This window comes from Lytechinus pictus, chromosome 16, assembly GCF_037042905.1.
Source record: "Lytechinus pictus isolate F3 Inbred chromosome 16, Lp3.0, whole genome shotgun sequence".
Taxonomy (NCBI): Eukaryota; Metazoa; Echinodermata; class Echinoidea; order Temnopleuroida; family Toxopneustidae; genus Lytechinus; species Lytechinus pictus.
Genome location: NC_087260.1, coordinates 18,493,406 through 18,565,494, shown reverse-complemented (window position 1 = coordinate 18,565,494; position 72,089 = coordinate 18,493,406). Strand labels below are relative to the sequence as shown.

The following is a 72,089-nucleotide window of genomic DNA, read 5'->3' as shown; positions in this document are numbered from 1 at the left end:
CACTGCAATCCCATCCCCGTTCCCATGGAAACGTCACATCTTTGACGATGACTAAATTTACTAACTTCAAATACCCAGAAGATCGTACGGATGCATTCATTTGCTTTGACGTCAAATTACAACTTACTGATAACAACCTCGTGTTAAAATGGATAATTATATATTCAACAGTTCTGTTTCTGCAGGGAGGTGGAAGATAACTAAATTTTGGATAGCATAGGCTAATAGAATACAGACGCACTCAATCTTGACTGACACGACTGACCTGCTAATGGTTGTGTTCCTATGCCGCTGAAAGAAAGAATTGAAATTTGACGCATATTTGACGCAAGTTTATTTTTATATGGAAATGTAAAAGCTACAAATGAACTCGTATCCGTCAACTGGCTGGAAAAAAGGGGTGTTAGGATTTTATGGGTAGGCAGTTTGTAAGGCAGAAGGGCGTTAACTCTCGCGCGAACCGTACATCAATGTACATGTCATCACGGAGCTTGAGCAAATACCTTTATACCAGGCACCCAGACATTTAAAATCGCCAGGCACGCGCAATCTACCGCATTCCCGCCAGTCAGTTTGTATTGTTTATGCAAGTAGATTAATTTTCGATATCTATTCGATTAATTTTCTCTATTATAATACGATCATAGGTCTCATAGCTGGTGTCATAGCAGAGAGTGGATCCTCCGTTGCTTCTTGGGCGCTGTCTCGAGAGCCAGCACGGTTCGCGAACCTGTTAGCTGAAAGCGTCGGCTGCGAGGCAGAAACCAACCTGCAAATGGTCGAATGTCTGCGAGGTCTTCCGTACGACGACATGATCAACGTAGACATCCAATCCCCACTCTACATGATCGCTTTTGCTCCGGTGGTCGACGAGGATGTCATCGCAGCCGACCCAACCATCATGTGGGGACAGCTGATTGCGGGCGAGCGCGACATTGGACGAGATGACTTTTCATACCTTAGTGGGGTAGTGAGAAACGAGGGCTTCATGTATATTGAGCCCTATCTAACGGGTGAGAAAAACAACCTTTTCTTTCAAATTAAATTATCATTTTTATATGTATTGTAAATAAGCATTTCATCCCGCATCATCTGGTACCATTTTAGTGAGGTCTGTGCTTACGCTTGGGTGATCAGGAGGCATTGTTTGTGAGAGTGTAAAAATTGGTTTACGCCAAAGTACTGCTTAATATGTTGTGTTGGAACAAGACGTTTTGAATAGGGTCAGTGATTTGGTCTTTGCAGATACAAATAACGCTTATACCATCCCAAATAAAATTTCAACATGACAAAAATAATATGTAAAAAAAACACACACAAATAAAAACAGCCTCACACTTAAAACCCACACTCACATCCACACACACCCACACACTTAGGAAAATGAAAAAGAGTCATACACATTTTTTGTTTTCACATGCATGTCTACAGACATATCTCGTAAACACAATGCACATGAAAACAAGCATATGAGTTTGGTGTTAATTTGAAGTAAAGTTGAAACAAAACGAACAATACTCTGATTAAAATTTGTTGGTCAAAGTCTTTTTTTTGTTATCTGAATGACAGCTTCAAAGTTCTTAATGAATTTGAAATAATGTTACTTGTTCCTTACAGTACGAAAACTCATCTTAGTAATGATATGCGTAAATTGCTTGTCCCCATGGATCGTCCGACTTCTGCTTATCTAGCTTTGATTGGGATCATAAGTCATTTCAATTAAAATGCTTAGTCTTAACTCTTCCCGAAGAGTTATCTCAGTCGGGTCATCACAACCCTTCTCCTGTGAGCAGGGGCACCATCCTGTGCCCATCAAAGGTGCCTAAGAGGACCGTTACCCTGACGCCTAAATCGTACCATCTGATCCAGAGCCGGGGCAGCCTCATCATCTATCATCTGTAGGAATCGCTCTCCATTTACTATCTGTTTCAAGAACAAGGGTCCAATCAGTGTTCCTTTTACAATAAGACCGATCCAAACTGTCCAGATATGTCGAGAGTCCCTTTTGTCATATGTGAAGTACATGGGCTTGCGTCCTCTAGGTTCATATTGCCGAAAATTATGCGTGCTAAGAGAACTGTTCATGCAGTAGCAAGCCTCGTCTCTAATTACGAGGTACTCTAGGAATCGAGGGTTTATAGCTGTAAGCCATTCGCAGAACGCTCTACGTCGGGCATAGCTCTGTGGGAAAAGGTCGTGCTTCCTTATCATCTGGAATGGGTAGAGCCTTAGTTCGAGTCTGGTGATTCTATTGAAGGAACTCTGGGTTAACATGAGTCCATGTCGACGGGATAACGTCCTCTGGTTGCCTTGCATCTGCTGTAAAGCATCTCGAACTGTCTCAATATTTTGGGTTGTCCTGGCTGATTTCCGACGGCCTGAATGTCCTCTGTTGGGGTGGCTAGTTCCCGTATTGCAATACTTTCTAAAGTTGTTATAAATAGTTTGTCTACTTGGACACCTGAAGTTTTGAAAACGACGACGGAAACGTCTCCAGACCTCTGCCACATTGCCTCGACACTTTGCACTTTCTATCACCAAGAAAGATCGTTGCAGGAAAGTAAACTGCGTACGCGCCATGTTTGATCTATTCAGTACCTGTGTGATTACTGCCAAGCCAGGCAAGCTTTGAAAGTAGGATGCCAGACAAAAGGACAAAGGGCTATTGAAAGCTGCCATTCTTTGGGAACAAAAGTGGCAACCATTAATAATTTAATTTGAAAGAAAATGCAAATTTTCTGTTTCTGCTTATCGTAACTCCCGTAGGAACTCGGCAGGACAGCATTTTTGCTGGTAAACGCCAAGCTGGTATAACCAATTACCTAAGAAACATTTTACGTCTAGGTTAATCCGTCATAGCGGCTGACGTTATAGACGACAAATATCACTCTACATGGCCCTTTTTATCGAAGTGTAGACAATGGCAGAGTGGGGATTCGAACTGACAACCTTCCGATTATGAATCCAATGAGTATTATGAGTCTAACCCTTGGACCACATGTTTTGTAACTGTCATTTTTTTACTCACCCGGTAGAACCCCTTGTTGATGCACAACTCTTGCTGGAAGACTTCGAGGACATTCTTGATGGATTCATGCAGAACAATTTCGGAGGCAACATGAAGGCTAGGTATGGTATATTTGTCACGTAATAATTCGACCGAGCAAATAGTATTCAGATTTTCAGATGCTCCAAAATTAATCGTACATATGATAGAAAGGTGTAGCATATCATGATGCATACAGCAAAACAAACAGACCTTGTGAAATAACATCTCATAAAGTGGTTTAATAAGTTTACGACATGTTGGGGTTGCTACCGACAGATGGGCGGGATTTCATGTTTAGTTCATTCGAAACTATGTATGTAAATGTGCAGGATTCACAGCACAGCAATACTTTTAAGAAGAAGACGATGATACCAAAGAGCTATGAAGAAAAAAAAAACAGATGAAGACGAAGAAGAAGAAAATTAAGAAGTTGAAATTGCAGAGGCTTACCGACTCATGGGATAGGATAACTTTACCATCAGTGGAAGAGATCAAGTTACTTTTGACTTATCACGATTGCATTGATCTAACTTGTGAATTCTAATGGAGTTTACCTACAAAAGAGGACGCCACTAATCCCTCTATATACATGTTGATTCTAACATCTCCGTGTCAAAACACGCCCCACATCGTTCCCTGTTGAAGGTATAATCCAATGTAATTGAACCTGTTCTTTCCTCCGGTCACTAATCCTTCTGGTATGAAATCGTACTCTTTTTAAAACCCGATTGCATGACGAAATAGCATGGTTATGGACATTGTGCAACATTATTAAATCACCATTCATTTCCACATCTACCATATGTTGTGTAACAAGGTGAATGCTAGATGGGTTGGTGGGCACATCCTGGTCTCTGTCACTTAATGTACTTTTGCGCACGAAGCGTCTTCCCTGATTGCGTAAATTTCAGTTGCGTAAATGCTGATCGCTACAGATTGATTAGCGAAACTTAAATATTTATCAATTAAGTTCGTGCATGCACATCTGAAACATTTACATGATTAATGTATTCTATATAGCCGACGAAAATTGCAAAGAAATTCGGTTAATCTTTTTCTGGGACACACTGTATAGGGATTATGAAGCGTCAATTTCGATAGCATCTTTGAAACGAATCAAGTATGGATTGGGTACATGCAATGTAAGTGGTACTTCCGGTTTTTATGTAATATTTAGTGATTGTACAGTGAAGCCACTTTAGTGATATGACATGCTCCCCCTAACTCGTTCTACCAATAACTAACTCGTTCCCTCGACTGAGTATTTCCGAGTTAGTACATTTCATGTCACCTATAGGGCTCTGTAACTTTCCACACACTGGGGTCAAGTCGTTTTCAGGTGCCAACAAGGTCAACGAAAACAATATGCATGCGCCAAGAACTCAACACAGTGTTTCCAACGTACAATTTGCCCCCCCCCCCCCCCTTTACCATAACTTCTCACAATCCATCACGGGATCTTGAGTCATTAACAGACCAACTTTAATCATTTACGTATATCGCATAAATCTATACTAAGCTATATATCACCGTGTACGACGATGTTGAATGAGGCTTACTTCATTTACATAGGCGTGATAGGTGACGTAGGACTGGTAAACTGCTGATGGAAAAGACGCTTGGTGTGCAAATTCTGTTGTCTCACTCTCATGAAAATTGGAGTATCCCTTATGCATGGGTAATGGGGTCTTGAGGTACATTGTCTCATAGTCTATTGGTACATTGGTGCATGACGTGTATGACCTTCCTAACACCCGTATACTAACAGGCACTTTGTCATCCCTTCTCCTTTCCCTTCTTGGATTCTCCACCTCATCCCCTCGACCATGCCTGCTCTTCTATTTTTATATCTCTTGGCCTTGTTCTTATTGGCATATCTCTTTTCCTTCTCTTTCCCTCTCCAATGTGGTCATTCTGTCTATCGTTTCACTTTCAACATTTATGTTTTGTCTTCACCGTCATGTTAATCTTTCTATTGCTGCGTTACTTTCCTTCTTATGCGCTCATCTCTTTCTGGGTGTCTAAACCACTCTTTCTTTCTATTCATTTCTTTCTTTCTTCTTTGTTTACTCATTTCATGTTCGTTCCGGTGATTGTCTATTCTGTCTTCTACCGTTTTCCGACTTCCTGTCTCCCCCTTCAATGTCCCTTCTCTCTTCGTCTTGGTCGTTACTGATCTTCAAAACACCTCCCCCGTGTTCGTGCGGCAATAATTGGATTGCATCTTTGCCAGTAGCGTCATTCGCGATGTCATCTACTACGAGTACACGGACTGGGCAGGTGGCGAAGGCAATCCTTTCGAACTCAAGATCAGCCTCCAGGACATCCTGACGGACCATCTCTGGGTGGCGCCCTGCATTACCACACTCAAAATGGCGGACGAGGCGGGCTTTGACGCTTGGTTCTACATGTTCCCCCACAGACCAAAGAAGAGTGTCTATCCACGATGGGCAGGTTAGGAATCCTTTTATCGACTCCATTGCATGAACGCCCCACTGTGCAAAGCTATACAGTCACACAAATGAAACCGATTCCGCACCGACCGATGGTCTATCATTAGTAGCATTTGTCAGTCTGGAGTCATTTTCCGGTGTGACTGTAACATTGATTAACATCGATTTTTCACTCAGCGACGTCATGAGGATCTTAGAACAAAATATAGTGACAAGGATGCTTAAGAACTCTCGAAACTTGATGTATTATAATGACAATGACAAGTCAGAACATAAACATCTGCCGTTCTCCCTGGCTGGAGCATGTTTCTGACATCTTTGACGAAGATGTCCCTTTCCTTTCACTTGATAATAATCACGTCTTAAAAAACCCTTTCTGAAGGAACTATAAGAATTATATGAGTTAATCATCAGGTCATGAATATGAGGTTGAAGGTGAATATGGTTCACTTTGAAATTCTGGCTGTGTTGCGGGTAATGAAGAAAGAGACTTTTGTAGAACGAAATATTTATTATAAATCAGGAAAAAATGTTATGCCGCTTTACACGCAGTCGTTCAAGATGTTGCAGGAGCGGATGCATTTCCCATCCAGTTTCACACATGCTCCCAATAAAAAAGCTCTAAAACAAATATGTCGCTCGTGGCATTACAAAATAACGGGCTACCCTTCTGCTATCGATAATCGTATTAATTTCTAAACACTTGTTGTAATTGCAGGTGCAGTTCATCTTGAGGAACTCCCGTACGTTTTCGGTGCTCCCGTTTCGAATGTTTCGGTTGGGATCTTTCCAGAGAGTTTCTCGTCTGCAGAGGCTGCGCTTTCACTGGCAACAATGAACTACTGGAGTAATTTCGCCAAATCTGGGTACGTATAACATAGCGTAATTTGAAACAGGATTCGAATGTTCATGAAAATACATGCAATGGAAACAAATAGAAAATGCAAGCACCAACCAATACTTAGGATATAGCCTCCACTCACTACATTCCTTAGATTGGAAATCGATCTATGAAATCGTGGTTGGGGACCGATCCAAAATTATATTGAGACTAAGAATGGGTTCTAAAGCTATTAAATTGAGATTTTCAATCTAATTTTGGATTGGTTCCTGATAGCAATCTAAAGAATTTAGAGAGCGTGCTTTAGTCGAGTCTTCACGTTCCATTACAGTACCAACGCTATTTTGCTTGTATGCTGTCATAAAGAAAATAATAACGTACGATGTGGCAGACTTCGCGTAAATAGAGACGGAATATTCAATCGGAATAAAGACAAATTCCATTGTTTTCCTTTACCCGTTTAGTTTCGTAAAATCCCTTCTGTTTCCATGGATATTACGGCCTTACAGCGTAGGCCTTCGAGTCACTTTCAGAAATACATTTACATAATATCTGTTCTTACCAGACGGCAGACGAAGTACAGTGTAAGCGATTTGAATTTGATGTAATAGTTTCTTTGGATGGGTATAAACAAAGAATCCAGTTCCCCATTTTATTTTCTAATAACGTTACTACCGGGTTTATTGCCCGCGTAACGGCCGGTACTCTGGAATTTTCGCATTTACTACACGGGTAAACTCTTTACAACACACAATTCCTTTGAAAATGCAAGTCAAATCATAATGGAAAGCTGAGAGGCTTTTGTCGAAAGTTGGTGGACCCGGACAGCATCGGAATCTCTTGACTCTGGACAACGACATTATTGCAATTGTTCGTCCGGTGCATATCTTCGGATGATCTGCTTTCCCAGTTCACCAACTTTCGACAAAAGCCTCTCAGCTCTCCATTGTGATTTTAATTGCATTTTCAAAGAAATCGATGCGTTGTAGAGAGTTTTCCCGTTGTAGATGCAAAAACTACCTACTGTCAATAGAGGAACGGTCAGAATTGATGACACGTACTTTACGCGAATGTTGTCCGGTCTAGTAAGGTTTACCCCGGTTCAATCTTGCGGTATTGCATTAGTATCCCGGTCCCAACTTGCCAAGACGGTTTCGCGTCTGTAATTCATCAAAACGAACCGACATTTACCGACTAAACAGCGAGAACACCTTAAACATAATTATATTGGCAGCAATTAAAGCACTGGTTTGCGCGATGAATACATTCACTCTTCACAATGCATGGCACTCTCGGGTAGGTTTAATAAGACCCAGACACATGAATAAATAATGGCATAGGCTACTGGCGAAACTGACTTCAGACCAAACAAATGTATTATTTTATTTTCAATGACATACGATCGGTTGGTTTGAGTCGGTTTCGTTGATCATGAATTTTTCTCATTCTATGGAAGAGCCGTGGTTTAGTGGTTCTGACACTCGCCTCGTAATCAAAGGGTCGTGTGTCCGAATCCCATCGAGGCTTAGCTTCCTTTGCCAATGCCTTAATCCACACTTTTCGCCACTCTGCACCCAAGTACTAAATCGGTACCCGGAAGGATTTCAAAGTCATTGTAGCTTGTCCAGTATGTGTGCGGCTCTTTGGCGGCTGGCTGGATACAGGGGGTAGTGGATGTGCATACCTTGTGTGCGGGAATGACTGACTGAATGCAATGACTGGGGTTATAATAAACCTATAAGCGCTTCAATACCTAAAATGTAATGTCTCAAACGCATTATAAAAATTATCATCATTATTATGATGATGATGATTATTATCATTATTTAAAGCGGTGTAAAAGAATAGTGGAAGGTAATATTCGCTGCCTTATCCAAAGTGACTAGTCGCAAAGACAGCCATCATTATCGTGTGAATCCAAAATGGTCTCAGGAACCGAGTGCTCAATGTAAGTCCCGGGGTAAGGCGCCAGTCTTCACATGGCCTTGTACGCTGCCGCATGTAGAAAAGGGATCGAAAACAGTCCCGTTACAATCACCCATGCATCGTCAATGTTTTTTTTTTGACAAAGGGTGCCGACAAACACCACAAAGGGTAGCCCTCACTTGTCGCATCACTGCAGGTTGCGTGGTTGGTTATGCAGGTTTCGTCAGTAAAGTCCCCAAGCAGTGATGACAATAACAATGATAATAAAGCACAGAAACCAGTCAAAATCAGTACACGTAACACTCCAAAAGAGCAAAGCATTCTAATCCATTAAGTGATCTTAAATTTGACTCCTGCTTGTCTCTCATGTCCACAGAAATCCCAACAATCCAAGACGGCAAAGTTCAACTGATCTCCATCGGAACTTCGTCGTCGAGTTCAACTTTGAGATTATGGATGACTGGCCTCGGTACAGAGTCGGCACAGAGGAAATGATCTATCTTGCCGCCAACCCTAAAGTTAGAGATTTCTACCGCGTCCATAAGATTAGCATTTGGGAACATCTTGTTCCTAGACTAGAGCAAAAGTTTGCCTTTGAACCGACAGTCAACAACAACCCTTTCCTTCCAGGACCGCAGATCATTAATCCAGCGGGGCAAGGGACATCTCCCATGATTTCAGCGATGATGCCAGTCACTTCGGCTGTTTCGCCAGTAACCGATCCGATTGTCACAGATATAGATAACCGAGTACCGGGCGCGGATCTCACTTCGTCGTGGACTGAATCGAACGCATTAGAAACGGATAAACAGGAAAAGAAAGGTTTCTTAGTGGAACTTAGTATGGTGATTGCTATTGGCGGTTTTCTTCTCCTCCTTAACCTGATCATTCTTGGGGCCATATATTACTTGCGCGACAAGAGAAAAATTGAAAAGCGGCTGGCCATGAAGTATTTGGCCTCTCAGTCGGAGGAGAAGAAGCGCACCAGTTTGCATCCACAGACCACACCGGATAGCGGTATCGGCATACCAGTCGCACTGAACCTTAATCAACAATCCGGTCATCACGGAAGTAACCATCGTCACGTGCCACCATCGGTGCCATCTCGTGCTGCTGGCACGAGTGACCATAACCATGGCAACGGTGGGAGTCGGGACTATTCTTCACTGAAATATAATCGTTCCCCGCAACATTTTGGTGCCATCAGGCGGAACTCAGCCGGGGAAGTGGAGTTTGAGGTATAAAATCTGTTTTTCTTAACGTTTTTGTCGAATTTCTTTCGTATCATGGAGATTGCAGAATTGGAAGGTGTCGATATGCAATTGAGTGATGCAGCAGATATCGAAAGCACTGACCGGTAGCAGGGCTCGTTCTTTTGTTCCATTATGGCTCATGATTGTCCGAAATAAAGTTTTATAAAGGACCAAAGATATCGGATAGCATTGGCTGCAGTTTTTATAAAAAGACGATGTGTTTCGCGGACTGACAACAATGTCATTCATCTGCGTAGATCCGTTGGATATAACAAATGAGGGCGATGTAGCTCCCTGAGTCATTCGTGTTTCTGTTTGTAGAGCAGGAAGACAGATTAAAATTAAAGCGGAGTTTGGGTAATGAACCCATGAAAAGAAGTATTGTGAAAGAGAGAGAAAGAGGGAGAAAGAGGGAGAAAGTTGTCGTGGGAGAGAGAGAGACATAATAAGAGTTGGAGGTAGAGGGGGGTGGAGAGAAAGATGAGGGAAGAAAAAAAGGAGGACAGGAGAGAAGAAAAATCGAAAGTTCATCGCAGAGACATAAAAGGTGCAGTCAATATAACACAAGTTTTTCGTGACAGTGATAGCATATCCGCCATTACTGGAAAGGATATGTTTTAAGGAAAAAAACTAATCCAACAATCAATCATTATTCTATGAGAAAAAAAAGTCTTGACGATTATTAAGAGGAACGTCAGACGGGAATATAATTGTGTATCGTTAATCCCACATTATTGAGGAATGAATTTAAGAATGATCTAGCACCTTACGGGGTGGAATTGAGGTAAGTTCCTCTCAATTTTCTTTCTTGAGACCTTGTCAATAAAACAAAATTGTGCCGATAATTCAGAGTGTAATGTGGAAATAAATCTGTCTGGTGTAAAGATGAACGAATAAGTCTTTCCTAGATTAGCCACAATAGTATCGAATTCTGCGCTGCCATGTGTCCCTGGTTGTCAGGCTGTCAGGGAGACTCCCTGAAAATTGACTGATCTTCAAGTGAAAAACTGCAGATTTTCAACATCTCCCCGATACACAAATTTATATTTCATTGGATTGTGTGTAATTGAGAAATATCTTCCTCCTTATCCAGAAAATTCTCCCTGAAATGTGAATATTAAAGTTGGTAGCTTTGCGAATTTCACATCTTTTCGAGGAAATTTATTGTACATTCTTATTATGTTAAACATTTCTATGCTGGAACATAATCATAGAGGTTGGAATATTATTGTAGCCATTCGAAATCATACAAGATGAACAAAAATATTCCATAAATATACTTTGAAAATGTTGACTAAAAAAGAATCAGCAAGTACGGTAGTGAAGAGGACATGTTTGTTGCGGAAAGTATTTGGTGTAAAACATGTTTTGTTTTAAAACACGTTTTATATACATAATCTATCGACTTCACAATATTAGAATCTTTCGCGCGCGCTTCTTGAAAGAGTTGTGGGATCGGGAATAGCACACGGAGACAGATGACCAGGGCCACCTTGACACAAAGGTTAACGATTGATCGCAAAATAAAATGGCCTATCAAGAATGTGCGTTTTGCTCAGAAAATCTCTTTCAAATTAGCGTTTAATCGTTAACCTGTGTGTTTGATTACGGACGGCGTCCAGGCAAAGATGAACGGTTTTGAGAAATAAAGATGTTTACATGTCTCCTGAGTTTAACTTGTTCAGATTCTTCCAAAACATGTTCTACTTATGTGCACTTTCATCTCGAACATCATTTAACCAGATTAGATTTCTTTTCAATTATTATCCTTGAGTTACGATATTCCTCAGCCAATTGTGCGCAATGTTCTTGGTAATTGCGGACCAAATGGTATCTAGACTAGAAATGTAACTGACGTTTCAAAGAAAATGGGAACTCAAAGTCGTTAATCAGAATAATTTTGATTATGTTCTTATGATTACTGTGTTTAAGAATTGATTTTAGTCTATTGCTAAGTGTGTCTCTGAATTGATTGTCATAATTTGCATACATTATTTAACATTTATACTTACATGTGTACTTATAAGTATGAACCCATTGTAAAATGTATCCCTTTTTTTACTATGTATATGTCAATTTTTTATAATGATTTCTCTGTAGCTAGTTAGGTTATTATCATTTGAATATTGTTGTCAACGTTCATACATAAACAGGATAAACGAGATCGTAAATCTATTTAAAAGTTCATGATGATGTGAACTGCTTGCTATACTGGCAGGAATGATTTTGTTTATAATTGTGGACATTCTGCCATAGTGCCACGTTAGTATACTGTTATATATGGGGGGGGGGGGTATTGGAACGGTTCTGAAAGTGCGCAGGCGTGGGGGGGGGGGTTAACTATGCAAAAAAAGTAATCAGACGACACTTTTATACACGTTTATTGAAAAAGGGGGGTGAAGCACGTCCCTACCCCCTCGGTTCTGTGGCCTCTGGTAGGCCTATATTCTTATAAACTTATATTTTGATTTCATTATTTCTTGTGCGTCGCAGATTGATAACTATAACCTTTGTGAGGTCTAATGTAAACAATTGTTTAGACATGCACATGCCATATGATTCTAGGCCTCGCACTCGTTCTGGAACGCTTTTCATAAAGAGTTAGAGCTATAGTAACTTTGCCATCATAGCAACTACAATGGTAACAGCGCTCAGCAGCCAATCACAATCAAGGATTCTTGGAAGTTACAATCATGGAAAAGTTACAAGATGTAAATCTGTGTGAAACGGACCATGGTATGTGTTATACATTTTCTAAACTATAATAAGTGTTGTGGGCTAACATGGGCAAGGGCGCCATCTATATGATTGTATACCCAGTATAATTATGTATGAGATAAGATTTTTTTTTAGTGTAGTGCATTGAGAAGCATACATGTATATGCTTTCCAAAAATGTAAATAGAATAGTAAATTACTGGGGTATTCTTTTTGTAGCGTGCAATATTAGTATAATCATGACCAAAACCACAAACCAAAATGGTGTGTTCATTATCCTTATATTCTATGCATATTTCCAGTGCATGTTATTATATCAATGTTATAAGCTTTTATCTATTTCAGAGATGAACATGTCGGAAATTTGAAAAGAACAAAATGGTTATTTTTAAAGTTTATCTGTTCACGCAAGCCTCATTCACTTCAGGAGGGAAAAAAAAGAACGCACACATTCACGTAATTTAATCATGTATTAATTTTTTCCAGTTAGATAATTATCTCTGATATAGATGTGTAAACAAATTATTTAGCTCGATTCTACCAATAAATTGCCTGATGCAAGATTAATATATTTATGAAGTAGTTCTCGGCCAAATATTACATTATCTCTATGATTTCCTTGATTTATTTTGTATTAAAAGAAAAGAGGAAGAGAACTTTGCATATGACTTATCAATCAATCGCAACTTTTTTTTTCTTCACCAAAACAGTGACGAGCACTTGAGGCTAGAGTTTGATTCTTAAATCAACAGAAGTTATCAATCCAAAAACTTAATTTTATGTGTGTCAAAGCATTCTATATATTCGCTCTCCGAAACGTGCGATCTAAAAAATGATATAAAATGGAATGCGACGAAACATTGCGGTGTAATGTCAGTAAATTCCCGGATGTCATTGAATCGCGAGGTTTAGGTATCATGGGTATATACATCTCGTATACATGTAGACTACCATTATCAAATTTAATTTTATCATGTAGTATATTATATCAGATGACAATAAATCAGTTTATTAATATATTCAAATGTTACGGATGTTAATAAAGTGAGAAACTTGTACTAAGCTATTCCGGACTCGGGGCGGCGGGAGAAAGAAGGGGGAGGGGATGCAAGGGGGTGTTCCTATGGATTTTCAAGTGATGAAAAAAGGCGGAAATAAATCCGTTTAGCTTGTTACAAATTAGGTTTTCTTCGTTGAAGTAAAGGTAAGATTTGAATATATTAGTAAAAACCTGCTCGTCGTCGGTAAATTGATATTCATTGCAAAGCAATACACGAGTGTTTGTATTTGTATGACGTATTTAAACATGATGTATGCATTGGAATATTAATAAATTATTACAATTGTTCGTAAAACCTTCGTCTGTGTGAATCTTATGAAGACTGGATCATGCAGGGGCCGCGGAGGCGGGGGGGGGGGGGGGGGCTTCAGCCCCCCACTTTTTTCCAAAACCGTGTACAAAAGGTAAAAATGACCATATGATTGTGATTTTTTGCATGGTCAGCCCCCACTTTTGGCTCAGCCCCCCCCCCCCCGCTTTGAAAACCGTTCCGCGGCCCCTGGGATGTATCACAACAGACATGACAGAGAGAAAGAGAGGGAGAGAGAAAGAGAGAGAGAGAGAGAGATAGAGAAGGGGGGTATTAAGAGGGGAGAAGGAGCCAGGCATGGAAAGAGATTTGGTGCGTGTGTGTGTTTTTCTGAGGATGCATAATTATTATGAGGGTGTGTTTACGTGTGTGGTTTTTCTGAGGATGCATAATTATTATGAGGGTGTGTTTACGTGTGTGTGGCTGTTGGTTTGTGAAAGGGGAGGCACATTAAAACGTAATCAATTTTCACAAGAAACAGAAGCACAAATACTTCTAAACAGTACATCAGAGATAACACACATGCACCCACCCACACAAACACACCCACGCTCCAACACCCTCCCATATTCTGTCCCTTTACACCCATACACAATCATCGACACCCAACTTCACCCTCACAGATGAGTCTGAAAATGAACGATCTCGAAAAAAAAACACGTTTACCCTTAAGATTTGTGTGGCTTTTATCCACTTAAAATCTATGATTCCTGGGGCCTGTTGCATAAAACTTTTTACCTGAGAAAACTCTGGTAAAAACTGAAAACTAAGGTTAGTCTGATTTCTGCCATTGACTTTAACACAGGGCAAAAACTCCGCTAAAAACAACCGTAGTTTTCTCAGGTAAAAAGTATTATGCAACGGCCCAAAAGTAGCTAGGTTTAATGGTGGGGGGGGGGGGGGTTGGGGTTGAGCTTCACACAAGGACTCGTACATCTCAGTACAAACCCAATTAAATAATTCTTCCTGCAGGTTAACATGATGAACTTAATCAACGAAGATTGTCGCGAAAACAAAAAATCTTACTGAAAAAAAATCATAAGGTATGAAGTGGATGTCACAGTTTCACATAATGTTTAATGCGACTGCGACGAATTTGCAATCTAAAATGTGGGTTTTTATTCAGTTTAATGTGTAGAACCGCACTCAGAGTCGGTTATTGAAATTGGGTAGATTTTAAAGGTCAAGTCCACACCAGAAAAATGTTGATTTGAATAAATAGAGAAAAATCAAACTAGCAGAACTCAAAAAATTTCATCAAAATCGGATGTAGAATAAGAAAGTTATGGCATTTTTAAGTTTCCCTTATTAAAAAACCCCCAGTGATATGCACAACTCAGTGACATGCAGATGAGTCGGTTGATGATGTCTATCACTCACTATTTCTTTTGTTTTTTATTGTTTGAATTATATAATATTTAATTTTTACAGATTTGACAATGAGGACCAACTTGACTGAACCATATACTATTAAACAATGCTAATTCCACATGTTCAGGGAGGAATTAATCGTTGTTTTACTTGACAATGATTGAAAAATTAGAATATTTCATATTTCATATAATAAAATACAAAAGAAATAGTGAGTAGATCAGTCTCCTCATTTGCATACCAACCAGGATGTGCATATAACTGTTTTGTGAAATTAAGCGATACTTTATAATGTCATAACTTTCTCATTTTACATCCGATTTTGATGAAATTTTCAGTGTCATGCTTGTTCGATTTTTCTCTTTTTATTCAAATCAACTTTTTGTTGGGGTGGACTTGTCCTTTACCATTGATATCACCATTTCAATAATGTGCTAGCTAATCAGGTGAACGTTTCATGAAAGGAATTGTCATACGTTTTATCCGACAAGTAATGTTTTATCCGACAGTTTCCATAGTAGCAGTGCCTCATAGGCAATCAGAATCAAGGAAAGATGTCAGACTCTGACAACTTGTCGGACAAAAATGTTGATGAAACACCTCCGGTTAACTTACGAAGAGGATGACCAGGGTAGTTTTTCATGAACATTTTCATCATTCAAGTTGTCAGATTCGACAACTTTCCGTGAATGTAATTGACCGAGAAGCACTGTTACTATGGTAACTGTCGGTAAGAAGGACTTGTCAGATAAAACGTCCGACAAGTCCTTTCATGGAAACGTTCCCCGGGACATTTAGACCTTTGATTTAGACCAAGTGGGGTGAGACCTGGGGAGTGTTTCATCAACATTTTCATCCGACAAGTTGTCAGATCTGACATCTTTCTCTGATGTTGATTGGCTGAGAGGTACTGTTACTATGGTAACTGTCGGATAAAATGGGACTTGTCGGATAAAACGTCCGACAAGTCCTTTCATGAAACGCTCCCCTGATGGGGTGAATGTAGACCAAGTTGCAATTTGTCGTGGAGGGCAGGTGTGCAAGTTAATAACTTAAAAAAACTAAATCATTTTGTTCAAGGAAGAAGAGAAAATGTTGGAGATGGAAAGTAAAAACAAAACGAAATAGGAGAAATACAAAGAGAGAAGGAAGAAAGACAAAAAAAAAGATGACTGAGAAGACGAAACAATTAACCAATGCAAGAAAGTGAAAGAGAAGGAAGGAAAAGTGAGAAAAAGGAATACGAGATTTAAGGATGTTCCACAGTTAAAATGAAATCCATGTTATTTTCACCAAACTTCGCACAGAGGTAATCCAGCACCTAAGTATTCCAAATATGCAAAAAAAAAAAAAACATAGGTTCATGTGCTTAATTTTTTGCAATCGATCTTTGAAGTTCACCCAATTTGAAATTCTCGAGAAATGCGCATTCAAAAGGTTTGGACATTTTTTTACCTCATGGGATTAATACGTTGAATTTAAACATCTATTACTCAGCCAAAATCCATGTAAATTTCATTAAATTTCACGGTATAATTCAGAACTGTATACTTAAGATGGATAATCCATTCACATTGCTATTTGATTGCCCCTTTAAGACTAGCAGCACCTTCAATTCTTAAAAATGATACGAAAAGTTCACAAAAACTAATCTCAAAATTTCAAATTCCTGTAACAAATTTGTGAAGTACAATAAGTGCTGTACTTTTTTCAAAACCCATGTCATTTTCACCAAAATTTGCAAAGTTGTAAAGGAAGTCATACTTAAAAGATGTAAACATTAAAAATAGGGGTTCGTGTGCTTGTTTTCAAACTATCAGCACTTTTGTTGGAGAAAATGAGCTTTTTTAAAACACCAACATCTCGACAAATGCGTTGTATCTATTTAAGGAAATATTTCAAACTGCTCTACTATTTATTCAAACTCGAGGTCATATTCGTAATACTTTGCAGTAATGCAAAGTAAAGTATATGTATTCTGATATTGTAGAGATATTTAAAAGATGGTTCATAGATTATTTCCAGCATGTTAACTTCATAAAATAACACATCACATATGCCGTTAGAATGCAGATCAAGGGAAAAATTCACTGATACCTATAGCTAATTGATCACCTATTCATCCATTGTGACGTCATGCCTATAGCGTAATTTGTGCACAGATCATGATGCGCATAAAATTAACTGTGGAACGTCCTGTGGAACGTCCTGTGGAACGTCCTTAAGGACGTTCCACAGTTATGTTTGTGCACATTATGATCTGCGCATAATTTACACTCTGCGCGCTGACGTCACAATGGATGAACAGGTGATTAATTAGCTGCGGGTATGAGCTGATTTTTCTCATCTTCTGCACTTTAACTGCAGATCCGATGCGTTATTTCATGAATATAAAAAATGGAATTATCCCATGGACCATTCAAAAAAATATTCTCTACAATTTCAAAATACTTTACTCTGCAGTGCTGCCAAGAATCACGAATATTAGCCCGAGTTTGAATAAATGGTAGAGTGGTTTTGATTTTTTCTTCACATAGATACTAAGCATTCGGCGCATTTTTGGTGTTTTAAAAAGCACATTTGCTCTAATAAAAATGGTGATAGTTTAAAAACAAGCACATGAACCCCTATTTTTTAATGTTTGTACCTCTTAGGTATACCTTCCTCTACAACTCTGCAAATTTTTGTGAAAATGACATGGATTTTGAATAAAGTGCAGCATTTATTGTACGTTTGTAGTTTGTTACTGAAATTTTACATTTTTTTTTATTGGGATTTTGTTATCTTTTACGCCATTTTTAAGAACTGACAGTGCTGTTAAACTTAAAATTGCAAACAAATAGCACTATAAATATATTCTCCATTCTAACGATACAATTATTAACTCTCTTGCGAAATTTTATGACTTTTTCATGTATTTTGACTGAGTAATAGAGGTTTAAACTCATTGTAGTAATCTTGGGCGGTCTAAAAATGCCAAATTCTTTTGAATGCGCAATTCTTAAAAACATCAATTTGGGTGAACTTTGAAGCTCTATAGCAAAAAATCAAGCACATGGACCTATGTTAATTTTTGCATATTTCGAATATTAAGGTTCTAAAGTATCTATGTGCAAAGTTTGGTGAAAATGACATGGATTTCACTTTAACTGTGGAACGTCCTTAAATAAAATAATATGAAGAATTAAGAAATGAAGATTTAGAAAAAAAAAGATAGGAGAAAGAAAAGAAGGGGAGATTGAAAGGTATGCAGAATGAAAGCAGGACGAGGAGGTGAGGATAAACATGCCGGATGAGTGGTTTGATTCGGAGGAGGCCGAGGCCATCCGCGGAGAGGCGCACAGAAGCCGAGGTGAAAAATTGAAAGATGAATAATAATGATGCGCGCTTCCATGCAAAGCGCATAGCATGCGCTTATCATTATAACGCACTGCAATTTCATTCTCCATTATTTTGAGGGTTTACTGCTGCAGTGTTGGAGTGAAACGGAGTCAAATTCCCCCACTTTTTGATTATTATAAAAAAGAAAAGGAAAGAAAAGAAGAAACAGCGTGGCCGTAAATGATATGCCATCTATAATGGTAAGTTTGAATACTTTTCTATTCTGGTATATTGTGTATTGCATTCCGAAGAGTATTTCTATGGGTGGTGGGTGATGATGGGGGAGGTGGTTGATGTGGGATGAATAGTGAAATGGGATATAAGTTCAACATCTGCGCACTCAAAGAAATTGGACAATAGGGCCTAGGCTAACTGAACAGTTCATGCATGTAGAGCCTAGAGTAAAGACTCTGGCCCGTAATCTGAAGATCAGTTTATGGATGGTCAAACTCTGTGCTTACAAATGTGAAGCCAAAATGCCAAAAAATATGAATAGGAATTTAAAAAAAAAATCAAGCGAAAACGCGCCCGGCCCTATGTCTTATTTCATCCTATTTCCTCCCCCCATTTTTATCTTGGTTATTTTTAAATGGGAGGGGTCAGGGGCATGACACCGAAGGCCCCCCATCCGTCCGCCAGTGTATATGTTTTTTATGTTTACTTTGCTATTTCCTCATCCCTTAAAAATGAAGAAAACTATGTTCCGTTTGTTTTTGTAGGCAGTTTTTAATATTCTGAGTTTAGAATCAGCAGATTGATAGATTGAACCTGTTTGGTATAGTGTTCAAGGATTGTGTTGACTCTTTTAAACCGCAACTTTAGATTGGTGTTCAAATTGAACTCGAGTTCAGAATACGGGTTATTATATGATATTCCACGAAATATTCATTTTGTATCAGACATCTTAAAGATTATTTGTGTAAAAAAAAACAGTAAAAAAATCATCACATTTACAGAGAATCAATGACAACAACAACAGCAACAATTAATATGACAGATCTAGCGATATACACTAGGCGCTGGAAGCGGGTGGTGGCAAAAATGGATTATCATTTGCTGATCCTAGACTTTGTGAAAAGCATTGAAAATGCCTATAACATTGACTTCTTGTCGGAAAAATCAGACTTGTTGTAGCACCTACTAGAAAATTTTCGACAAGCCTGCTTAGTCTTGGGAAACAGGGAAAAGTGGGATAGTGATTTTAGTGGCATTACATTATATGCTGGTTATAGATCTCGTTCTACTCTTTGTGATTCACAGTCGAATGGTGTCAAATTCCCCATTAATACACATGATAATCTGTTTTCAATTTTTATCAAAACCAACTGACAATTCACCATCGATAGCTATAGGGTGCATTTGATCTGAAAATGGTATCAATCTCAGTAAGAAACTAATGGAACAATAACTACTTTCTACTTCTTCTAGGTCCAGACTATACTGCTGTTTTTTCTGTTGACCTTAAACACACCACCGAAAGAACTGCACTCTAACGAACAATTGTTATGCAGGTAGCGGATGAATACTCCACCCTACGAAAAAGATCCGAAGGGCAAACAGTGCAGCCTCCAAGAGAAGAATATAATTGGTCGTTAGCACCATTTGACGTTCAAACAATGACCGTTAATATACCAAAGTGCGTTTTTTTGTTATTGCTTCAGTCTCACTAACCAATTATCTGCACTAACGATACCAAACCTTAACCTGACCGATGGTTTGTCATTGAAAATAACGTAACAGTTGTTATCGGTGTGGAGTCAAATTCGCTGGTGTGACATAGCTGGATTCGATAGGTCGATGAGCCCGGATTAGGGTCAATTCTGATTGACTTTAAAATCATTTTTCCCCAATTATCCCTTATCATCCATCAGTGTCTATTTAATAGGCCTATATGTGTCCTTTCATCAGATTTAGGCCAGAGGTTCATTACAGTTATGGTTATTGAACAGACGATGCACAGAGGAAGATATAGGTCAGTCGACTTTGCAGGAGCAGCCGACTCGGATCGTCAACTTCTTCATTAGAAATTATTTTGAGAGATGAGCGAAAATGACAGTTTCCAACTTATGGTATGTTTTTAATGATGTTCATCATATATATTTTTCTTAATTTCCCTTTCGTCAATCCTGGGCCCGGATACAAACAATTCTGGGAGACTGCAAATTTGAAAATACAATTTGGATTGGTTTCAGGTTCGTTTTTTTTTCCTTTTAAGATAAAATGTGGTTGAGACAATGATCTCGATTTACTCACGCCTTTATAATAGCAATAACTGCCAACAGTTGCGAATATGGATGAAAATAAGTCGCGTTTGAAATACAAAATGCATTACCTTGGTAAAACGGTGAGTACATGAATATACGTTGGTCAAGAACTGGGGCCCGTTGCAGAAAGAGTTGCGTTTAAACGCAAGTCAAAAAATCAGTCGCAAGTCCCAAATGCGCGCTGTTGATTGGTTGAAAATCAAGTTGCGCATGATTTTTAGAGTTGCGATTGATTGCAACTCTTTCTGCAACGGGCCCCTGATGATATTATCTCACATTATATGTTTATTTTGTATTCTATTATTTGAAAGTTTAATCATCATGATTTTCTACTCTGAGAATATAAGAACGGGATTTTATTGATGTACCTTACAATGTAGATTGACACAACGGCTAATATTCTGTTACACATTAACACACAAAAAAAGAATAATGAAATAAGATTTTATGCAAAAATACAAAAGGGAAAGGAAAGCGGGGACGTTTCATCATCAGCTCCATAATAATTTCGTGTATTTTATTCAAATCTTGATGATTTCATTTTAGTAAGCCTACTGTATATTGCTTTATACTTTAATTCTATTCTCTAAAACTCCTGTACATGAATAAAGCTTTTGCTGGCCTACCGTTTTGATACGTGGGCTACATCTACATCCGAAAGCAGGATTTGTTGTGATTATTATCTTTCTCCAGAGGCATAATATTGGAGGGCGCTGTGGCCGAGTGGTCTCAGGCGCCTGGCTGACAATTGGAAGTCTGGAGTTCGATCCACGGCCACGGCCCGTGAGCAGTGCATTTAATCGACAGTGCTCTTTTATTCTACATTCAAATAAATTAATACTAAGAGCATTCTTGGTAACTAGGTGTGCACTGTCTTGTGTAAAGAAGACTGAGAAAACGACATGATCTCGGACGAAAAGCTGATTTCGTCATTAAAAGGGAATCCTACTGTCAAAATTGATTTCAAAAGAAGTTATAATCGAAATGAAGGTTTATGATAGTTAGAGCAAAGGTATGGCGCAATACAAACTTAGCTAATCAACAAACATGACCTTAACTTGCTTCAGTCCTCGCAGCAACGTCTAAAACCTTCAATCACCACGGTATATTGATTTTTATTTCTTTGTCAAAAGCGGTGCGGTTTGTCAATGCATGTCGCATTGAGACCCGGTATCGATTTTGATCTTGACTGCGGATATCGATTATTGGTCAGGAGAAATCCCTATGTCTCATTAAGTGTTTCATTCAATTAAACGCATGTTATGCTTGAGTGACACGGTATCATTCACACAGATAATTGTAATAACCATGAGCAGTAGATATCACCCATGTTAAGACAAAACAGAATATTATGTACATCGGAGAAGTGCTCGAGTGATATTACATATCAATTCCATATCGCTATCTCGATCGACTTCGTACTTTAGATAAAACATGCTATTACACATCGACATCGAGAGCTCGTGGATTATTTGCATTGTTGAATATGTCACTTCAATTTGTATCAGTTAAAAATGCTTAAAAACCAAGTGAGCTTGTATTCTTATGTGGATCCTGTTTCGTCGTATTCGGTAAGTAACCCCACCGGGATTCCCCATATCGATGTTGAAAATCCAGATACTCTTTTAGGCGCTATACCCAGACGCATTAAGAAGGCAAGAGGTCGTTTTGTCGAGGTTTAGTTGTATACTGTATCTGGAAGATTTTGTCACCTATACTGTTTACGTTGGAAAAAATGTTTCACGTCTGTCCCAGCTAAAATGTCTGCAAAAGTTTAACCATGAGAGAGGGGGGGGGGGTGATGGGGGCAAATACCTATGTTAGAATCTTCGCACTCCATTAGCGACGTACTTTAAAAATCTTGGTGTCGCCACTATAGTAATGTCCTGGCTCGAGCAATAGCTTTGCGTCTTCAGCGAGCATTTAAACACTTCAGAAAACTTCAAATGAGTGCACTGATCACTCTATTGTCATAATATTAAACTTTTCAATATTGGTGGAATATCAATTTCAATATCTTTTTATTCTTGATATATTTATACTTTTATTCTTGTTTAGATTTCACCTTCCTATGGATCAACATAAGACGCGGAACGAAAAGGAAAGAACAAGGTTCTGATAAAATGCAAGGGCGATTTGGTTATGTGCTCTCTGAACCTGCCGTCATATTGGGGAAGGGTCGGCACTGCGTCGTCAAACTCGCATCATCAACGCGTTACCAAACCCCGCGAAAAGTCGCCATCAAAATCAACTCGCCGTCGCCTTCATCAGCTCGAGAGGCCGAGATCCTATTCCTATTAAACCACGAGAATGTCGTGGAGATCTTGGACTACTTCGTGTTCCAGGACCATTCCTACATCGTGCTTGCCCTAGCTGAAAACGGGGACCTTCGGACATTCGTCAGACACCGGGGACGCCTCGGTGGGGATTTGGCGCAAAAGATGTGCCAGCAGATTTTCGAAGGCGTGGCCTACCTGCACAACACTGCTTCTGTCGCGCACTGTGATTTGAAATGCGAGAATGTGCTCGTCGATGCGCGGGAAGATGTGAAGATCGCCGATTTTGGACTTGCTGTAGAGATTGGTCCTGATGGCGCATCGAAACCTGGCAGAACACCATGTTCAACTCACTATTGCAATAACCACAATATAGTTTCAGACTCATCTTCGAGCAGTACGAACTGCTTATCATGTACGCCTCAAGGAATCGCGTCGTTAGGCGGATCTCCCGCCTATGCGGCCCCAGAGGTCTTGGACACCCGAGTGACAGACCTACGCGCAGCTGACGTGTGGTCCGCCGGGGTCATCACATTCTTAATCTTCACCACCTACCTACCATTCGGGTGCTATGGAAACAAGAACATCCGGGAAGCCATGGACAGAACCCTTCGCTGGCCACGCCCCCTTAAATTAGTCAAGCAATGCAGTCGAAATTTCGTGCAATCAGTTTTGATGTTGGAGCCAAATAAGAGACCAACCGCCCGAGTTCTGCTTGAAAGACTTCAAGGAATGCAACCTTTAACATCTTAACAACTCACTCGAGAAACAACAAATTCCTCACGTTCTCTGGTAACATGAATGTCGCCAATGTAGGATGTTCTGTAATGTGAAATATCAATATTTTCTCAATATTTTGGTGTGGTTTATTTGCGCTGGCCCGATGGCCATATCCTAAACGGAGTTTGCTGGCGGCCATTCTGGGTTTATTTCAAATTCGGTGATGAAAACTCATTGGTATTGGTGGTAGATCGATTTATACCACACAAGACGCACTGACATTCTGCGAGTGCTGTTGGGAATAATGATATGTATGATGTAACTGGTTCCATGACATTTGCTCCGGCGACAATTGTTCCGATGGAGAATCTGCACGTTAAGCCAAACATGAAATCTAACCAAACAGAACTAAGTAAACCCTAATCCTTATTATTTACATTGTTCTGAACTTAAAACTCTGTTACAATCCTAACTCTAACCATATGCCCTCTGCGAATTTACGGCCAGTGCAAATGTCGTGTCACCGGTTAGGTTAAGTTATCCATTTTGATTAATATTATCTTAGTAAACCCGCCAACAACAAACTCGAAATCATCACTGGACTATATAGGGCAAAGTCACGCTGGCCTACCTGTCAATTCTGTAAAACATAGATTTATCTGGCAGAATGAATACGTCCATCACCGTCAACGACAACCAAGAAGTTTTCAAGAATGGGGTTACAATGAACGGCAAATTAAGTAACGCAGATCCCCATTTATAAGACGTACGAAATAATATACAGATGACCATGGTGTCTGTGAACTTTGATGGCGACGTGAGATGCCGACAGTTTCATTTGGAAATAGAAAAGTGATTTTCGTAGAAAATAGATAATTGGAAATATTTCAGTTTTTAAAACTTTATCACAAAACGTAAATATTATTATTGACAAAATAAATACAAACGCCTCATTCTCTCCTGGCGAAATATTGTATGAAAAATTCAAAATGTGAAGAAAAAAAAATCAGAATTTGACAGTATCTAAATTAGCATCTTTAACAATTTCAACAAAATAATGTCCGACATATAGGGAAGATTTTGTTTTGGTATCCAATCAGCAAGGGAAATGAAATGAAGCATATGCTCAACAAATTTTGTCCTTACGGCATCAACCATGGCCTCAAAGGGGAAAGAGTCGTACCCTGTATATGTATGGTACTATACCAATTTCCTAGTAGCTATGATTGAAATGTTCCGATGCTGAACGAAAATGAGGACAGTGATAATAAGAGGGTTAGAATTTGAAGTAACATCCAGGACGTCATAACATCATTCAAACCTCCAAAGGGCCAATGGGACACTCTCTTGATATTTTCACACTCTTCGAATATGTGGTATGATCATTTATCCTATGCCAGTGTAAGTTAATATACACTAAGTTGGCAAATTTTAGTTCTATGATTGGACGAATGATGGTTGGTAGAATACATTCTACATGAAAGTGCCTTTCAAACAGAGGGTCGTGGGTTCGAATCCTAGCCGTGGCGTGTTTTCCTTCAGCAAGAAATTCATCCACAATGTGCTGCACTCAACCCAGGTGAGGTAAATGGGTACCGGCAGGAAATAATTCCTCAAAAAGCTTTGGCACCTGAATCGGTAGCCTAGCTTAGCCGGGTAATAAGTTTTCGGAACTGAAGTGGCTACCCTGGGTAAATATGCCGTTAATATTATTATCATTATTGTTCAAATTATAATCATTCATAACTCCTCCCTGTTAATTCTCAACAGGCCCAACCGAACGTACATGTGCATTATTAAAAACTCTATATTTCTGATTGTTGGCCGAAAATGTGTTTTAAAAAGCTTAATTGAAATATGAAAATTAATTAACAATAAACAGAATGAGTCCAATAAAATGTATCGTTACTTGTTTTGATTTGTGCTTTCTGCATATTTTGCCTCTCTTGGAGGACCTGGGCAGGAAATCCTACTTTAAAAAAAATATAACTTTTGAAGAATGTGCGCAAATCAGAGAAAACAAGCATATTACTTGAAAATTCAATTCATGTTCTTTAGAACCATGCTGAATGCAAATATTCTTAAAACAATACAGAATTGAAAGCAGAGTCATGAACTCTTTTTTCTTGTGTCTTAAAATAAAAATGAACCAGAATTTCGTAGAAAGGCCCTTTTTATGCTTTGGCGTCAGCGAGTTTTTAACTATATCTTCACTGTTTTCGACTACAGTGCATGCGCGCGTACGTGCTTGGAATTCAACTTGCACATGTACGGCAAAGTCCAGGCACGTGGAACGTTGTCAAGCCAACTCGTAAAAAAAGAAGCTATTAATCAAAAGTTGCAAAAGATCATTTACAGTCTACTCCAGAATACATGAAATTCATGTAGCCATATACAAGATTCTTGGTATTTCATTATATTTGTTTAAACAAATGGCGTTGTAAAGCCTGTTGTATGCTAACAAGATATCACAAACTGAATCATGCAATAAACCTGAATGTATAATTACAGACATTTCATAAAAAATGGTATGATATTAAATAAATAAATCTAATCAAATTTCGAGAAAAATGGAAAATCCTTCGTACTCACCGTGTTCATGGCCTTAACGACTCAGATGACAAATAATGTGAATTTCAATCTTTGAAGTGATGCACAACATACCAAATAATCGAGATTGCGATCTAGTATCTAATCTCGTTTGGAATAGCTCCTCCAGAATCGAACTGTTCCAACGGCGACCTCGGGCATGTAAAACGGATCACAAGTCGATAGAAGGAAAAAGTCAGCATTGTCGTTCACTTCCAAAGAATACATGATATGATCAAAGGTCCAAATATAAAAGTGTACCAAGTTAGACATGTCCTGGTTGCAATGAAGAAATTAAGGATGCAAAGTTGATGGGCTGAGATGTTGGCTATTGCATTTTCCTCAGTATTTGTCTCAGTAGAATACTGTTCTTGTAAAGTAAAATACTTTGAGGGAAGAGAATTTGCCCTGAGCTGGAAAACCCAGGTAGGCTACTCATGTTCATGAAATCCACTTCATTCGAAGGTTGCAACAAGGCAATTTGCCGTATGTGACTTCATTTTCCCGAAAATCTAATGGGCCCGTTGCAGAAAGAGTTGCAATCAATCGCAACTCTAAAAATCATGTGTAACTTGATTTTCTACCAATCAACAACACGCATTTGGGACTTGCGATTGATTTTTTGACTTGCGTTTAAACGCAACTCTTTCCGCAACGGACCCCCTGGTCATTGTCACCGTATTTGCAAACGTATAAGCCCTGATTTTAAACTTGAATCCTTGGAAATTGCCTTACATAGCAACAACTGGTATGTGTAAACTGTATTCCAAGTATGGTAGTTCATTTATTACTAACAGGTGAAAGGTATACCTTGCTACTATTATGTTCATGGGGAAGAAATATGCATAATTGTCAATCAGTCAGTAAACAAACCTATTGTAATCAGCATTTCTCAGATGAATCACACTTCAGAGCATTGTAACTAATGGCGGCCATAACTTGCGGGCAAGGGGGGGGGGGGGGGTCGGCTTCCAAAGATGAACAAAGACACCATCTATGGGTTATGTAATGGCACATGTGAGTTGCTGCTCTGTCAGTGCACAGAGCGCATTCTGTGAGGCATACTTAAAGTCCCCGGTCCGAAATTACCATTAAAACATTACCCAAATCCAGATTGTTCTCTGAGCCAGTTATGAGACAGTTTTCTTGGACGATGCTTTTTGATAAGGGTTGTCAGCCAAACAGAAGTAATTTCTAAGGATTAAAATAACCATAATTTAACGTGAATGGTCCAGGGCTGATATTGAAGTCCTTTGGAAGCGTATAGGGATGTTATTTCAAAATGTGACATGCCCTATACAAGAACCCTGTTATCATTGCGTTTTTGTGTGCCTATCATTTGCCATATTTTGCGTTCTCTGCTTTTGCAGCGGTCAATATCATCATACCATATTTTCTCTCTTTAATATGGGCTGCCTCCTATTTCGGAGACCATCAAATATACACTATGCTCTTAAAGGGATGCTCCGGGCTGAAAATAATATGTTTTAAACAGATAAAGGAAAAATCAGACAAACATAACACAGAAAATTTGATCAAAATCGGACAAGGAATAACAAAGTTATGGCATTTTAAAGATTTGCATTATTCTGGTGGAACAGTTCTAGGCATGTCTTTATGAATATTTAATGAGCAAATTGATGCTGTCATATCCCCACTTGTTCTTTTGTATTTTATTATATGAAATTAGGTTTATTTGAAAATTTTCTACCAAGAACTGAAAAAATTGGATTGACAACTGATTTAGTGTATAAGATATTCATAGCTGCAACTTATTTCATTATAAAGGAGACAGATTATTCACACATGTGTGAAAAAAATGAAACAATTATGATTTCATGTAATAACATGAGGAAAAGGAAAGTGGGGATGTGACATCATCAACCCACCTATGACATGCATATAGAACTATAATTTCACAAAATATTGCTAAACTTTAAAATTCAATAACTTTGTTAACCAATTTTGATGAAATTTCCAGCAATTTGTTCTGTGAATAACTATTTGCAGCCCGGAGTATCCCTTTAAAAGAACCATATTGCCTTCGTCTACAGACTCAGGCTAATATGATTCTGTTGCGGGCAATATTTGATGTTCCCCTCAAGGCCAATCAAATAATTACATGTATTACTATAATAGCAAATTCCTCCATCTTTTAAATGCTACAGTCATATCAACGGTCTGAGGCCCGTAACACAAAGCTTAGCAATCATCCTAGAACATATTTTCTGTGATTGATTGCATTGACTATAATGTACGATCAATTTTAAAAATTAAGCGTACGATTAATCGCTAACCTTTGTGTTACTGGACCCTATAGTCAATTTCGCCAGTGCGACTGTAGCATAAAACCATTTGGTCTGAACTACACTTGATCAAATACCTATTTCAGACCTGCCAACCTTCTACAACCAAAAAAAATATTCTTAGAAGGAAAAAAAAATATTTTTGGACAAAAAAGGGAGTATTTTTAAAAATTTGGCTCAACATAACAATCGCCAGCCTGTTGTAGTGAGATTGGTGAAAAAAACATGTGAAATGGCTCTACTTGAAAACTTGATAATTCACCCTTTTAAACATATGCTCGTAGGCGAGAATTTACTTGTTCTTTTCATGCAACAAGTTACTGGCCCGACAGTGATTTTTACTGGTCTGGCTAGGACTGTCGGACCGGCGCTAGTGTCACGCACTGTGTATAATACATACTCCATGATCAGAAATTAAAAAAAAAGTAACAAATCATACAAAAAACGTATTGGTGTATTCATAGCAAAAAAGAGGAATAACTACTCTAAAAAAGGGAACGGTTGGCATGTCTGCTATTTCGTCATATGCCCAGTTACTCTTATTCCAATAACTTCTTATTTATTTTTTAATTTGACGATTGAAACTTAGGTCCATTATAAACGGGTTCATCTAAGCATATAGACTAGGTGGTGATAGACCAAGTGGACATTGGACAAATTAATGAGCTAAATGGCAATTAGACCATGTGAGATGAGACAAAAGATAAATTAGACGAGAGGTATGCAAGCCAAGTGGCCTATTTACATGATATTGGTCATGGTGAGCACCGAGATAATGACAAAAGAAACAAGTCAATTTTGAGAGTTACAGATACAGTTGATAGAATTTAATTGATAGGTAAATACTTTACAAGAGAAATTACAAAATCATGAATTCAATTCTTCCCATCTCTACTTTGTACATAAAAGAATGCCACTACAACCTTCTTCGCCATAAAAATAACAGAAATGTCCAAGTCCACAATGCTATGCACATGTGACGACCGAACAGTAAATATACATTTTTAAGCAAATTTATTGCCAAAAAGAATAACAAACTGATTTTGTTATCATGTGTGACGACATAAAGCTAGGGGTAATTCAATGGATGATTAAAGGTTTGGTGTATGTGTTGGTTTTGGTGTTAAGAGCGTGAATCAGGCTACCTAACCTAGCTCCAACACTGAATTTAAGTGTACAAAAGTAACACCAATCACATCGAATGATGAACACCATATGATGCCTGTCCCAGCACCCTTGTCATTTCACATTCAGTGTTATGACTGGTGTAAAATGGGTCTACCCTAAACTCCAGCAGTCAACACTAAACTTCAAGTCATACAAAACATCGTTTAATATTCATTTGTATGGATGTCTCTAACTAGATCACAAAATGTTTACAAACACCTTTTCATGTTCGAAGCAAACAAATCTTTTTATATTTCCATTTTCCCTGTTCAATAATATGAACAGTCTACACAGAACATAACTATGTTTTTATACACTGGGCACTCATACCATTTCTCATCTTATCAATTTACGTTCACAACAAACGATACATTTTAAACACTGCTTATCATCAGCTGATAATTTCACATCTTCCAAGCTAATGTTTAAAAACCGCACTTCATTCCTCAGAAAGACTCCGTCAGTTCCGTATTAGTTCTCATTATGGGCCTTGAAATTCTTGCCCAAATAGTCAAACTAATAAAAAGACAATCTGTCACTTTTATCCATGCAATGAACACAGCCTGCATGCTAGTTTGTTATTTTTATTTTTTTACTGAAACTTGGGTGAACTGAAAAAATTATTAGAACATTTGAAAAAAAATCTCTCATAAAACAACAAAAGTGAAGTAAATGTGTTTTCAGCCACTAAACTAAAGCAAATCATGGCAATATGAAATATTGGTGATTAAAAAAAACTGAACATAATAAAAAGTAAAACCAAACGAAAACACTAAAATTCTTGATATGCATGTTAGACCCCCAGTATGTTAACCTCTTGTGTGAAGGCCTCACGCTGTATAATATACAAGATATGAAAGGGGAAGTTTACACTCGTCGAGTGCAGTAAAGTGGCCCTTTGCATCTCATTTCTCATCCTCTACCAATAAGGTAGAAGCCAATCGGGAGCCGTCTTTCATGACAGCTTGACATCGTGCATAACCATGGACAATGCAGAGCTAGAGAGCCCATCATTTTGATTGGTCAATCATAATTTCAAACATAGTGATGAATATTCATGAAGTTGCCCCACCGATGAGATACAAAATGCTCCAGAAACAGCTCGTAAGTATGAAGTCATCGCCTGGTGTTGTTTATTATTGTGATGGTGACAGTAATAATTCTGTCTGTGTAGCCTTGTTAAAAGGCTTTCGGTATGCAAATCCTTCTTGAAACGATTCAAACATAATTCTCTTCTGCTTTCGAGATCAAATTGAACAGGGGCAAAGTTCTCAATTTGCCATGAATTCAATAAAAACTGAAATGGCTAAAAATCAGATAACTTTTATAAAATTGATATCGTAAATTCCATGCATTCTCACAGATAATTCAAGGTAAAGCCAGAAAAACCACCAAAACTAAAAAATAACTTAGAATACAACACAGACTATAGGCATTAACAACCAATTTCTACTTTCATATCATAGAAATAGTTACATCATGAAGTTTATCTTTAGCATGATCATACTTGCAACAGAGAACAAACCTCCACCGAACAGAAACATGGCACTTTCATAACAATCTTGACATAATACATTCTGAGACTTGTACCAGCTGTATCTCATGACACGCTCTAAGCAATATCAATGGTACGGGTCCCTATTTCATAAAACAATAAGACACCATCAGAAAAGTCGGTGGCAATTCTTTTCACGTGTTTTAGCTGGCATCCCAAGCTGCTTAGTGGCTTTCACAATTGCTTTGCTTGCCTTTCCCATTGTTTTGTTAATGATAAGAAATGAGCAGAAATACGATTCTTGTGTTTCGTGAAACAGGGCCTAACTTTCTAAATCTATCTCAGTTCTGCTTTTCTTCCAAAATATACAGATAATATGATACACATGGCTATAACAACCAGAACCTTGGGGAAATAATTCACAACTTCCGAAAAAGGCATACAAAGTTATAATCGCAAATAAAATTTTATGAATTCTAATGACACTCACACATAACCTGCTAATTTAACTGCCTGTTGCCATGGAATTTTAACATTAAAGTTAAGAGCAATAATCGCTTTTACTCTAACAATGACTACAAGCATTTCCTGTGCCAGTAGCTGCTATTAAAACAAAAATACAAAAAGCAGAACAAAGTTCAAATTCAAAACTGAATTTCATAATAACCCCCAAACAGAATCTTTTTATCTGAATTAGATGTATCATAAAGCATATCTACAAGTTTTAGACTGTACAAGGTATTAAGAAAATATATCATCAAGTTATCATCTTGGAATGATAGTTATTCTTTAATTGCAGGATGCAAACCCTCAAAAGAGGGCACTGTTTTTTTACAGCTTGTCAAAATTTACATCACCATGTGTTACATATTATGGCTTTAAAGGACAAGTCCACCCGAACAAAAACTTGATTTGAATAAAAAGAGAAAAATTCAACAAGCATAACACTGAAAATTTCATCAAAATCGGATGTAAAATAAGAAAGTTATGACATTTTAAAGTTTCGCTTCATTTCACAAAAGAGTTATATGCACATCCCGGTCGGTATGCAAATGAGGGAACTGATTTTATTATATGAATTATGAAATATTTTGATTTTCTCGTCATTGTCATGTGAAATGAAGTTTCATTCCTCCCTGAATACGTGGAATTCCATTATTTTAACATTTTGTGGTTCAGGCAAGGAGTTCCTAATCGTCAAATTCGTAAAAATTGAAATATTGTATAATTCAAACAATAAAAAACAAAAGAAATAGTGAGTGAGTGACATCATCGACTCTCTAATTTGGATGTAACTGGCTCGTTCATATAACTATTTTGTTAAAAATAAGCGAAACTTTGAAATGTCAGAACTTTCTTATTTTACATCCGATTTTGATGAAATTTTCAGCATTGTGCTTGTCTGATTTTTCTCTATTGATTCAAATCAACATTTTGTTGGAGTGGACTTGACCTTTAAATTACTACTTTCTCCTTGCTATAAATAATAGTTTTCATGCATACAGTATATAAACTGTAATCTGATTTATTTGGGTGGGTTGGAACCTTTTTCTTCAAATTATCCTAATCAAACATTAAAAAAAAAACATAAAGTGGTATAATGGACCTTGCAACACAAAGATTTAAAACTTAATTGTGAATGCAATTGAAATATGTGTAAAAAATGACAATATTCATAAATATTCAAAATATTCCAAATTGTGGAAAAGAATTTGATTTCACAATTTTGGGTGCAAATAGAAGAGAAGATTATAATTGAGAAGGGAACAACATTTAAAGGATTTGACAAACTTGCTATCTGACAATTCACTTTGGTGACAATCACAAAAGCAACTTAGGATATTTCACGCATAAAGCGACTACTATTAATGAAGCAGCATTTTTGTGTACCAAATCAATGATATACGAAGGCTACAGGGTGTACAAAAATTTTGTTACGGGTCTACAATCTGATTTTGAAGCAAATCACATTTTGCTTATTTTCTAAAACATGAATTAATAGAATTGTTTTATTTGAGGTTTCAAGGAAAGGCAAGAAAACTAATGCCAATATTTTTTATGATTGCAAGCCTTAATTTTGGAAAGGCCACATTGGTTTCAAATCATAGCAGACCATGATACAATGTCATTATCAGATATTGAATTTGCTTTCATTCTAACAAGGGTACCAAAATCACAGAACTTGATATTAATGTTCATGTTCCATGCCTTAATAGTCGCACCAACTGTTATGTTTTATTCCAAATTGGGTTGCAGTCTCATGACCTTTAGTTACCTTCAAATACCAAGAATCATCTCTGACTTATTTCCTCATGCAAGAGCAACCTACAAACTCATTGCGATTGTCACAAAAGCAAACATACAACCATAGAATAACATAAAAGATTCATTCTGAAAGAGCGTTAGCATTAGAACCAAATACAATAACAAGCATTCTTTTCTGGTCAGAAATCTTAAACATCCACATGTTACAACATGAACGTGATATATGTACATATAATTCAGTGTCTAAATAGCTCAATATAATCGATATAAATAATATAAACATTTCTCCTTATTGTTTGCAGTGAATCAGTCAATACACCATCTTTCTCTGTACACAAGTTCAGCAAAGCCATGTCGTACCATGACATGGCCAGACAAAGTGTAAATTTTTCAACATTTTTCAGTTCGGCGAATTTTTTTATTTTTGTGATCATCATATGAATGCATGCTTCAGATTGGGTGGTATGCGCTATTTGTGAAAAACACTGTATGAAATCTTACACACTGATATACACATTACATGCAGAACATTAAATAAATGTTACTATGGGAAAACAGAGAAGATACACATAAATAAGCATACACACATTTGCAGCTTTAATGAATTTTTCTTTCATTAAATAAGCAAATTAAATCATTGCAACAATTGCAAAAATAGTAAAAGTTTGATCAAGAACCTTCATAATATTTACATCACTTTGACAAGATAAAGAGTTTTGTACCTTGGTGGGGGGGGGGGGGCAAGTTCCCTTTGACTGATTACAAATAATAGGGCGTAATATCGACCAAAATATGCTATAAGTGGGCGTTCCCTTATTTATAAAAGCTATTTATTAAAATAAACCATCTACACTTTTTCCTAAAGCTTAAAGAAATTCCTTAAGTGTGTTTGTAAGAAATGCCAAAGAATTTTGCTATAATCATGTGATCGGTTGGTCTTGCTTTACTACAGACTTTGTCTTCGATATAAAAAGAATAATCATCAAAACCTAATAAAAACGTCCTAGTTTAAAGAGATATTTCAAATAATGTATGAAACAAATATGAAACTATTCAAATCCTGGATATATATATATATATATCTTCACAAGCATTATACCTTTTCTTCTATGACTGTGATAATAGGGGAAGTTCCCTTTACAGGGGAAAATCCCTCATTAAGGGGAAGTCCCTTCTTATTTGAAAGGCCTACTTTGCTACTTAGTCAATCAACCTTGACTGAGCCATAAATCTTGGTCACAAACCAGAAGCAAGCAAAGAATCCCATGGTACCTGCAAAGTGAAAATAGAACAGGAAAAGAGAAGATGGTAGTATACTATAGTATAATAAACCGAAAAAATACAAAAATAAACTACATTCATGTAGAAACAGCCTTCACATGTGTCATAAAGTCTGTGCAGAATTTCGCAGAGTTTCCATTGGACCTTTCACAGCCAACATCTGAAAAAGTAAACCTTAAGGGCTTCAGATATTCTCTTTTGCAACAAAACAAATTGTTTCAAAAGGTATTTATGGGGTAACCATTGATGATGATCAATACACACAGGTAGTTTATTTTGGAAGGGTTGCAGGAGCCCGTAACACAAAGCTTAGCAATGATCGTAAACATTTTTCTACAATTGATTGCATTGACTACAATGTACAATCAGTCGTGAAAATCCCGCGTATGATTACTCACTAACCTTTGTGTTACTGGACCCAGGTTACAAAAAATATGAATGCATCAGAAAAGATACAGAATATGTCAAAGGAGTGGGTAGTAAAACCTACAGGCAAAATATGAAAATCACATTAAAAGAGAGCTTGGAATGATTTTAATTCAGATTCCCTGCTTCTAATTCACAATGGTCGGGATGTCGAATATTAAAAAAAAAAAAGTTTTGAATGAAGACTTACCACAGAAGAGGAAGAAAAGAATGACCATGATAGCGGTGTAGCCGAAGTAGAGGACTGTGCTCGCCCAGCCGTGAAGGGTCAGTTTTGAGGCAAAGTAGTGAATGCAGTAGATGGCGAAGTAGATGGCGGTGAAACCACTCGTCATGAAAGAGCGCCACCACCAGTGATAGTCCTGGAATCAAAACAGTATGGACAAATTTAAAGGCAATACGCCACACGAACATTAAATAGCATCAGATTGAGTCCTCAACTACTCGTAAAGTTCCTGGCCCTACCCAGAATGCAACATTTTGATCACATAGTCTTATAATATATACTTGATAGAATGATAGAACAGCTGTCAACATCACCCTTGAAAGCCAGTACAAACAATCGCCTTGAATAGCATCATCTCACAAAGAAGTTGCTTAAAAAATAATAGGGTACAAAGGGCCTCATGTTGTCTGAAAATATTTTTGATTTCTTCTAAGGATCAGATGACTATCATAATTCAATACCAAACAAAAGGTATAAAGACTGTTCATAGCACATGTGTCTATTAGGGGACCTCTACTATGCAACTGACTTTACTTGGAGGAGAGTTTACCTTAAAAATAGGATAGTACATTTCACTTCTACAGACAGACTTGTCTTTGAAAAAGAGATATAGAGAAAGAGGAGCAAAACACTTGGAAGCAACAATAAAAGAAGACGGACAGCCAAACTGCCCGAAACGTTGAGTAACCTATCTTCACTTCATCCTGCTACTACTCATACCATCGCTACTAAAGCCATATTCAGCTCATCTCATCCAGTTTACAGTCCCTTTCAGGACTTCACTCACTTTTAAGTAGAGAATACTTCTAATTTCCTCTTTTCATCCTATATCGTCTTTCCATTTCAATCTTTCTGCCTGTATTTCCTTCCCTTATTCATATTACACATGGTGAACCGTAAACCTTCTCCATGTTATAAATGCAATAACCAAAAAAAATTATAGAAGATACCATATGTAGAAATGAGAACGAATGACCTCCTTACCTCGGCACATAAATGGAAATAGCAGAGGAGAATAGTTGCTTCAGAGCAAGTGATGACCAAGATGATAGCCACCAAAAACAGGAAACCAAACATGTAATAGAACTGGTGAGACCTGGTCAGAGAAAATATCAATAATATGCGTAAAATCATTACAGTTCAACGTTCAGTAGTTTTTCTTTGAACTATGTTCCTAAATGTAGAAGTGTTATGGCTCTGTGGATAAGTCTCTAGACTTTTGACCGCAAGGTCCAGGGTTCGAATCCCACCACTGCACTTGCGTCCTTTGGCAAGGCGTTTGTATATATTTGCTACTCTATACCCAGGGGTAGTAGGTGGGCACCCATTAGAAAAGAATACCTTGAATTGCAATAAGCACTATATAAATGTTTCATGTCATAACTATTATTAAATTTCTAAGAACAAAGATCTATGCAAGCTTTTTTTATACACAAATACCTGCATAGCACTTCAGGGTCTTGGTAAAGTTTATGGTATTGGCAGTGCTTTGGAGCTGATATATTAGGCCACTCATATTAATACTAATAATAAACATTGGTGACATACATTATGAAACACACAAATTGACTTGACCTTTAAAAGTAAGCTAGATAGCATGCAAATAATACACAATGTATAGATTTATCATCTCATGTGGAGAGGCTTGTTTCATCCACGTTGCCATGGTAATGGGTAACTCACCAGATACTGTTGAGGATGAAGAAGAGCTGGATGAAGATGCATCCGAAGGGGAGGATACCGCCCATGATGATACCGGGGAAGGGGCGTGTGTAGAAAGACTGATCTGGGATCTGACGAGGGATCTGATTGGTGCGTACAGGGAACTCAATAGGCTGTCAAAGAAAAAATGTGTATATTCATATTTAAAGACTGATGTGATTACAGAGAACTCAATGGGCTGTTAAGGAAATAAAACATACAGTCAAATATAAAGACTTATCTGGGATCTGACGAGGGAACTGATTGGTGCGTAAAGGGAACTCAATGTCACTTTTAGAATGGCATGAGTGGTTATACTATTCATCCTCTTGCCAATGCGCTTAGTATCTATCTTTCTGTCTCCATCTGTCAAATCCCTTAGGCCTTATACCTTTTCCTTCCTCTTTCACTCTCTTATTTCCTCTTTCTTTTCTTTCCCTCCTTACTCAGTCTCTCAAATATCAGATTTAAGTATAAATGAGAACCGTTGAAGACCAAGGGGGTCAAGACAATGAACCACAGGGCCAGGACGGCTACCAGGGTGCTGAAAGGGATGGCTGCGGAGCTGTGCTCATCCCCCACCCTCCCCCTTTCCCCAATCACTTACCCTCTTCTTGAAGCCAAAGTAAGAACCGATGAAGACCAAGGGGGTTGAGACAAAGAACCAGAGGGCCAGGACGGCTACCAGGGTGCTGAAAGGGATGGCTGCAGAGCTGTGCTCATACCACAGGAGGAGATTCAGGATGAAGAAGATGCAGAAGATGATTCCGGGGATCAAGAAGCTGGTGGAGAGGACGTTAGACTTCCAGCGCTCACCGCCGAATGCTGCCAAACGAGAGGTTACATAGTGATTAGATGGAGGGCAAGTACATGCAGTATGACTATTTTTAACCCTATACATAAGATCTAGCTGAAATTATTCCTTTTTATTTCTTAGTTCATTCATTCGTATGTTCATCTACACAGTGGGTTCCACAAAAGAGGAAACACGTTTACAGAGATTGATTTCACAATTATTAAACATGTTTTTACTATAAAAATGATACTTATGGTAAAAGTGGAACCTCATCTTTAATTTGAGACCAACATCTTTAGCAAATCATTCACGCATGGCAGATTAAAAACAATAAATCAGAAACGAATTTGCGCAGAAACTCACATGTTAATCTGAATTCACTCTCATTTCAGGGATCAGTGAGAGAAACTTAACAAAGAATACAAAAGAATTGCTAATGAGTCAATCGTCGAATAAGCACGGTTGTCGTATCGCGAACCAATCTTGTCAAATTTTTCTGCACAACCTGATTTTGACATTAAAATTTCAAACTCGTTTTGCTCATTAATGCGTGAAATGTTCGTCACATATTAGGTATCAAAATGTAGAGGAATAATTTAATTGTATGATGATGTAGATGAAATATAATTAGTTTGCCTTTGGGAATCTCAGTTTCTTTTTTTCTGGGATGCACTGTATATAGTAAATTTGTTCTTGTTGAGACTCTCATATGATTGGCTAAGGAAAAACAGCTTCATGACACATGAAGTGAACAGAGGGAAGGAGGCACTTACTTTTGTATATTCTTGAGGAGACGTATCCAGCAGCAAATCCCAACAGGACATAGAGAACCATGACACAGGTCATCAGGGAACCACGGTTGGCAGGTGATAAGAAACCAAGACAAGCGAAACCTAGAGAACATATTAAAATTTGAACGAGAAGTTGAACAAGATCATATTCTAATGAAAGAAGATTTGATAGATTTTGAAAAATTCAACTTTTGTTCTTAGTCTTAACACACTGGATAGCCAAAAATGTTTAGGTACATTTTCCATTGAGTTGAGAACAAAAGTTGAATGCCTCAATAAGATAATATAAGAAAAGTTCTTGAGGAATAGCTCATGTTCCTATTCACATACCTCAAGGCAAAAAAGATCCACAAAAGATGGAAAAATAATCCTTGATATTCCATTACGAAGACAGATTAACAAAGCCTGCACTAGACCCAGGGCAACTAAGATATACATGTACCTGGCAGGAATTGCTTGAAGAAGGGTCTGAATGAGCAGCCTACAAGTACTTGTGTACAGCAGGCCCTCATGAAATTGAACTAGCAAGTTTTATATGTGCTAGTCTTGTGTGAAATGTGAAGACCTACTTGTTAATCAAAATTACAATCAGGGTCTGGGCCTGCTAACTAACTAGATATATTTGCACTAGCCAATTTCCTGGATTAGATTGAATTGGAAAGTGGATCACCGTGGCTCTGACTCACCAAGTGTAATGAAGGTCATGATGACGATCTGGGTCCCGGTTCCCAAGAATATGGACAGAAGCATTCCGCTTCTTGGTGGCCTGAAGACATCACCGTGGACAAGCTTCCAACCAAACTCTTCCTGAGCTTCCTCCTACATGAGAACAATATTCAATAACGACTTGTTCAAGGCTTTATGTAATTTACACTGTATCATCCCTTTTGACAAAAGGTAGCTATTGACATACCAATCAGATTCAAGTGCTTGCCCTGCAGGGCTACTAACCTTTGAAAAAGCAAATTCAAGGATTGCATCTCCAACCTTAGTGCTGGTAGTGGACCCACATAAACATGCATATAAATTTTGAAAAAACATTTTGTTATCTAGAGAAATCATACTTTATTTACATGTACACTTAAAAAGTTGCACAAGTTATGAAAAAAAAAATCATACTGGTTAGCAGGTCTGGATATATTGGTCATTATTACCTAGTGTGTTTTCTTTTTAGGTCAATACAGACTTGCCAACCTCTGGGAATGAAAAATTGTATTCTGTGATAAAAAACTGTATTTTCCCCCCAACAATGTACATGTATTTCATGATAAAATGCGTGGTGCTCAAGCTGCACGCAAGCTAAAATGCGCACTGCTCTTGCAGATGAAAAAAAAAACATTGAAACATGTGTATATCTTTCCCTGGTTTTAAACAAAATGATTGAAAAAAAAAAAAGTTACCCGGTGGGTGTTTCATAAAGCTGTTCGTAAGTTAAGAGCGACTTTAAGAACGACTGGTGATCCTTTCTTGTGGTAAATGGAGTATACATCTCTATGTGAATTGGCGATTGTTTAGCGCGTATAAGGGTTCACCAGTCGTTCTTAAAGTCGCTCTTAACTTAAGAACAGCTTTATGAAACGGCCCCCTGAAATTACATTGATCTAATAACCAGATTTGTGTAAGTTTTATGAAATAGAGACATATAGAGATGACTTTTCTCAATAAATTACAATTTTTTTTAAATTATTTTTTTATCAAAATGTATTTTTAAAATAAACAAGTGGAATGCCTCTGGCGGTCTCACCTGCATCACGCGATTCAATATAGCAGCAGAGCTGACTTTGAAACCTACTATAACTCGCACAAGAAGTTCAGTGATACTTGGTTACTCTTATGTCCACGTTTTATGAACTAGACCAATACACTTACAGAGCTTTGATGGTAATTAAACAAATACCCCCAATTTGGCCAAAGTTCATTGACCTTATATGACCTTTGACCTTGATCATGTGACCTGAAACTCGCACAGGATGTGCAGTGATACTTGATTACTCTTATGTCCAAGGGGTCCAAGTTTCATGAATCAGATCCATAAACTTTCAAAGTTATGATGGTAATTCAACAGATACCCCCATTCGGCCAAAGTTCATTGACCTTTGACCTTGATTATGTGACCTGAAATGCCCACAGGATGTTCAGTGATACTTTATTACTCTTATTTCCAAGTTTAATGAACTAGACCACTATACTTTCAAAGTTATGATGGTAATTCAACAAATACCCCCAATTTGGCCAAAGTTCATTGACCCTAAATGACCTTTGACCTTAATCATGTGATCTGAAACTTGCACAGGATGTTCAGTGATACTTGATTACTATTATGTCCCAAGTTTCATGAATCAGATCCATAAACTTTCAAAGTTATGATGGTAATTCAACAGATACCCCCAATTCGGCCAAAGTTCATTGACCCTAAATGACCTTTGACCTTGGTCATGTGACATGAATCTCAGGCAGGATGTTTAGTAATACTTTATTAATCTTATGACCAAGTTTCATGAAATAGGTCCATATACTTTCTAAGTTATGCTGTCATTTCAAAAACTTAACCTAAGGTTAAGATTTGATGTTGACGCCGCCGCCGCCAGAAAAGCGGCGCCTATAGTCTCACACTGCTATGCAGGTGAGACAAAAACGTACTGCCGTATTTTGGTTGCAAAAACGTACTAAATACGCCAAAAACGTACTGGTTGGCAGGTCTGTCAATATCATGAATGGAAAATCCCAAGGCTAAGAGATACATGAGGCAAGACCATCATTAGCTTCCCTCTTTAAAAGTCATGTTGGTTGACTGCTTTCTTTTGAAAACTTTGAATATTTACCTTGGACCTATCGATCGGTTATTACTTATCTCAACAAGTTTGTTTTGACAACCCTGGGATCACGTATTACCACAGCCATGCTTATTGTTTCAATGGTATTACTATTTGCAGATTTCTGACCAGCTTTTCCCAATTCTCAACTGTTTTGTCCAGGAATAAAAGGGGTTAGAATATAGAAGGGTGAAAAAAAAAACCTCATTAGGTCCCACACTGGAGATTATGGTGAAGTCTCAGAAACAAATTAAATGTTCACTATCTCATTTGTTTTTCATGTGAATGTTGTTTGGAATACCTGTAAGATGAGAATCATCAAGGACCTGCAACACTGATTCTTGCGATTGATCCTATAAATGAGTTTTACAATAGATTACACAGTATAGTCATTGATGTTATTAATCTTAATCAAGAAAGTAGCATTGAACAATAACTAAAACAGCATTACAGGGCTCCAGTAGGAGAAGTTACAAAAAATAAATTCTGTTCTTTTACTAATTATACTTCTTAGAAATGTCACCTGGGTAATGCAGTGCACATGCATGTTAACAAGGATCCAGCTTACCAAGTCCTGCTGGTTGTATCGAGAGATGTCTTTATGCAGTGTCCTCAGCATGATCATGGCAACCATACCGGACAGGAACAGGACAATCACAAGAGAGTTCATGATACTGTAAGGTAGAAGAAATGGGAAGGTTTTGAGAAGGGACACATTGGTAATGCCTTTCGTGAGTGTCCTCAGCATGATCATGGCAACCATACCGGACAGGAACAGAACAATCACAAGAGAGTTCATGATACTGTGAGGTAGAAGAAATGGGAAGGTTTTGAGAAGTGAAACATTGGTAATGCCTTTGGTGAGTGTCCTCAGCATGATCATGGCAACCATACCGGACAGGAACAGGACAATCACAAGAGAGTTCATGATACTGTGAGGTAGAAGAAATGGAAAGGTTTTGAGAAGTGAAACATTGGTAATGCCTTTGGTGAGTGTCCTCAGCATGATCATAGCAGCCATACCAGACAGGAACAGAACAATCACAAGAGAGTTCATGATACTGTAAGGTAGAAGAAATGGAAAGGTTTTGAGAAGTGAAACATTGGTAATGCCTTTGGTGAGTGTCCTCAGCATGATCATAGCAACCATACCAGACAGGAACAGAACAATCACAAGAGAGTTCATGATACTGTAAGGTAGAAGAAATGGAAAGGTTTTGAGAAGTGAAACATTGGTTAAAGTCTTTGATGAGTGTCTTTAGCATGATCATGGCAACCATACCAGACAGGAACAGGACAATCACAAGAGAGTTCATGATACTGTAAGGTAGAAGAAATGGAAAGGTTTTGAGAAGTGAAACATTGGTAATGCCTTTGGTGAGTGTCCTCAGCATGATCATGGCAACCATACCAGACAGGAACAGGACAATCACAAGAGAGTTCATGATACTGTAAGGTAGAAGAAATCAAAAGGTTTTGAGAAGTGAAACATTGGTAATGCCTTTGATGAGTGTCCTCAGCATGATCATAGCAACCATACCAGACAGGAACAGGACAATCACAAGAGAGTTCATGATACTGTAAGGTAGAAGAAATGGGAAGGTTTTGAGAAGTGAAACATTGGTAATGCCTTTGATGAGTGTCTTTAGCATGATCATGGTAGCCATACCAGACAGGAACAGAACAATCACAAGAGAGTTCATGATACTGTAAGGTAGAAGAAATGGAAAGGTTTTGAGAAGGGACACATCGTTTAAAGTCTTTGATGAGTGTCTTTAGCATGATCATGGTAGCAATACCAGACAGAAACAGAACAATCACAAGAGAGTTCATGATACTGTAAGGTAGAAGAAATGGAAAGGTTTTAAGAAGGGACACATCGTTTAAAGTCTTTGATGAGTGTCTTTAGCATGATCATGGTAGCCATACCAGACAGGAACAGAACAATCACAAGAGATATGATACTGTATTAAAGGGAAAGGAAGACCAAAAAAAAAAAAACCTTTATAGATAAGTAATGGCTAAAAACAGGTTCTTAAACACATTATCTGCCTCGGTTGGAATCTGTTTTGTTGGTTACAAACAATATTAAGCAGGTTGCTGCTATAGACAGGTTCTTACACACACAATCTCCCTTAATGGGAATCAGTATTAGTGGTTACAATAAGCAGGTGGCTGCTATAGACAGGTTCTAATTCACATCATATGCCTGAGTGGGAATCTGTTTTAGCAATAATTATAGACAGGTGACTGCTATACACAGGATTTAATTCACAAAATTTGCCTGAGTTGGAATCTGTTTTAGTGGTTACAATAAGCAGGTGGCTGCAATAGAAAAGCGGCTGCTACATGTCACACAGCTTTGACTGTGCGTTAAAATGCAAAATAGCACATTCCTCACATGCTAATTCTATACAACACAGATGCAACGAGAAAAGAGAACCGAACAAACACAAACCCCCATCTCTTACCTGAACCACTGGATGTTAGTGTGTGGCATGGATTCAAGGATGTAATCCCAACGGGATGCCCAACGAACATGGGTGTTTGGCTGCAACAAAAACAACAAAAATCATTGTAAAATATTTAAAAGCTACAACCAATCTATCAAAACCTTCAAAGTGTACCACTAACCAATATTTTGTCTACGCCTGGGAGTAAAACACTTGATGCATTTGACCAGTTTACAAACAACCGGCAACCGAATATAATACTACGAATATTCACCAGATGGTGAGTTCTGATTTGAGACATTTGTTATGGCTATAATATTTGATGTTTGACAACAAAGTGCAAGATAACAAATGAAAGTTATTTTAAAATTCAATGAATTCTGAACATTGTAACTCTTTCAAGACAACAATGCCGGCGACCGTGCATCATTCAGCACCATTGATGTGTATGCCATAGGCGCTGTACTGGGACACTTTAAAGAGTCAGCTTGCCCTAATTACATGTATGTGTGGCCACTGGTAGGTTATGTAAATTATAGGTAATGAACAGGGGTCATGTTGCATAAAAGTTACCATTAACTTGCATGGAATCCTTGATTCTGATTGGCTGTTGATCAGTGTTACCATGATAGTTACCAGTGGATGGCAAAGTTACCATAATAGTAAATTTTTATGCAACGGGGCCCTGTATTATTGTACGTTACCCAGCTCAGAGTTTGCTTCCATGCAAGTACCTGAATGTTACTCTTTACTCCAACATATTACTAGACCAATGACCAAGTCAAAGACACGTCTTTCATGCGGGAATCCCCTCAAGCTTCATCAAAGACAACATGATGGGGAATGTAGGAGAGCCGCTATGAAAAGATGCATAGTACCTTGAGAGCAGGATTCCTGCTACTTTTTCGTAATGAATTTTTGTTTAACTTTTATTCATAAAATGTAAATTTATTGATATCCATTTATGGTTAATTCAAGTTAAGATGAAGTGAAAGTTATATAAAGCATGCTGTTCTTCTATAGTGTTCATATGCTTTTTTTGTTTACACTCACCCTTTTGTCTGTTTTCGCTTTTATGCAAGCACCCACTGGATAGGGTCAAATTGTCTTTATTGACTACAGTAATTTAGTCAACTTTATTCGAACCTGGCAGTCTTGTGGGTGCTCTATGTACTCTTATGTTCATTACGTGTTGTATTACATTGTACCAATTTGATATACTTTTCATTGCCGAAATAAAATAATAATAATAATAATAGTAAATGACTATTGACAAGGTACCTAACCACAGAGCTACCTTGCTCAGGTGCTCTCTTTTGAATCCAACAAACCACTCACCACAAAGTTTACTGAGTAGGAATAAGTGATCTCCCAGTCTTTGGCTAATTCAGCTTTCTGGAGCGACATGGGCTCGTATTCAATACTGGTGGGGAAGATGCACTCGTCTGGTTTCTTGTGCTTCATACTGGTCAAATAAAAAAAATGAAGAGAAAGAAAAGCTACATCAACAATCCAACAAACAATTAAGGGTAGCAATACGGGGGTGTTTCACAAAGCTGTTTGTAGAGATGTTAATAACTGTACGCGCAACTGGAACATGTTCTTATGTAGATGCCACATGTAGCTTAGCTGCATTTAGGGTTATATAATTTACTGTAGCACAAGAAAGGGTCATCGGTTGTCAAAAAGTCAATCGTAACTTACGAACAGCTTTACGAAACACCAACCCGGGCCCTGTCTTATAAAAATTTATGATTGATGCGATCAACCTCAACTGTATGGAAATCCATCACTGTCGTAATTTTTTCTACAGGAAATTTCCGCAATGTCCTTTGTAAACAAAAGAAGCACACAGACTAAAAAAAAAAAAAACAATAGATGTATGAATATACATATCTAGAAAATATTTGGATAAACCTGCATTTCAGATGTTGACGTTGCTAGCTTTCCATAGTTGTGGTTGAATGGATCAATTGCAACTCTTTGTAAGACAGGGCCCTGGTGGCTGTTTTATAAAGCAGTTCTCAATGTTGCGAACAACTGAAATGTGAGAAGCTCGGAGCATTTCTTACTCGGTTTAAATCACACATTAATTACATGTATGTATATTTCTATTGTATGTATGCATGTATCTTTTCTATTTCTTTTTTATTTTTTTTTTGTTAAGGTACCTACTAGGATTTAAAGTCGAGTAGGTGTGTCTCAAAAATTAAAACCATGGATTTTACTGGTAGATCAAGGGTTTCAAAATAGATCAAATCTTTCTTAGATTTAGCTTCACTAGTGCCCATGTTCAATGGGTGACACTCGGAATAAAGAGGGGCATGTGTCTTTTGTGCCTCCCGCTTGGATCTGAGTGCCACCTGTGTTTTCACGTTACAACTTACCACACATAAGCTATTGGCATTTACACAGCATAAACCCCACCTTTCAGCACCATACTTGAAATCATCTATATGTTTCATAATCATAGCAAACTTTGGGCTAGTCTGTAAGCACAGACTCAAATTTGACACCTTAACAATTCAAAACATGTGTAGGGTGAAGACTAGACTCCAATCTCTCTGCCTGTGTCAAATAAGAGCAGATATAGTAAATGAGTGAATCTAGTCTCTTAGTTCAGACCCTGCATCATGCACTTTGCGAAAACGATGGAAACCTGCCGGCAGAATGAGGTCGGGCTTTACCTGAGCGGTTCAAGCTTAGCAGAAACGAGACGATTAATGCCTTCTTGATCAGTGGTAGGATGGTAGGCGATGGTGATGTTGATATGGTTGAAGATGTAGTGGTGCGAAGCTTGCTCGTAGTGGGCCTGGTGTAAAAAATAACAGTGAAAACATATGACTCTCGTTATAATTTTCACAAACAGACAAACAGTCCTGTTTCAGACTCAAAACATTATTCAATTATTTTGGACTGAAGAATATTGTGTACTTTATGCATTCATTCTTTGTCTTTGTACATGAAAATTAAAGCGGATAATTCCCAAACAAGCAATATACTTTCTGCGACATCATCAAGATTTTTCAATAACAAGTTACGAGTAAGTTGTAAATACAGTTTATTAAAAATAACGGGTGATATACTCGGAAATAAAGGTAGGAGACTTACATCAATGACACATGCATCCTTCCGGTTGCCATCTTTATCCACGTAACATCCAATAGGGAAACCAGGAGAACAATATTTTGAGCCACCCTGTACCTCATAACACCATGTGACTGGCATATTGTCAATGATCCTGTAGAGGTCAATGAGAAAAAAAAGTAAACTGTAACTCTCTGTATTTCAATGTTAAACGTTTGCAGCATACTTTGTGACTTTTTTCCTAAATAGGTACATGTACATGTGGCAAACTTGCCACTCACATGCACTCAAGGCTCAGTCTACATACAAGAAATCTCACCAATGGTGCTGGTAATTCAGCTCGATGCCTCGGAGCAAGAAATTCAGCGTCTTCTTCGTCTCCGTCTTTGCCTTCTCGTCGCCATCAGCCTTGTAGCTCTTCGTACAGACCTTCTGGCACGGGTTGTTATGACCGAAGGTGAAGTTGTACGGTGACGAGTGGATGCGCTCACCAAAGACTACCTGTCCCAGGTTCTCAGACGGGGAATACTCCTGCTTGGTCTGGCAGAAGTCATACCTGAGGATGGGAAAAACCAACATGATGACGCGTTTTTAAATCACAATTACAATAACAGGTGAACACAAGGGGTGGCATTATGATAGCCATGGTTCAGTTAAACCTGAAACCACAATTTTATGGAGTGCCAGTTGTCACTTCATTCACCAATTGAAGATTATTTTCATCATACATGTACATGTAGAGAAAAAATTGTCAAAAAAGTCAATTGAGTTGTGAAATGGGAAGAAAAGTAAAGTACAAAAATATCATAAATGTTAATGAATCAATTGATACATCATAATTCCCACGAATATGGAAGAAATGTTATGAAGCCTAGCATTCCGTAGAAGTGTGGTTCAAAATTCTTTAAATTACGATTTAAACAGGTTAAACCTACAATGTACATGTATTTAGATTTGAATATCACACCACCCAAATATGTAGTTTCAGAAGAATAATTTAATGAGGAATATTTTAAAGTAATGCTAATTGTTGAATAACATTGTTGTAGATTGGCATCCGTTAAATTTACAATGAAATTATATAAATTTATTTTAAAAATTCATTAATATCACTAACCTGTCATATTCATAAGGGATGACATTTTCTACAGAGTCTAACCTGTTGACGAACAGAAGGACGTCACTCTGAAAAAAAGAAGAAACAAAAAAACTATCATAGGTATTTACTTCAATATATACATTACATATTTTAGTCAACACCCCTTTAATGTACAATGTACCTTTACTTGTGCATGTATATAATAATAATAGCTGGATTTATTAAGCGCTTTTTGCCTGAGGATACAAAGTGCTGCTATAATTACCCCGGCTTTAGCTCGAGCTACATGTACCATCACCGGCACTCAGTGCATTCAAGGAAATAATCCTGCCGGGTACCCATTCAACTCACCTGGGTCGAGTGCAGCACAGTGTGGATGAATTTCTTGCTGAAGGAAAACACGCCATGGCTAGGATTCCGACCCACGACCCTCAGGCGAGAGTCAGAACCACTACATGTACATTGTAGACCACGACGCACCCACATCATGTATACACATGTGTCAGTGGGCTGCACAATGTACAGTACAGAACATGTACTTGTATATAACATGCAACAAAATATTCAATACAAAATTTGTATTAAAATGCTGCACTGAAACATCAATAATCATTTATGTTAAATTATGTACATGTATGTTGGCTTCATGCTAATCGGCACTTCACATATTGAGGTTTTAATTTTGGGAGTTACAGAAAAGATGTCTTCCCATTTACCAAAATCCGACTTCCTGTAGATGTACAGCTGTAATCAAAAGTTTAATTGTGCACCCCACCTGTCCACAAAATGTACGCCTACGTGTACGTACATGCTGAGTGTAGAATGCAGCCATCAACACTACAACGTCCCGCGAGCGCAGAGATTAAAACTTGTCCATTAATGTTGTTTTTGTTCTGGCAACTACAGAATATCAAAATATGCATCATTATGCATCATGGGGGCGTCGTGGTCTAGTGATTCTGACTTTTGCCTTTCAAACAGAGGGTCGTGAGTTCGAATCCTAGCTATAGCGTGTTTTCCTTCAGCAAGAAATTTATCCACACTGTGCTGCACTCGACCCAGGTGAGGTAAATGGGTATCGGCAGGAAGTAATTCCTCAAAAAGCTGTGCGCACCAGAATCGGTAGACTAGCTTAGCTGGGGTAATACAGACCTTCATTTTTGAGGAGCGTGATCGCGCCGGCGCTCCTACCGCGCTCCTAAAAATAAATAAGGAGAACAAAAAATCGCGCTCCTAAAAAAAAAAAAAGCCTCCACAAAAAGTTGCTGAAATTTCAAATTTTACATCTTTATATTCACAAAATAGGCATCTGTTTTCCATAATTCCTTGAAATTATTTTTGATTTAGTTGGAAACTACCGAAAAAATGAAGAATATTCACCTCTTTCCCGACTCTGATTTGATTTTAAACTCAGTAAATACTGTAGTCCCATATGTAGATTTTCATGGCAACACCATGGAAGTCTACATGTGGGACTACAATATTTACCGAGTGTAAATTCAAATCAGAGTTGGGAAAGAGGTGAATATTCTTCATTTTTCTGATAGTTTTCAGCTAAATCGAAATAATTTCAAGGAATTATGGAAAATAGATGGCCATTTCATGGATTTAAAGATGTAAAATGTGAAATTTTTGCAATTTTTTGTACAGTATTACTATTTTTTGTAAACGTATTGACCCAGGCCTAGTTTCACCACAGATGAATTAATAGCTACACACCTACATGTATTGCATTTACGATGTTAAGAAAAATCTACAATTTATCATACATGTAATGATTTGAGCTCCTCAAGGAGAGCGATTCTGAGGAGCTCAATTGAGCTCCTCAAAAAAATAAGGAGAGCGATTTATTGAGCTCCACGAAATTATAAACGTGAAGGACTGGTAATATAGGAGCGCCTTGAGCACCTAGCAAGGTGGATACGTGCGCTACATGTATACAAATCCTATATTATATATATATTTTTTTTATTATGCAGCCCCCCTACTTGTATGATTTAATTGAATACTGTACATAATGTACATGTACATATACCTGTATGTAGGCCTACTGTATGTACAGGTACAATCTTGAACTAACTTTGTGTAACAATGGGAATGATTTTTAAAGGAAAGTGCTAATTTATGTGATAAAGTGTATGATAAAAGCAGGGAAGTGAAAGTGACTCTTGGCAAAATGCCTAATAATTGCTCATAATGTACAATAACATTAGGTATCACAATAGAGAGCACGTTCAGTGGGGATACAGGAACTCAACCACGCAAAATCGTGTTTTATAAATAACGATTTAAAATCATTGGGTTGATGAAAATTACAATAAAATATATCATTCGAAAGCTCTGAATTCACTCTTTCGTGTCAAGTAATTTTTATTAAAATCCAAATACATATAACACTTACGATACAGTATTAAACTCGTAATTCACCCCCATTGCTGTGCCCTATCATTTCACATCGTCTTTATACTCCCTTCTCATTGTAATTTGTGTATGACTTGTTGTAGCCCCAGACCGACAGTTTGATGTCGCATATCAGACAATTTTAAAAATGGACTGATCACAAAAACACATTTTGAGCTTTATTTTGATACAAAATAGAGGTGGGTTTACGTTTTGGCAAGGTCATCTAAAATAAATATTTATAACTATTTTTTTCAATGCGAAAAAAAAAATTATGTACGAGAAGGAAGATAATTTTCTAGAGATAAATTTTCAAAAGATTTAGATGAAATGAACGTTAACAACCGTCTCATATTGACATCAGTCCGCATTTTGCTGGAGCTTTCAACGGCGTTTGGACAGGCTGAGATTTTCTCAACTGTTAATCATTTGTATCCCGATACGTATAATCAGAAACAAATCAATGTTGAATGAGGGAAAACAAAACAAATGCATGCAAAACTTAACAAGAACAACAAAAGGTCAAATGAAGATACATGTAGAAAATATCTTGATGAAGAAACAAACTATGTTTGAAATTGAACAAATTGAGAAGCCAAGTATAAACAGTAAACAAGAGAGTAAGGAACCATCCCAGAGTTGTATGTTTGGAAAAGGAGTCTTTCATTAGGAAGATTGAAAACAAAAACAAAAAAAGTGACAAATGAATTGGAATCCAAATTGAAAAACACACAGGAACAACTTTCATGTAAGTTTGACAAAGAAGACATTATCATACAAGATAGCAAAGAGAAGTCACAAAAAAAATCTTGACTTTGGAACGTACATGTAAGGTAGAGAAAGTATAAAAACCTCTTTCAGATAGAATTTCAAAAATTAAAAAAATTGAACATGAACTCAAAGAAACAAAAGCAGCTCTCATCGTAAAAATGGAAGAGGTTAGACAATTAAACAAGTGGAATGCCTCTGGCCGTCTCACCTGCATCACGTGATTCAATATAGCAGCAGTGCTGATTTTGAAAACTACTATAACTCGCACAAGATGTTCAGTGATACTTGGTTACTCTTATTTCCACGTTTTATGAACTAGACCAATACACTTATAGAGATATGATGGCAATTCAACAAATACCCCCAACGTGGCCAAAGTTCTTTGACCTTACATGACCTTTGACCTTGATAATGTGACCTGAAACTCGCACAGGATGTTCAGTGATACTTGATTACTATTATGTCCAAGTTTTATGAACTAGACCAACACACTTTCAAATTTATGGCTGTAATTCAACAAATACCCCAATTTGGCCAAAGTTCATTGACCCTACATGTAAATGACCTTTGACCTTGATCATGTGACCTGAAACTTGCACAGGATGTTCAGTAATACTTGATTACTATTATGTCCAAGTTTCATGAATCAGATCCATAAACTTTCAAAGTTATGATGGTAATTCAACAGATACCCCCAATTCGGCCAAAGTTCATTGACCCTAAATGACCTTTGACCTTGGTCATGTGACATGAAACTCAGGCAGGATGTTAAGTAATACTTGATTAACCTTATGGCCAAGTTTCATGAACTAGGTCCATATACTTTCTAAGTTATGCTGTCATTTCAAAAACTTAACCTCAGGTTAAGATTTGGTGTTGACGCCGCCGCCGCCGCCGTCGGAAAAGCGGCGCCTATAGTCTCACTCTGCTATGCAGGTGAGACAAAAACTGGGCTTCGTACAAGTTAGCAAAACGAAAGGAAAAGTACTTGAAATCGAAGGAAGAACACTTGGGAAAAAAAATGCAGAACTTTGAACAATATGTAGCAGGCCAAAGAAAGCTAGGAAATAAAGTCTGGGGTTCGAGAAGGAATGTTCGTATTAAAGCAAAAAATCAAAATGAGTTCTGCAACAAGGGAAAAGATATGGAGCAAAGACTAATCCAAGCAGAAAAAATAAACGTCAAGTGCATTTGAGTCAGGTTGTCTGGTTAGGGTATTCTGAAAGACTGCAATTAAAAGAGGACGAGAAAGGACTTCCATACAAAGCCTCAGTTAAAAAATGTGTGATGGAGTTATGCAGGGAAAATGATGTTTCAACAACAAAGGCTGGAAATGTTATAGGTGTTGTATCAAGTAAATGGTTACTTTAATTTAAAAGTGATATCGATAGTTTACCATCTGCATCTGCTCAAATAATATGATGGATAGAGCTCACGTTCTCAGCAAGCTGCAAATAAGCGAGGCCATTACTGAATCTTCTACATGTACATGTAGGTGGACATTACATGGTGATGGAATATCAAGGGATGGGAAGAAAATAATTGGGCAACAGGTAACACTAGATACAGTGAGGAAACTTTGTCGGGGGGGGGGGGGGGTTTCTAGGAGTAGAAGTTAATGCCACACTTCTAGATAATGTGAAATTAATGCTAGAAGAGTTAAGTTGGACGAATACAGATGAAAACAATTCAGAGGAAAAACAAAATGTCTGATCGTTCTAGCATCAACAAATAATTAAACACAAAACTTAATGATTATAGGGAATCATTGCTCGAAGGCGATTCAGTAGACCTACATGTACATGTACAGTTCCTCTACTGCAATGCACACTTTCTTCTTGGTCTATCAAACATATGTTCGAGCATATTAAAGGTATAGTGTATGATTGGTTCATATCAGACAAGGGCAGTGAATCAATTGTGAATATATTTTTTTCATTAAATATCTATATCAATGCTCTACTTTAGCACTCAACAGAAATTGGTATAACTCTTCTGTTTTGGTGATATTGAGGGGTGAAATATATATTATAGGGATCGGTTAACCTATTCAATTTGTTTCCGCCCTCTCGAGTTAGAAAATAAATTGATATTAGAACGCCGTTTGATTCATGCATATTCATTATTACATCGTGGATATTCATAAATACGTCATGGCGCATGCGCATTATCGACGAATGCTAAACGCGTAGCGAGAGCAGGGTGGAAGTCATGCACCGGACGCTGCATGCACAATGCGCCGATGGTTAGGCGGCCACTGGCTGCTGATACTGAAGTCCACCTCCTGGACTGCCGAACACACAACACACTACATCCCCATAACATGCATACACACACCCCTGAATAGCCGGGGAAAGTAAATCAATGGGTAAAGTGAATCACTGTGTTAGTTGAATCACTGGGGGTAAGTGAATCAGTGGAGGGCGTGTGTGTATTCGTTGTGTGTGCGGGCGGGGGTACGGTCCGATAGGGTTTGCCCCTTTGGTTTGTCCAATCAATAAAAATCGTCCTGCAGCACATACACACTGTATATATACCAAAGACATACGAGCATGCCCTACATGAAACTTCAGACACGTTGATGAGCGGACGTGAATGACTACGCAATACGGCTTACTGTAGGGATTGTATGTCATGAATCTGAATGTACTCCAAAGACTAAAAGAGATACGAGGAATCCCGGAGAAGGCAAGGGCCGAGTTTGATTTTTTTTAATGTCGGATCGTAGCTCTTTGTGCACCCTTTCAGTTCCCTCCACATAGCTTGGCGTACTAGGTACGGGAAATCGGTCTCAGAGCCAGGCGATAGCTTACTATACTGACTCCATGGCCCTCCCCAAAGGGAAGAGGGAGGGAGGAGAGAGAAGAAAGGAAGAAGTGGATCGGTGAAGGAGAATAGGGAGAACGATCAAAAAGAGAATGTGAACACAACATACCCTAATTTTTTGTATATTTTTAAATCGTTGATCTTTCCTAAAATCATGATATCATATATTCTATAGCGTTTCAGTCAGTTTCAGATTATTTGGCTCCACACACCAATTACAGAGGAAAAGTTTGATAAAAAGCTAAAACAAAAGTGGTTTAAAACTCTATTTTAAATAGACGACCACCCCCATTCTATCTAGGGCCGAGTATGAAGAAAGGGAAGGGCGAAGAGAAAAACAATTTTCAGGGCGGGAAACAGAATAATAAAACATAAAAGGAAGATAAATCAAGTTGATAGGACAATGAGGACACACATTATTGACATGAAAGTAGGTGCAATGCAACACAACTTGATTATTATTCGTTTGTTTAGACTGAACTTGCGAGGTCAAAAGGTGAGCGGAGAAACCCGTTGATGCAAAGTATGTACGTAGCGTAGTCTACATCATGTAGACCTTTGTAGTGTGTGTATGCGACCAATGCAGTTGCAAATTTCGAATAAAGTGTTATTTGGTCAATCTTTACAGGCGTCATGAGAAAAAAAATAAAATAAAAAAATTAAAAAAAACCGGGGGGCAGACGTAATGGGCAAGATTTCTCGGAAAACTCTTATTCTTGCAGCCACCCAAGATACCTAGATATGGAATAAGGAGAAGTTGAGTATATTCAATATTGCACGGCGCTATGATCTACGGTAGAACCACTCTATATACGTATGCAGAGGGGTGAATTTCAGTGCAGAGCCGATCAAGGGGGCGACCAGCATGTTTTACAACAGAACTTTACAAGTCACGCAGTGGGAAACAGGGCAACGAAGTACGTAAAAGAAGACTAAGCAAACTTGGAGAAGCAACGTCCGAGGGGATTACACATGTACTAGTAATTTACGTCGGCTTTCAATAGGATTTCCAGAGATTTGGTCGCAGAGCATTTCTCCAGTGGGGGAGGGTGAGGTAGCCTATAATCAATTCATCGGTGGATGGATGGATGACTGAAAGAATGAAAAGATGGAGGAATAGGCATATATGAATGGATCATCCGATGGCCCAAGAATGGATAGACATGGATACCAATGACAAAGTAATAGATAGGGGCGCCCCATGGGAGCTTTTGTTGAATTAGCTAACCCTTATTAAATAAACAATAAACAAAAAAATACAGATGGAAAGATGAACTTTTATTGCAACAAATGAGAGGCAGATAGGCCTACGCATACAGTGTGTGCACGAGCAGTTCAACTGTTGAAAAAATCTGAATGACTGTGGAGCGTGGCGACACGATCAGGACAAAAACATCACTCGCATCTTGATTGACTTATTTAGCAATGAAAGTGGAATTAACCGGGAAGTGGAACTCCCATTTCCCTGTTATATATAAAGGAAAAAGGGAATGATAACTGTTGTTTTATAGCAGAGGAAGTGTATTTTTTCATATTGGGATTGCCCGTGGGGTTGGGACCAAGGAGATTCCGGCGTTTCGACATTTTACAACTGATTGGGAAAATAATATGATAATCATTTTGATGGTTGAGAAAAGAAATGTGCTCAGTTCACACTCAGGATTTATTTTTGCTGGGGTTACGTGCTGAAGAAAATTTAACAAAGCAAAATAAAAACATAAGAAAGGTTCTGACACGAAATGTTGGTCATATTCCATACATTTCTCCAATTTGACACCTACCATAATTCCAGGGGGTGCTGCATGCCTGTAGAAAATAATACACGCCGCATCCCCAGCACCCCCGCTTCCAAGGGGCATACAATCGCGGAATAATTAGTCGTATCAGAAAGTATCAAATCAGTCAAGGCGATCGTATTGATCGTATATAGAAAGTGTTGGAATATGGTTCAACTATTTTGGCTATCAGTTGGTATGAAAGGCCAATCGTGCATAGTGGTGGTGATGACTTTCGAAAAAATTGAAATTTTTTGCAAGCCCCTTCTGGCGAGGTTCAATGGGTATACGCTTATTCTGATGTATTTACTTTATGGTGATGTGATGCAAATATGTTGACGATAAAAAATATAATATTTTGCCTTTATGGGTGTTTTACAACTCCAGGGGGGGGGGGGTCAAGGATATATTTCAGAGTACTCACTGAGAGACACGCCGATCTGCAAAAGGTAAAGCGGTCATGGGGCAAGCAAACAAGTAATACTTTCCTGAAAAGGCATACCATAATAAAGTTAATTGAAGAGAATAATATTGAACTAAAGAGAAAAATAACATTGAGAATGCGAACATAAGGAATACACAAAACCTGAGTTTAGGAATTGTATAAACAGCGAAAAATACAGAAAGATGTTATGAACATGCTTTCACCATATAGCTCCATGCTTTCACTATTCATGATGTATAATGCAATGATAAAAAAGGAAAATGTTTTCAGTTGTATTTAATTTCAACCAGTGGCGTAAATAATGAACATAAATAAATATGAAGGGCATATAGGGCACACATCTTGATTTTTTTTTGTAATCTACGATAGATTTTGACATGATATTCAGACCCGGTATTCAGATAATAGTTTTCCTTCTCTCTTTCCTTTTTTTTTGGGGGGGGCGTGACAAATTTGGGAATCCATATAGCCCTAAGCCTTATTTTGAACGCCACCGATTTCAACTGAATACAAGGTAGTCAAGTGGGCAGCCGACGCAGCGTGTAAAACAGTATAAATTTCATTGCATGATAATAATAAAATTATAAATAATGTCTTGTGCAGTTAGCAGAAACGAGGATAGGACGTTTTGTAATTCGCTATGCAGTAAAATAATGAGAAAGGCTGAAACGATATATATTCAACTGGATCAACTGGTTATTAGACGGAATGGCATGTATGTACATAGGCCATGTGGATAGTGAACGAACTGATGGTAGACCAAATGATATTAGACGAGTTGGCAATTGGACGATTTGGCATCGGACGAAATAAAAGTAAACCGATCCGATCCATGGACTTAGCGCCTATTATCACGCCGGTATAGATAAGGAGGTACGATGTTGGAAACGATGCCCAACGGACATGTGCGTATCCAGGATTGAGCCTGACTATTTTGGCGCCCCTCTGAACTTTTCGTAAAATGGCACCCCGACCCGCCCAGCCAGGGAATCATAGGTGCCGTAAATGCAGTTTGAATTATCGTATTTCATAATCACGTGAAAAATACAGAAAGATGTTAGGAACCATGCTTGAACTATTCATGAATACAACCATTGGCGTAAAAAATATGAATTAAGGGGCCAGATATATGTGTCGGGCACAAATAATTTTTTATCGGTGATAGATTTTGACATAATATTCAGATATTAGTTCCCCTTCTCGCTTTCTTTTTGTATTGGCCATGACAAATTTGGGAATCCATATAGCCCCAATCCTTCCCCATTATTTTGAACGCCACTGAATTCAACTGGATATCGTCAAAAAATATTGATTGATTGATTTTATTTCGCAAGTCACCATAATATATATACAGTAGCATTAAAAACAACAGGCTTACACAGGATGACCCACGAAAGCTCTAAAGCTATTTTCCAGTGGGGAAATAGGCTTTACCTTGTAAATAAATATTACCTTGGAAATAAGCTTTACCTTGTAAATAAATATTTACAAGGTAGTCAAACTGACAGCAGATGCAGCGTGTAAACACAGTATGAATTTCATTACATGATAATAATAAAATGATAATTACGTAATGTCATGGGTGGTGAAACAAGGATGGGACGTTTTGTAATTCGCTACGCAGGCTTTTGATAGTAAAGCTGATGAAATACAGGGTTGAAAGTAAAATAATGAGAAAGACTGAAATGAAACGATCTATTCAAAATATAAATTCCATGAAAGAGAAGCGATTCAAACATTATATTGCGTTTACATTCCCTCTGATTCATATTCTTTTGATTCCCTTTCAACAATCTACTTCTTTCTTTCTTTCTTCTCTCTCCTCCATGCCCCCCCTTCCATTTCTTGGGGCGGCGGGGGATGGGGGGGGGGGGTATCGGATATGAGAAAGCATGCAGTTTAGGTGTTATGGCACACTCGGACAAGTTCAATTTAGTGGCCTAGTAGGTCCATTGGTAAATTACCAAGTCGTCGACTGCCAAGTGCCAACTTGCACTCACCACATGGTCTGATTTAATTTAGTCCATATCCATTCCGTCCATCAATATTTCGTCGAACAACTATTTGGTCCAGTATCCAATTCATTTTCATTCATTTTGCACAATAGCACGTTGTCCAATTAGACCAAATGGTATGGCTATTGGACCAACTGGTTACTAGACGATAGTGGATGAGCATAATTATGGTAGACTTTAATGATAGTAGGCGAGTTGGCAATTTGACGATTTGGCATCAGACGAAATGGAAGTAAACTGATCTGATCCATGGACTTATATAGTATCACACCGGTATAGATACAGAGGTACAAAAGTGGAAACGATGCCCGACGGACATGCGCATATCCAGGATTTTGCACCACGAGGGGGTCACTATTTTTGCGCCCCTGTGAACTTTTCGGAAAATTGCACCCCGACCCGACCACTCAGGCAATCAAAGTGCCTAAATGCATTTTGAATTGTCTTATTCCACAACCACGTGAAAAAGGCAATCGAAGACCATTTTTTGTAACGTGTCCATGTAAAAAAGATCAAAGTTGTATCCACTTCTTGAAAAGAATAAATGCGACCAGAAAGCATAACATTTTTAAGCGTTTTGGGGTTTCAATTTAGTTCAACTTTTCATCAGAGTGGTAGACCATACTAAAATTATGTGCGGGAGCTGTAATTTCTTAACCTGGGCTAGATCCAGCTTTCGCCAATAGGGGAGGGGGATATTTTCATCTGTTTTCCGATCAAACATTCTACGCTTTTTGCAACCGTGAACATGATATGTATATGAATTATTTAAACAATTATTATTGATACGAGCGCGAAACGTGAGCTGAATTTTTTTTTATATTCTGACCTAAAATTTGGGGGGGGGGGGGAAATCTATGAGCGCTTTTGGCAATCAAGAACAGGATGGGTATCTATCAACATTTTATGCGATCACGAAGTGCGAACTGACAATTTTTGAATTCCCAATCCAACACTGGACATCATAAGCACTTTTTATAACCATGAACAGGATGGGTATATAGCTAAATAATAAATGCGAGCGCTAAGCGCGAGTTCAAATTTTTTGATATTCTGACCTCGTAAATTTGTGCGAGTGCGAAGCGCGAGCTTAAAAAGTGATTGATATTTTGACCTAAAATTTGGACATTCTACGCACTTTTGGTAATCATGAACAGGATTGTCATCTAACTAAACATTGATGCGTCCGCAAAGAGCGAGATGAATTTTTTTTCATATTCTTACCTAAAATTGGGACATTTGAGTAAGCATTTTCGGTTATCATGAAAAGGATGATCAGTAACAAAACAGTTTATGCGAGCGCGAAGCGCGAGCTGAAGAAAAATCTATATATTTTGATACAAAGTCAGACATTCTAAGCACTTATCTTACCATGAACAGGATCGCCACCTTACTAAACAATTAATGCGAAGAGTAGGATGAATTTGTTTTTATATTCTGATCTAAAATTAGGACTTTCTAGGCACTTTTGGTAATCATGAACAGGATTGGTAATTGATGGGAGCAAACATGAGTTTGGCACCCCCTCCCCTCCCTAGGTAAATTGAACCTGAATTTGATGCACCGAGACAAATATCAAATTGGCGTGTGGTGAATATCCATTCGGCACCACCTAGGTTGAACATCAATTCGGCGCCCCTATATGTCAAACAGCAACTCGACAGCCGTATATAGGAAAAATAATTATTCGGCGCCCCATCCCCAAGGTTAAACATCATTTCGGTGCCCCTATGTCGAACATCTATACGGCGCCCCGAGGTAAAACATTAATTCACCCCCCCCCCTAGGATGAAGATCAATTTGGCACACCCTAGGTCGAACATCAATTCGGCGCCCCTAAGCAAAACATAAATTCGGCACCCGCTATATACATGCTCTAGGTTGAACATCAATTCGGCGCATCCACCCCCCCCCCATGTCAAACAGCAATTCGTCAACCCTACGAAAAAAATATCGATTCGGCGCCCCCTTGGTGCCCCTATGTCGAACTTCGATTCGGCACCCTCCTATGTCGAACATCTATACGGCTCCCCGAGGTAAAACATCAATTTCCTCCCCCCCTTCCTAGGTTGAACATCAATTTGGCAGCCCCTAGGTCGAACATCGATTTGGCGCCCCCTAGGTCGAACATCAATTCGGAGCCCCCTAGGTCGGATATCAACTCGACGCCCCTTATTTCGAACCACAATTCGGCTCCCCTATCTATGTTGGACTTAAATTCGGCGCCCCTAGGTCGATTATCGATTCGCCCCCCCCCCCCCTAGGTCGAACACCAATGCGGCGCTTCTTTTTTCCCTCCTCTCTTTCTTGCCCCCTTTCTCTTCTCTCCCCTCCCTTTTCCTCCCCTTTTCTTTCCTTCCCTTTTCTCCCTATTTTGGCGACCCCGAATACGCGCATGGTAGAGCTACGGATATAGAGAAATAAGGACAAAGATGTAATGAAAATATAAAAACTCTTGAAATACTTTACGTTTTCTAGGCAAACAAGAATCCAAACTCCAAAGCGTATAAATAACGTCCGGCTGAATAGACCTCCATTTGCATCCTGTTTGATATATGCTTTCCTGTAAGTTCCATTGTGGGCAAAATAAAGGGCAAAAGTAAGTCTGCTTTCTTTGAGAGGGTGTAAATGATGATATATTAAAATACCAGCGAGTGCCATAGGTGCTAATCATAGGCGACGGAACGTATTTTCAATTTTATTTTTAATTTTTTTTTGGGGTGGGCAAAGCCAAAAAAGGCACTTATATGCAAAATTTGCATTTTTTATGCAAACTGATATTTTCACCATGAGATTATCATCTGTGTTAAGTAGTTGTGCGTTTTGTAGTAATTAAATTGAGCAAAACCTTTTTAAAGTTTTTTCTTATTGATAAAATATCTATTTAGGCTTTATTTTTCCGGGAGCGAGCGTAGCAAGCAAGCAGTTTGAACATTTTCAAATCTGAAGTTGTGAAACTCGCCGCTTTTTGGTCAAATCGCGCAAATTATTGTTAAAAGAGCATTCTTGCGAAGTGTTCAGAGCGCAAATCGCGAGCTATAAATTCTAGACATTGCTTGTACTAACATGACTAATAAGACATGAAAATCAAACATTCCGAGCAATTTTGTTATGAAAAAGATGTGCATCTAATTGAAGAATGGACGCGAGCGCGATATTCCAACCAGAAAACTGGACATTCTAAGCACTTTTTTAACCCCAAGAACTTAATTGTGTGTCTTAATAAATAATAATTGATGCGAAGCGCGAGCCGAAAATTTGTAATATTTCAACCTGAAAACTGGATATTCTAAGCAGTTTGAAACCGAGAACATAATGTGTACCTTTGATGCGAGCGGAAAGCGCGAGCTGAAGATTTGTGACATTTAAACCTGAAAATTGAACATTATAAGCACAAGTTGTAACCAAAACAAAGTGAGTGCCTTCCTAAAAAATAAATGATGTGGGCGCGAAGCGCGAGCCAAAAAATTTGTGATTTCCAACCTAAAATGTATCGTTTGACTTCAAAAAAGGTATTTTATTTTGAAAAGGGACATACATGTACATCATTTTGAAATAAGTGCACTCTCCATTTAAAAAAGGCATTTTTTTCCTACTGGGATTTTTTATGTAGGGGGTTAAGTGCCCCTGCCGCCCCCCGGTTCCGCCGCCCCTGCTGCTAATATAGCCTCGGGTTATAATTTTTATCTAAGTTCAAACTGGTATTAACAAAAAAATGTTGGTATGACTTCATTTTATAACGATGGTTTTCTTTAAAATATATATTTTTTACCATTTCGATCCATCACATGTTTGCATTTTTTTGTCCGTCGATATGCCCAGCGCTGAGAGGTCATGCCAAAACGTGATTTTGCATGAAGTACATTCTCTGAACCATCATCGGAACTTCGGAATCACACAGAGATGGAAGACCCCTTCCCCCAAATAGTTCCGCCTAGCTGTATGTCCTCGAATATATATATATATATATATATTTAATAAGACATTAGAAATGCGAAACACAAATTCAAGAGTAATGCAGTTTTTGCAATAAAATTTGCAATTTTATTATATATATATATCACCATGATAAGTACGTAATTTTATTATCCGAGCCCATGCAGCGGACCGAGGAGGAGTGGGTGGAGGGAGAGGCACCTATAGGAGACGTCATACTTGTTCTTGTTCAGTATATACTACCATAACAAGTTGAAAATAAAAATACAAAGAGAAACTTGGAGGGGGATCGATGATACATTGTTATAACATACAGACCTACGCACCGGTATCATAGGCGGATCCAGGAGGCCGACGTTACGCCCCCCCCCCCCCCCCCCCGATATTGGCGGCGCAAAGTAATATGAACGAAAGCAGGGGGGGGGGCAAAATATAAGAGGAAGAATGAATAAAAAAAGGTGAGGGGAATTCAGACTTGGGGAGGGGTGGGAGCCAATCATGTCACTACACATGTATAAAAACAATTTAGCCCGCGCTTTGTGTTCGCATTGCCTGTTCGATGGAACATCTATTCATCTATACCAATTCATTTATTGATTTATTCATTCAGTCATGGTTAAACAGGTTCACAAGTTCAGAGTTATTAGTATATAAAATCATAGTAACAAGTACAATAACAAGGTATAATTCATATCAAAATAGTATGAGACATAAAGAAATATTAACTGATCAATGTAATACAAAACACGGAAACATTGTTGAAGGGCTTATAGTAAAACGAACAAGGGAACTAAATAGGCCTTTACTTATTCAAATTTTTGGGCACCTTATCCGTCAGTGTGCATCTTGTTTAATGATCATATTGCTCAGATCAATTTTCAGGACACAATACACAGTCCGAAAATAATACCTCACGCTCGCATTTTTTATAGGGCTTAGTACTGTTACGACTATAGATTCCAACAAAAACTAGCTTTGAGCTGCCGATCGATCGGGAAAAATGTGGATGAAAATATTGTTCACCCCGGCCCCGTAGTGAAAGCTGGATCCGCCCCAGAATATATTGTTTAAAAAAAAGGCATAGGCCACGCGGTATTTGTCATTTTTTAGTGATAAATACATTGAGGCAGTATATTGACAAATAATCACTGGAAGAGAAAGAGCATCTTTCGCCCTATATAACGCACAAAGCAAAATAATGAAAAATGGCGGCCAAGCTAGTTCAATACAAAATGATTTCCTTTTCCTTAAAAAAAAATGTTACAACACATTATAATAATGAACAAATCAAAATACAGAACTTGAAGAAATTGATAACAATTCAGTGAATCGGAATCGAAACAAAAATGCGTATGTAAATATAATTATAAAATAGAAATAAAAAACGGGAAAAAAATAAGAATAGCCCTTTCACAAGCAACCATAATTCTCCCTCCCTTCATACCCTGGACAAGTAAAGAAAAAAAAAATACAGCTAGAGAAACGAAGCAAAGATGAAATGCAAGGAAAGGGAAGGAAAGCCGTCTCTCGGTACCTGGTACCCTGCCCAGATATCAAGATGTACGTAGGACCTATTCTCCGCGATTTGAAAAACAACGTGCATAACATCACAATTATTATGATGGTCATTTCAAAAAGCTCCTTGGTTGTTTCCAAGTTATTTAATTTGCCGTCGAGGGACTGCGCGAATGCACACGCTCCTACAGGAAATGAATGAAAAAGTCGCAAATAGACTCCGCCGTTCAATCCGATACTGTACTGTATAGCCGGTATACAGATCGGCACGTGAGACAAGCGCAGAGGCGATGGATATGAATATTCATGAGCAGGTATTGATGTCATTTGGTCTCAAGGTGGCGCTCTTCATTTGTTATGTCCATTTCAAAATCTGCATCAAAAGAAAGCTCACTTGGTAAAATTTATCTTCTTTATATATTTTTTTGAGAATAAAAACAGTTCTTTTGGCCAATGCAATATATTTTATGGACTCAGAACTTGTTTATGAGTATTTTGAAAAGCGAAGAGTGAAATCTAAAAGAAAGTTTTGAAATAAACCAATGTCACAATTTACCTTTAAAATATATACATGTAGAACACAAATTAGTGCAGCAAAAGGGTAGTGGTTTAGGAAGGGATGCTCTGCATTCTAATGGCGAATCAACAGGTGCTCGATATGTCAGTACTGTATGCCATGTGTTAGGACCAAGGGGGATCAGAAAAATGGATGCAAACAACAATGGGATGCATTCTTGTCAAGAAACACTTAAAGTCAAATCAAATGTAACCAGTTTCTGAATAAGTTTAATAACTTTTTTCAAGGTGCAGCAGGTCTATTTTCACATTGTGATCATACTTATCAAGCAGTTCTTCACAGATTACAAAGATTTTAGATTTCTTATTATTAAAATTCATTTCTTTCATGCTCTAAGCGTTGTTTCATATTTGTAGATTTCTGATAAAAAAAAATAATTGTAATGATGTTATAATTTGTCCTATAAGATGACGCAGTTTTACATTTTTCCGTGAAGATGAATACCTGGTGAAGTAATAGAACAGTAACTGGACCACAAAGAGAAATACAACCTTCAACAGTTATATGAGTGAGTTAATTAGTGTTCCATTCAGGTGTGGATCCAGGGAGGGCACAGGGGGTAGGTGCCACACTTTGGCCAACTGTTCTGCATATCTACTCCCTTGTGAAAAAAAAAATCCCCTTGTTATTAGTGAGGATGGAGTTGATGTAATGTGTATATTGGTTTGTTTAATAAAGACTTTATTCACAATTCCTTCTGTGGTAACAAATCGACCTGCCTTTGAAAAACCCATTTCAATTTTGTTTTTGTTTACAATAATTATTACATGAAGTATCTTTTTTTTTGTATTTCAAAATATCACAACTATCAACATTAATTCTGTCTATAATATACAATTCACATAGTTAATAATTATAACAATTTATATACTAACATTTACAAGAAATCATTAAGAAATTTGATTTTTGTTTTAGAATACATGTACATATGTAGTTATATTGGAGAGCAATATGTAAACTGCATAGAACAGGTTTAATTGATTATGCTGTATTTAGAAGTTTATTATTAGGAGTACATGTAGGAAGACTAATATGTGTTGCATAAATATATACATGTAGGCCTATGTATGGTCTCAATCTTCTAAAATTTATGTTAACCATGATGATTTTAATTTAACTTTTTTTCCTCTCTCTTTAAAAAAAATATTTTTCAATCTGCAGAACTGGTGTACCAGATTTTTTCATTCAAGAACTCCAACAATTCAAGATTGAATAGTCTAACTTTAAAGTGACGAAGATGGAAAGGGTCTTTTCATTTTTTTAAAGTCCATTCTTTAAAAATAAAGTTATTATCACAACCCCCAATTCCTGACGTATGAAATTTATTGTTGATCAAACTCTACATGTACATACGAGTGTCGAAGAAAATTTCTTAAATTAATTTTTATCAAAAATGGTCTGAAAACATACAAAATTTATTTTCTTCCAGTTTAAAGTATTTACATACACTTAAGAAAAAAAGTAAAGCAAAATTCTCTGATAATGTGATTTTTTTTCTGGCAAAATATGTCTATAAAATTCACCACTTTTTATACCAGAGAATACTTTCATGTCTTGCTTTCATTTGTATTGAAAATGATAGTATTGTACCGGAAGAGCTAAAATGAAAGGGATTTGGAAAGAATATTGAGTGGCTGTTGATGGACCCCCCCCCCCCCCCCGGCAATGGCAAAATTAAAAATGAGATGGAGAGAGAGGGAAAGAGTGAGAAGGGGATTGAAAATAGATAAGAAACAGAGGGGCAAATACGAAGCTAATTAAGGAAGGGAAGGGGGTAAATAGCTAGAATGGTGGCAAGTAGGAACAAAGGGGTGAAAGAAAAATAGGACAAGATTTATGGAAAGCAGGAGACATATATCAAGTGTGAAAAAATAAAAGAATTTGAGTGGGAAATTAAATACATGGAAGAACGGAGTAAGAAAATAATGCTGGAGAATGAGGGGACAGAAAACTTGTGTTAGACATGATAAACTGGGGCCCGTTTCATAAAGAGTTACAAGTATGGTAACTTTGTCATGGCAACTTCCATGCTAATTGCTAACTAGGGCTCATCAACCAATTATAATCAAGGTTACCACAGTAGTGATTTTTAAATAGCTGTAATTCTTTATGAAACGGACGCCAGATGAAGAAAGCAGGCACAGGGATCCATTAAAGCGGGCCCCTAACGTCATACCTTGACCATTTTTTTGTTGTTGCTTCTCAAGAGTTTTTGTAACAGGCCATGGTCTTGAACTCGCCCCATTGGTTGTGTTACGTTGCTGAAATCCATTGATCGCGCATCCATCAGCATAAAAATGGTCATAACTAAAAATATGTACTGTATCAATACACAAGCATACTTTTGTTCTGAAAAAATGGGGATTCCAAAAATTGCATTAAAAATGTGGTAAGGTGAACTAGCCAGGCGGCTTCTTGAGAGTAAAAATCATTTACTAACGTAGGCTTACTCTCAATGAAGCCAGGGAGTTTTTTGCGGTACACGCAGATGAATAGGGAGGACTGCCTGGCTTCGTTTAGAGTAAGCCTACGTTAGTAAATTATTTTTACTCTCAAGAAGCCGCCTGTCTACTCTAGCTCTAGCCCGCTTTTCGCGGGCCGGAGCTCCCTGGGTTACGCCTCCGGGGCCGGGGCCTATCAATGTTACCTTGCAATATGAAGGGTCTTCTGCGTGAGCTTTCTGAATGTCCGGGGTGCAGAAGGAAACCGGAGCAAGTCCTGGCAAGTAAAATGCTTCAACATGAACAGCAAAAAGTGAACAACAGGCCAGAAAGATTGATAATATTTTTCTCGTCATGGTGATTATTTCAAAGTTCTTACAGATGAGTCTAAAATCTGCTAGGCTGCGTTTAAAATCCACGAAGCCACGTAGGCAATAACAGGTAGGTCGAAAGCAACATGCAATTCTGAACCGGTATACAATGATCATTCACGATCACTCAAACGTAAATCTTGTGCAAACACAATCCATACACCAATTAACATACAGCAAGTTACTGGGACAAATCGTCCTATAAAATTACGCTCAAACACTAATCGGGTAGGCCGGCTTTTCTTTCGGCTGAAATTTCTCGATCCTACAATTTTCATGTTCATGTTTATTTTTTTCTCTCTGATTCCAATTTTTTACTTGCTAAATCTTGTAATTTTTATGATCATCCTTACTAGTATTCTTTTATTAAGGGATCTTGCACCATTAGGCATGTTAGGGCTAAGTATGTCATCATCACCAATGCCATAGGCCTATCTCAGTATCATCATAATCATACATCATGATAATCATCATCACCATCATCACCATCATCATCATCATCATCATTATTTTATTCTCCTCCTCCTCATCATCAAAACCATTAGTATTGTGATCTTTATTACCATTATCATTACTATTGTTAGTAGTAATATATATAGTAGTATAGTAGTAGTTTTGTGATAATTTATTCACATCCAAATCAGTGGTTACACATTAAATCACATTCAAATCAAAGGTTACACAATTAATCATAAATCATGAAACATATAAGTATTATTACAGTAATTAAACAATCATATTTAAGTTACATTGATTGTTCTTCCACGAATCGTAGCAAGCCCTTGGGCAGTTCATCTTTTTCTTTGGTCTTTTTACTACACTGTAAAAACTGCAGTGTTAAAACTGACACCAGTTGGTGTTAATAGAGGACCACACCCCGAGGTGTTAAAATTACACCCTAGAGATTAAAAATAACACCAAAGCGTGTAAATGTAACAACCAAAGGTGTTGTAATGACACCTATAGGTGTAAAATTAACACCACAAATTCAACACCGGTGTAAAATAACTGGTGTGGTCCTCTATGTACACCGGTTAACACCACAGTTTTTGCTGTGTAGCAGTGTTGTACATTTCTATCCGTTTTTTAATTTCTTTTATAAATACATGTTTCAAAACAAAACTTCTTTTTTCAGTTCCTGATTTGTTCCTATCCAAAATAACTTTATATATTGACCAAAATGCAATAGTTACAAAGAGATTTGTTTTACTATCATTTTCAACTTTAAGCAATTGTTTGATGTGTACTTCCACTTTTACATTGTAAACTTCTCGCAAAATAATTTTTATATATTTAAAAAAGGATTTGTTTAGTTCACAGTCAATAAAAGCATGTATAATAATTTATCTTCTTTAACCTTGCATGTTGGACACAAATCGTCTGCAAAATTCCATTTAAACAGGTTGCTTCTTACTGGTAAGAGATTATATAATAACTTAAGATTGAACTCTCGTCATTTATTTTCTCTAACTTGAATAAGATTATTTTTAAATACATTTGCCCAATTTACATCAATATCAAGTTTGTTCTCCCAATGTAAACAGCATTTATTGGTGAAAGTATTTTTTGAGGGGAACAGTGTATATATATAGTATTACTATTCAGATCACTGATGCATTTCAAACTTTTGCCAATCATTACCTGGGGAACAATAAAAACATGAGACCGGATAGTGATGCCACTATTATCGCTCAAACTTTTTATCCATATTGCTGGTATTGCCTTTTTTGGTTTTGTGTAGTCGAAAATAACAGTATTCTTACTTCTTTTTATATCGATCTTTCTCTGAATGTTTTCCATTGGTATATAACAATTTCTCCCAATAATATATGTTAAGTAAACTATATCACTTCTATACCAGTCTTTATAAAATAAAGACTGGTTATCAAATTTATGTTTATTATGCCAAAGTATTTGATTTCGAATATCATTACAGTTAGGGTTAAACATACAAACATCTTTCAATGTAGTAATGGTTCTAAAAATGTCCCAAGCCTCCAATATTTCTTTGTAAAAGTTGGTATTTTCTTTTCGTTTATAATTTTCAGTGTTTTAGTACTGAAATTACAATTTAAAAGGAACGAGATACCTCCTAGATGGTCAAACCAATATGAACACATTTTTTCCATAATAATAATAATAATAATAATAGCGGTATATTTACCCAGGGTAGCCGCTTCAGTTCCGAAAACTGTTCTTCCAGCGGGCCCTGCTATTATTACCCCGGCTTTAGCTGGGCTGCCTAGGCGCTCAAGCATTCAAGGAATTAATCCTGCCGGGTACCCATTTACCTCACCTGGGTCGAGTGCAGCACAATGTGGATAAGTTTCTTGCCGAAGGAAATTACGCCATGGCTGGGATTCGAACCCACGACCCTCTGTTTCAAAGTCCGAAGACTAATCCACTGGGCCACAACGCTCCACTGTTTCATGTTTCTGTTTTGTCATTCAAAAACCTTCCTAACCATTTTAACCGAAAGCTTAGCATTTGATGGTGTATATCAGTCATTTTTATTCCACCATTAATATAATTTTCTGTTAAAGTACATCTTTTAATTTTTTCTACTTTTCTGTTCCAAATGAATCTAAACATTTATCCAAACTTTTTATGAATTTCGTTGGAATGGAATCAACAATGCTCAAATGTATTATTTGACTAAGTGCTAAACATTTAAGAATAGTTACCCGACCAAAAAAAGTTAAGTTTCGTTTTGACCAGCTGTCAAGAGTCTTTTTCAATGTAGTTAATTTTTCTTCCCACTCTAAGTTTAGCGATTTGTCATTATAAGAATGAATATAATGACCTAAGTATTTTACAGGTTTAGCAGTCCAAGATGAATTGTATTTTTAATATCATATTTCTTACTTGTATCTCCTAACCATATCAATGCTGTTTTTTCTTTATTAATCTTTGGTCCTGCTATTCTACCAAAGGTTTCTAATTCATTTAATATTTCTTTCATCTTGAACAAAAAATGGAGTTTCGTCTGCATATTGTAAGAGTTTAAGTTGAACGTCATGTTCTGTAATTTCAATAGGTTTAACCTTTTTGTTTTCTCTTATACTAATTGCTAAAAATTCGGCAGCGATGTTAAACAAAAGAGCTGATAATGGATATCCCTGTCTTATACCTCTTCCAATATTAAAACTTGTTGAAATCCAACCGTTTACCAAAACAGAGCTTGAAATGTCTTAATAAAGAACTGGATCCATTTACCGAATGATTCACCAAAATTGAATTTCTCCAAACACACGTTTAAAAATTCTATATTCAAAACATCGAAAGCTTTCGTGAAGTCTGATAACATAATAGCACCTGTTTTACAATGCTTATTGAAAAAAAAAAAACCGATAACATATTTTGCTAACCTTACATTACAAGCTGATAGACGTCCCTTTATATACCCAGTTTGATTTTCATGGATATTTTCGTCAACAACCTTATGGACTATTGCAGCTATAGGACAGCTGCTATTATTTTGTAATCACAGTTCAGCAATGTAATAGGTCTCCAATTCTTAAGTTCTTAAGTTAATAATAAAGTGATAAGACCTTTTCGCTGAGTATCTGACATAATTCCTGACATGTAACATTCATTCAGACTTTCTACAAGGAGGTCTTTCAACAAAGGCCAAAACATATGATAAAATTCAATCGAAAGTCCGTCTGATCCGGGTGCCCCATTTTTTTGCATTGCAAATATAGCACGTTTACATTCTTCATGTGTTAACACTCCTTCACACATCTGTTTACTTTCATTTGTTGTTAATTGATGCACAGTTTTAGATGATACGTAATTTTTCATACAATTAATGTCATTTTCTTCACACGTTTCTTTTCTACATAATTCTCAATAAAAATTTACAACCTCTTCTAAAATATTTTCATTTTTAGTTATAACTTTCTGATCCTTTTCACGTTTCATTTGTGAAATTTCTTTTTTCTTAGCATTATTTCTTTCTAACCCGAGATGTATATTTGATACTTATTTCTCCTTCTTCCATCCATCTTACTCGAGCCCTAATACCAGCTCCTTTTAATCATGTTTATACATTTTCTCTAATTTATCTTTTACATCAATGTAGTTTTTATGCACATTTTCATCATCAACATTAACATCCATTTGTTTACTTAACTCACACAGGTCATTTTCTAATGATAACTTTATATTTTTTCTCTGAATTGATTTTTCTCGACAATATTTGTGTGTGAATTCCTTTAATCTCATTTTAAAAAGTTCCCATTTTACAGCTGATGGTAAACCCTTTTGAGAGAACGACTGAAAAATATCAATTATTTTGTTTTGATATTCATGATCTTTTAAGATATCAGTGTTAATTTTCCAGTATCCTGGACCTTTCTTATTTTTAGCGGTACATATTTTAATTGAAATTGCGTTATGATCCGCATGTAATGCAGGACGAATATCATAATATAAAGTTTTTTTCTAACCTTGAAGCTCTTTTTAGATGTCTGTTTCTCCAAGTAAACTGTTTGGTATTTGGATGCATTATATTCTATACATATCAAAGAGAGAGCGTTTCTAAATTATCTCTTTAAGGTTCGTAGATTTCTTATAATATTGAGTTTTCATACCTTGTACATCTTTACTCATGTCTAATACACAATTCCAGTCACCTCCTAGAATTAATTCACAATCTTTAAGTGGTGCATACTTTTCATTCAATTGACAATCTAATTTACCAAAAAAAAACTTCCCTCTGCTGTCTTTGAGTTGGAGCATATACATTGACTAACATTACATCAATATCATTTACTTTTGCGTGCAATATTAATAATTGCCCATTCATTCGAGTTTTAATAACAATATTTTGTACATTTAGTCTGTTGGTAAAGAAAATAGAAACACCTCGAGAGTGATTGCTTCCATAATCGAAAAAA

At 37.6% G+C, this 72,089-nt stretch overlaps 3 protein-coding genes across 5 annotated transcripts in view; 2 read left to right on the top strand and 1 right to left on the bottom strand.

The window, feature by feature from the left end:
- Positions 1 to 10,441, top strand: part of LOC129279102 (neuroligin-4, X-linked-like) — a 12,724-nt gene extending 2,283 nt beyond the window's left edge. Inside the window, exons 3-7 of one of the 2 annotated variants that reach the window (XM_054915215.2) lie at positions 648 to 1,013; positions 3,036 to 3,129; positions 5,286 to 5,503; positions 6,221 to 6,368; positions 8,646 to 10,441. In XM_054915215.2, the coding sequence (XP_054771190.1) occupies positions 648 to 1,013; positions 3,036 to 3,129; positions 5,286 to 5,503; positions 6,221 to 6,368; positions 8,646 to 9,513 (1,694 nt within the window). In that variant the 3' untranslated portion in view covers positions 9,514 to 10,441. Of the gene's footprint in view, positions 1 to 647; positions 1,014 to 3,035; positions 3,130 to 5,282; positions 5,504 to 6,220; positions 6,369 to 8,645 lie in introns of both variants that reach the window. The other variant, XM_054915214.2, reaches the window with a different exon arrangement.
- Positions 10,442 to 19,968: 9,527 nt separating this feature from the next.
- On the top strand, positions 19,969 to 25,519 carry LOC129278598 (testis-specific serine/threonine-protein kinase 2-like). Of its 2 annotated transcripts, none has more exons than XM_064111414.1 (2): positions 19,969 to 20,430; positions 22,684 to 25,519. In XM_064111414.1, the coding sequence occupies exon 2, from the start codon at positions 22,749 to 22,751 to the stop codon at positions 23,652 to 23,654; it is 906 nt and encodes a 301-aa protein (XP_063967484.1). In that variant the 5' UTR covers positions 19,969 to 20,430; positions 22,684 to 22,748; the 3' UTR covers positions 23,655 to 25,519. The 2 variants fall into 2 exon arrangements, with proteins under 2 accessions (XP_063967484.1, XP_063967483.1); XM_064111413.1 differs by lacking the exon at positions 19,969 to 20,430 and adding an exon at positions 21,703 to 22,196.
- A 3,802-nt stretch (positions 25,520 to 29,321) lies between these two features.
- Positions 29,322 to 51,501, bottom strand: LOC129278691 (transmembrane 9 superfamily member 2-like). The gene is made up of 15 exons (XM_064110943.1): positions 51,496 to 51,501; positions 48,135 to 48,202; positions 47,337 to 47,573; positions 47,042 to 47,171; positions 46,618 to 46,742; positions 45,269 to 45,395; positions 43,949 to 44,028; positions 42,046 to 42,409; positions 39,351 to 39,483; positions 38,647 to 38,766; positions 37,685 to 37,902; positions 37,060 to 37,211; positions 36,361 to 36,472; positions 35,341 to 35,512; positions 29,322 to 34,715 (listed from the first exon to the last, which is right to left on the bottom strand). Exons 1-15 carry the CDS (start codon positions 51,499 to 51,501, stop codon positions 34,648 to 34,650), a joined length of 2,112 nt encoding a protein of 703 aa, XP_063967013.1. The 3' UTR covers positions 29,322 to 34,647.
- Between the last annotated feature and the right edge of the window lie 20,588 nt (positions 51,502 to 72,089).

Coding starts and splice junctions, on each gene's coding strand:
- LOC129278691 (XM_064110943.1), bottom strand. Junction 47,172..47,336: donor CTGAATTACCAGCACCATTG/GTGAGATTTCTT, acceptor TGACCTCTACAG/GATCATTGACAATATGCCAG. Junction 42,410..43,948: donor ACTAACATCCAGTGGTTCAG/GTAAGAGATGGG, acceptor TCTACCTCACAG/TATCATGAACTCTCTTGTGA.
- LOC129278598 (XM_064111414.1), top strand. CDS start 22,749: ATGCAAGGGCGATTTGGTTATGTGCTCTCTGAACCTGCCGTCATATTG.